Genomic DNA, 60,948 nt, shown 5'->3' on the forward strand with positions numbered 1-60,948 from the left:
GGTCCCAGGATTTGTGGAGTGCAGGGAGGGAGCAACCAGGACCCTGTAGCCCTGGAACTCACGGGGACGCCTACAGGAAGTTCAGGTTCCTCCTCAGTGTCCTGAGTTTAAAGATGGGCCAGACCCTGTAGGTCTTCAAGAGGATCACAGGGGCAGGGGGAGGGGTGGAGAGGGGGTGGATGTCAAGCGCCTGGCAACTAGCTCCTCACGCCCAGGTTAGTTCCCTGCCATCCGGAGCGCCGCGTCATCCAAACGGAGGACTCAGGGACCCCCAGCCTCGCGGCTGCAGAGGACAGAGCAGGGGAGCGGGCGGCAACCGGCCAGAGAGGACGGATCTGAGGTGAGGAGCAGGGTGGGAGATCTGGAGGGGGCCAGGGAGGACCTGGGGCGGGGCTAGATCCTGGGCCTGGGGCCCGGAGCGGAGCGCGGAGGCGCGGAGGTGGGCAAACCGGGCGGGGCGCGCGGGCGCCGGGACTGGGGCTCGGAGGGCGCGCGGCGCGGGATTGGCGGTCGCTCCCCGCGGGGTCCGCCGCCTGCTCTTCAGGCAGAGCAGAGAGAGGCACGCGCGTCAGCTCTGGAGCCCCTGGCCGCGTCAGCTCCGCCGCGCTCCCACCGCCCCGGGCGGGCACCCCTGGGCATGAGCGCTTCCCCGACGCTGCCCCCCAGGGGCGAGGAAGAGCTCGAGACGGCCTGGTCCCCAGCGGTCAACGCCAGCTGCGCCCCGGCCGAGGAAGAGGAGGCGGCGGGGACCCGGGACACAGGGGCAGCGGGCATGGTCGCCATCCAGTGCATCTACGCACTCGTGTGCCTGGTGGGCCTGGTGGGCAACGCCCTGGTCATCTTCGTGATCCTCCGCTACGCCAAGATGAAGACGGCCACTAACATCTACCTGCTCAACCTGGCCATCGCGGATGAGCTCTTCATGCTGAGCGTGCCCTTCGTGGCTTCATCGGCCGCCCTGCGCCACTGGCCCTTCGGGTCCGTGCTGTGCCGCGCGGTGCTCAGTGTGGACGGCCTCAACATGTTCACCAGCGTCTTCTGTCTGACAGTGCTCAGCGTGGACCGCTACGTTGCCGTGGTGCACCCTCTGCGCGCCGCCACCTACCGGAGGCCCAGCGTGGCCAAGCTGATCAACTTGGGCGTGTGGCTGGCGTCCTTGCTGGTCACCCTGCCCATTGCCATCTTCGCAGACACCAGGCAGGCTCGGGGTGGCCAGGCCGTGGCCTGCAACCTGCATTGGCCTCACCCGGCCTGGTCGGCGGTCTTTGTGGTCTATACTTTCCTGCTGGGCTTCCTGCTGCCCGTTCTGGCCATCGGCCTGTGCTACCTACTTATCGTGGGCAAGATGCGGGCGGTAGCACTCCGGGCCGGCTGGCAGCAGCGGAGGCGCTCGGAAAAGAAGATCACGCGGCTGGTGCTGATGGTGGTAGCCGTCTTCGTGCTCTGCTGGATGCCTTTCTACGTGGTGCAGCTACTGAACCTGTTTGTGACCAGCCTTGATGCCACGGTCAACCATGTGTCCCTCATCCTCAGCTATGCCAACAGCTGCGCCAACCCTATCCTCTATGGCTTCCTCTCCGACAACTTCCGCCGTTCCTTCCAGCGGGTTCTCTGCCTGCGCTGCTGCCTCCTGGATGCCGCTGGTGGTGCTGAGGAAGAACCCTTGGACTATTATGCCGCTGTGCTCAAGAACAGAGGTGGGGCAGGATGGATATGCCCTCCACTGCCCTGCCAGCAAGAGCCCTTGCAACCAGAACCCAGCCGCAAGCAGGTCCCCCTCACCAGGACCACCACCTTCTGAAAAGCCCTTTCACCTCCTCCCCAGCCTGACCAACTCAAAGGAGTCTGTGCCACCCTTACAAGCTAGCAGACTGCCTGTCCCGGATGCTCACCTAAGAGCCACCACCTGTTCCCACCACAGGCACCTTTTTCCAGCAGTCTGTGTGCTAGCCCCAAGATCGCCAAAGCTCCTTTGCTTTCTCCCATCCCCAGGACTCCGGGTTTCAGGAGGACACCTCCACAGGGGTAGGACTCCTCTGAGCACTGGTCTGTGATGTTAATCATCCCTGGACCTCTGACTATTTTCCGAGGGGTGGGAGGCAGGGGAATGTCAGGGAGGAATGGCCATCTGCCTGTGACATCTTACAGAGTCTCTGCCCCAGAGAGGGCTGTCCAGAGGGTGGAGGCAGCCAGTCGCTTGCTCTCTGCAGACTCTTTGGCTGTTTTGGGGACATCACATGTTTGATACGAGAAGGGAGGAAGGAAGATGCCTCCAAGCACACTCCCTTTGCTTCCGTTCCTGGGCTTTCTCTAACTGAAATTTATGCACGACAGTCTGGGGCACCAGCTTGGTCACTCCCCAGGCCCAGTGCCTGCTTACAGTCAGGAGTGTCACTCCGATTGTCTTGGGCTGACAGCAGGCTTCCTGTGAGTAGAAAAAGGTTGGCAAGTTGTAATGTGGGATTTGTTATGAGGCACAAAACCAGGTCGGTAATAAAAAAGCAGAAAGAATAAATCTTGTCTAGCTCCTATGATGTGATTTTTTGCCTCGACCCTTTGGCATGGGAGCATGAGACCTCATTACATCGGCAGTTTATACCACATGGTGAGTGGGAGGGGAGCCAGGGGGATGAGAAAGGAGACTAGAGAACGCAGATGGAAATCAGCCCAGATTTTGGATAGAGGAGGCAGCTCTATCACCAACTATTAAAAAAATAAAAAACACAATTCAGTAAAACATCAGCCAGATGTAGATAATAAACATATGTAGGCTGAACACGGTAAATGACTCTAACTTTTTGCCTGATGTTAACCCAAGGATAAATTAGCTTTTCCCAAAGGAAAAAGTCAGCTTACAAGGAGCTTTAATCCTGTTTTCTATGAAGAAGTGCTTGCAATGCTTATGTTGGGCTCTGGGTGAAAACATGCTATTAAACATGTGTGAACAGCTATGTGGGGGAGACTCCACCTGGCTTAGCACAGCAGAAGACCCTTCTGGGTTTGGCTGATCCCATCCAGATGGAGAGAGGAACATAGGCAGGGAGGGAGGGGAGGAGAGATGAAGGGAGAGCCCCTTTGCTCTTCGGAGGGTCAGCCCCCCAGAGCTGGCAACTACCTAGCAGGAGGGCTTCGAGAGAAAATGCACTGGACTTGCCAGGCTAGCAGACCTTGCCTGACTTGAGCCTTTTCAGGCAGCCAGCAGGCATCCCAAGATGGGCACAGGAGAGCTTCTAGGAGGCTAAAGAAGATTGAGGCAGGGCCAGGAGGGCAGGGAAAGGTCCAGGGGGATGCTGTGCTTCCACCATGGGCAGGGACTCCTCTCTGAGATCAAGGAAGAAGCAGAACAAGGCTATTCCCTGAAGTGTTAGGGCCAAGATCAGAGTTTTACTTGATATAAGCAGATACTTGGTGTATGGGAAACAAGCAGGAGAGCTGACTTCTGGTCCTAGATATAAATATTGTATGATGCAGGCAAGCAGCTGAACCCCAGGGTCCTCAGAGTTTTGCTGATAAAATTAAGAGTTCTTCTGGTACCAGCACACTGTGACAGAGGTCTAACCTTATGTTCTTTTCCATGTGGCTATAGATTCCAGCTTCTTCCCTACTGAATGAAAACAAAACCAAACAAAAACAAAAACAGCCTTGCCTGAACTGTCTTTGGGCATATAACCATCGGATCCTTGCTCTTCTAGATGGCCAGCCAGCAGCACGATGTGTAGGCGAAAATCAGTGTCGATCCAAATATGTCTCATAGGGCTGGGTGGGCGAGGTAGAGATGTCGGTCTTTAGGGTCTGTGCATTGGGGTGGTCTCCATCTGTCTGGCAGAGGAAATGTGTAGCCAGTCTGTCCTACATCCTGGAGACATGGCAGTGCATTGGAAGCTCCAAAGTAAGGCACAAAACCCCTGGAACTCACATAAATGCATGCACACCCGTGCACTTGCACATGCACGTAAACACATGGACATGGACCATCCCAAACCCGTTGTACCCACTAGAGTTGCTTTGGGCATTTGGAGTAAGTCAGTGCTGGTGTCCACTGGCCTCGTGTAACTGTAATTTCTTGGCACTCCTTAAAACGGAAGTATTTCTTTGTTCCCCAGAGCTGGGCAGTGTGCAGCAGGGTGCTCACTCGGTAAAGGTGTTGACCCCCAGGCTGAGAACAATGTGGCAAGGGGTTTTTGGCCCTGGCAATGATCTGAAATAGAGCTGGGGTCCTTCTCTTCAATCTCCAATGGTGATTCACACTGGGCAAACTCTCTGATGAGGAAGATAGGGCACTACCCAGGAGTCTTGGCAACACTCTTGTTGGGCTGAGTATTTAAAAATGCAATGTTGTAAACTTGGTGATGGTTGAAGCAGAGGCAGCCTTAGGCGATGAAAGGAGAAGTCCCTGAGAGGCAGGGGCCCTCCGGCAGCCGGACCAGAGAGCAGTGCTGTCATTTCTCTGAGCCTCAGTTTCTCGCATGAAATATGCACAAAAGCAGGGTGTGGGTTTGGAGTTCCTGTCAGCTGTAAACCGCCTTCTCAAAAGCACTGGAGAGGCACGCTAACTGAAGCAGTGGGAGGGTGAAAGACAGCATTCTTTTATGCTGAGAGTACTCTCTCTATCCCTTGTTAAAAATGAGCGTGAACACTGCCCCTGACCTGGGAGTCATAAATCATGCCGTGGACAGGGCGGGGCTGGGGGTGGAGAGTGTGCTGCTGACGAGTGTCTTCCTCAGCTGCAGAGCCTTCTTGCTTTTCGGGGGCTGTTAACTCTGCACTGGCAACAGCATCAACAGTGCTGCCGGCCTTAGTTAGCATCAACCCTGTGGCCTCCCTAACAGCGGGTTGCCCAAAACCTTCCCAGTTCCTGAGCAACAAGGCTGCAAGGAAATGAAGTTGGAGAAGGAGGCAGCTGCGGTCCTGAGAGCACTCACATGTTTCACCTGCCTGGTGGGTGGGCCATACAGACGTGCTTTGACCTGAGTCCTGCTCTGCTGACCAGAACAGCTTTTGGCTTCAAAATGAATGAAAACATTTTTTACCTAGGTAGAAACAGCCTTTAGGCACCCTCTCAGTCAGTGTATTTGCCTTGCCTTTTAAAGTTGTCTTTAACCTGCTGCTCAGTGACAAGCCAGGTGTTTTTTTTTTTTTTCCAGATGGTCAGAAGATGGTATTTGAACGTGACAGGTGATCACTCCTCAGAATTCTTGCCCAATCTGTCAGCACTATGTCACTGAACAAAGATGCATACTATTTTCATTTTCATCTTCAAATTCTTGGCTTTACTTTCATTACAAACATCATACCTAGCACTCCTTACATGCCAAAGGCTGATATCAAAGGAGAAAAAAACCCAAATGTTCAGCCATGCGACTCGGAAACTGGACATGCAAGCCTGAGCAGTAAGTGGGCAAACCCCTGTAAATTTAGCTTTTCTCTGGCAGGCTGTCAGTCGTGAAAGATTCCCGTCTCTCACCACCCTTTACCCTAAGTAGGTGACGGAAAAGCCTCAGATTCCTTAAGCACAAATGTCGGAACTTAAGGCTCTGTCCTCTGTTGCACACCATCAGTCAGCACCACACCCCGAAGCTCTGTTCTGTGGAGGTATGTTCAGGTCGGGGTGCATGCAGAGTGCTGCTTCTGGAAGATTCGAGGCACCATGGGGAGTCTCCACAGACAGCACCTCTGTCATCAAGAAGCTTGGAGGTTAGGTGGTAAAAGATCAGCATTAATCAAAGAACCACAGAAATGAGAGTACAATTTTAAGCCGAAATTGGAAGAACCCAAGAATGGACTCTGGTTTCTATGAGATGATGTACTAGAAGAACCTAACATGGTCGTTAGGGCAGGTTTCCCCAGGAAGGTTGCTGGAGATGACCTCCTTCGAAGGATGAGTAAGAATCAGCCAGGAGAAGGGGGTAGGGTAGAAGGTACAAAGGGCTCAAAGCAGGGGGACAGCATGTGCAAAGGACCCATGGTGGTAGGCACTGAAGATGCCCAAGGGGACTGGAACAGAGGGCAAATGATGCCCAGTCAGCAAGAGGCGTTAGGAGACAGACCAACAGTGCCTCATAAGTCCCCTTAAGGATTTGGGACACTGCCATGGCACAGCAGTGGCAAGCTCTAATGAGAGGGTAATTTGTCTGCCTGGCAAAGGGCTCTTGAGTCCTTGTAAACTCAGGGCACTTGTGCCTCCATTTTTCAGCAGGAGGTTGGCAGGAGGAACATGTTCTTTCCGTTTCAACGTTCATCAACTTTTTTCAACAGAAAGAGTTCCAAATAATATGAATGGATTAGCTTAGTGTCTGCCCAGGAGGGGCACTTTTGAAAATGGGGGAAAACTAAAAAAAATTAAAAAATAAAAAATAATCCAAGATTATTAACTGTGTCACCCAGAATGGAAGTACCAAGTTGGTTAAAATAAAAACTATGGCCTTCGATTATGGAAAGACACCGTGGACACTCACTGATGCCACATGAGGGTGTGGCACCAGGGTCTAGACAGGCTGCCCCAGGTCAGCACTGGCACAGTGCGGATGTGTGGCGGCCTGGGGAGAACAGACTTGTGGACATAGACCAGGGACAGAGCATCAGCCCAGTGTGACTGCAGGAAAGCTCCATGGCCCCTGGAGAAAGGCTGGAATAAGACTACCTACACCTGAGTGTGTGGCGGACTGGCCCAGAGGGTGGCTCAGTATTCAGACGGTGACCAACTGGCAAAGAAGAAGACAACAAGGTTGGTACAGGAAATTGGCATGTTTTTGGGTTTTTTTTTTTTGTTGTTTTTTTTTTAAAGATTTTATTTACTTATTTGACAGAGATAGAGACAGCCAGCGAGAGAGGGAACACAAGCAGGGGGAGTGGGAGAGGAAGAAGCAGGCTCATAGCAGAAGAGCCTGATGTGGGGCTCGATCCCATCACGCCGGGATCACGCCCTGAGCCGAAGGCAGACGCTTAACCGCTGTGCCACCCAGGCGCCCCTGTTGTTGCTGTTTTTAAAAACAGGATTTCTTTAGCCACTCTGAGGAGGCTGTGATTTCTTTTTAATCTATTTTTATTGAAGTATAATTTACATATGGCAAAATTCACTCCTTCTAGGTGCTCAGTGCTATGAATTTTGACAAACACACTCAGATACAGTTTAACTGAACCCCAGTCAAGATGGGGATGGTTTTTGTCACCGTGCACTTCCCTCGTGGTGACCATGATCTGTGCCCTGAGGGGGAGGGCTACCAATAGCATGAGAGGACATGAAGGGACCAGAACTGGGGGTAATGTGCTCCCTAAATTGAGGGAAGCCACCCACTCGTACCATTTCCTGAGCTCCTTTACCCAGACAGGGATCCCTCAGCCTATTTATTCAGGAAATGCTGCCCTTTCGACCTCCCGGATCTGAAAAGAACCACCTTGGTCTCTAGAAATCTCTCACCCACAAACCAGGGCCTTGAGTATGTCCCTGCACAAAGTGCCAACTTCTCAATGACCTCATAGGCTTTTACTCTGAGCTCTGGAGAGAGAGCACGGCTTCCCCTCCAAGCCAGGGGTTCGGACTCCCTCCAAAGCTTTGCAGAGTGGATATACCTCAAGAACCAGCAGACACATCATTCGCATTTATCTCAGGCCTGCGGACAGCTTGCTGCTGGGTAGCCCCGTGTTCCCTGTTCCGTGCTCTGCACGTTCAGAAAACTGAAACAGAAGCCGGGACTTCCTCTGTGTCCTTCTCAGACTTTCCCATCTCCTCGGGTGGATTTCTGAAATCCCACTTTTGGGAGAAGGGCAAAAATGTTTGAAGAAAGACAGGAATCACATTCTGGCGAGGAAAAGTGGCACTTCTTGTCTCAATCACCGTTTCAAGACAAATTTAACAATGTGTGCCCCCAGGACAGGGGTGACGGTGTACAAGGCTCAAGGTCTCCAGAGTCTGTGGGAGACTTTAATTCTCAAGGAATTAAAAGGAGTTGAGGCGAGAGGCAGAAGGAAGAGGGGAAGATTCAGAATATTGTGGCTAAGCCCCTCTTCCTGGCTGGGTGGCTGAAGGAAGGTCTGCCTGGGAGTCCAACAACCCATGAATAAGCAGTTGGGGCCAGCCTCAGTGTGAAGCCAGAAGGAAGATTCCAGAAAGACAACAGAGAGAAGTTGCCATATGTTCAATATGTAGAAAAGAAGAAGGCTCATCTCAGGATAATATCAGTCATGATATGTCCCATTAAAAAAAAAAAAGATTTATTTCAGGCAGAAAGTCAGAAAAAGGCTTGCCCTGTGGCCCCCGGGGGCATGATATCATCATGGACCCCAGCTTGGAATCTTGGTGTTTTTCACTGGATCCTGAAACCCTTGTGCGACTCGCTCCCCTGTCTCCAGTGGGTGTGACTTTGAACTAACGCATCCCTGGGGTTCTTTTGTCTTTTGTAACCACATTTTCAAAACAAGCTGAGAAAGATTTTGATTCTGTTAGAATCTGATGTTAAAAAAAATATTTCATTTCTCTTGTGAGAGGAAATCAGTTGTTTGCCTACATCTGAACCTGCTGACCAAAAGAAAAAAAGGGAGAAGGACTCACTCAAAACAAAAAGAGATAGTGCTGAGCCCCCTGCACATGTTCTGAAAACCAAAGGAAGAGCCGGGCGTTGCCCATATTATTTTATGAAGAAACGCCTGAAAAGGTCAGGGAATGTGTTTTCACATGAACTCGGGTACCCCCCATGGAGTCTTGACCATGATGAAAATGTGTTTTTATATGTCCTTTGTAACGTCAGTTTTCCCTATAGACACGAAATAATAATTAACCCCCATTTAACACGAGACCAACAGAAGCCCCTTAGGTTAGAACTTGGGGATGCTCTGTCACCTGGCCCTGTTCACAACGGGAATGGCAGCCCAAGGCGCCTTAGGAAGGAGTGTGACAGAGCAGGAGTTTGGCCCAAGGAGTGTGAGGAAGCAGCACCACCATTTCCCTTTGCAGTCACCTTCCTTCCTTCCTTAATGCACCCTCAAGCTCCGCCCCCGAAATTGTGGCATGGGATTCGTCATCTTGCTTTTTGTTTCTTTGCACACTCCTGGTGGGCTGCCAGGAATTTTGGCAGCGTGAGTCCAAAACACGGGGCCACTGAGCAAGGTCCTGGGAGATCCAGGAGCCAGGTTTCACTGAAACCTGTTTGCCGAAGGTTAAGAGAGTTGGGCAGTCTGGTCAAAGCTTAGAAAAGTTCATCTTTGTGATTCAAACATGAAAACATAGGGTCCTTGGTGTGGAGAGACCCTGAAGGGGTGGGGGGAGGGTTAGCAGGCATCCTAGAGGAAAGAAGCCTCATCTGGTGTCTGCCCACAACTCCAGTGGCAGTGAAGGGGAGTGGCCTGAGCGACCTTCCTGGTGTGACAAAATGTCCTGTATATTGATGATGGCGCTGGTTCCAGGAATGTGTGTATTCTTCAGGACTTACAGATTTGGTCATCAAAAAGGGAGAATTTTAATGTATGTTAATTATATTGTGATTTTTTTCCTTAAAAAAGAGCTCAAGTAAAATGTACTACCCACCATCTGGGCCTACCTGCTCTTCCTGGTGCTCGTGGTCCTAACGGCCAGAACTTTCCAGACTGACAGATTTTAATTATTTTGGCCCCTAATCAGTGGTCAAACACCACTTAGATCCTGAGGAGCTTAGGTTCTTCTTTCTCACCGCAGAGAAAGAGAAAGATGAGCAAACCTATGTGTATTTTTCTGATGGAGAGTTCCCCGAGTCCCTGCACTTCAGGGGATGATGCCACCTTTCCTCAGACGCAGGTGGCAGCTGGCCCTGCTTCTGAGTGGGGGGTCTCCCATGTGTGGCAGGGCCAGGAAACTCAGTCACAGCAGAGTCTGTGATTCCCTGGGGACCCACTAGCCCCCTCGCACTGCCCCGGTGAGACAGATGGTTGAAGAAGTTTAGAGATTTGCCTAAAGTCTCCCATCAAGAGCCTGGACAGCTGGGGCTACTAATCATTTTCAACTGATGATTCCTTTCTCTCTTGCAGGTTCCTCTTTGGTGTTGCTACACCTGAGGGCTCCATGGGGCAGTTGAGGGTAAGGGTGCGGGTAGTGCTACCTTTCCCACAGCCCCAGGGGCTGCCTGGGCTTGAGCTAATTTTCTCTTTCTCTTTTGGGTCCTGAGAAAGCAAACAGGGCACTTTGGGTTATATTCTCTCCCTCTCTGTGGCCTCCCAGGGAGCATAATGGAGGGGATCTCTGCATCCTTACACTTTGATGGGCTTTGTGAGTAGGGAGAAGAGAACTTGGAAGCAGAATCTTACAGCTCCCGAGGGGCTGCTTCTCACCCTATGCAAACATCTCTCTCCTTAAGGATTCCCTAGATCCCACCATGACACTTCCTCAAGGGTGGATAGCATCTCTTCCAAGTGACTGGACTTTGCCTGGAAAGAATACTTTCTGCTTTCTGCACACCTCGAGTTTGTTTTTGAGACAATTGAGATCTCAACATAATCATTTGTTTTTATCCATCTATGCATTCACTTATTTATTGGCACACATGCTAACATTTATTGGGCACCTACTGTGTGCCCGAACCTACGCTAACTCACCTCATCTAATGCTCATGGAAACCCTGTGGTGTGGCACTTGCTAGCACCCCACTTTACATCCTTACAGGGGCTGCATGGTACCCATGGTCATGTGACTACCTGGTGTCAGGCTGGGATTCAAATCCAGGGGTATATGACATCCATGCCCCTTGTTAGCCCTGCTGGATGTTTACAAGGGGAACTGTCCAGGTGTCTGCCTATGGGGAGATGTATATAAGCTTAGAAGTGGCTGTTATCTTCCCAAACAATTTTAGTATAGAAATTGAATACCAGTGTGCTCTTGTTAAAACTCTTTGAGTGGCATGCTTGCTTCTGGGATAGAATTCACCCTTGTTAACGTGACTTGGAGTCTCCTCTCCCTTCCACTCTTACCTCTCCATTCTACCTCTCCAGCTCCATCTTGGCCACCCTCCCCCTTGTTCATCATGCTTCATGCCCTCTGCCAAGACTCTTCCCTGCACAGGGCCTTTGCACGTGCTGTTCCTTCTCCCAGACTACTTTCTTCTCCACTCTGCATTTGACTAACACTTGTTCCTTCTTCATGTCTAGTGTTCAGGGTCAGCTCATCAAAGACACCTTTACTCCAGCAACCTAAATCCCACTGCCCTGTTGTGCTGAGCTTCTCCTCCCCAGCTCCTACTGCTGTTTCTAAGTTAAATACGGTTTGAAGGCAATTATTTGTTTTATATTTGTCTCCCACACGTAAGCTTCTCAAGGTAGGGGATTATTACCATGCCTATCACCAAACCAGGCACATAATATGCGCTCAATAAATATTTGCCAAACTAGTCCAACGAAAGGGGTTAGATCTGAGGTGGGGACAGATGCCATTTAACTCCTAAAATCAAATTCTGACTTATCCACAAGTATGACTTTGATCTTCTTCCCCAGGTCCGCAAGCTGCGGAATGTCACCAGCAAACACGTACCACTTGCCAAGATTTGGAATTCTCCCTCAGACCTGGATATCCAATAATGTGAATAGAAAGTGAGACTGTACAAATTGATCCACAGCCCCTGTTTCATAAGGTTTACTCTGATTCTAAATGCTGGGTGATGGTTGTTATAGCTGACTGATTTGTTTATGTGATCCTGACATCTTTCTCAGAGTAGGGCTGTGGTTTCCCAGTTGTTTTGAGAGTCTCAAGTTCAGAGGAGGCCTATAAGCAGGGATGCTACTCTCCTACAGGACATGGAATGAGGAGGATGGGGAGGGGCTGGGGCTTCACCCCACCAGGGCCCTGGGGTCCAAGATGACACAGTAAGGGTTTTTGACTCTGAGTCTTAAAAGCATGTTTTGGTCTTCTTATATTATTAAGAAAATCCCCCTCCTTTGGATGAAGATACCCTAAAGCAATGAGCCCTAGTCAATTTGCTAGCTACCTGGAAGCAGACCCTTTTGAAAAATGAAGTCCTCTAGACCCCTAGCACAATCATGTGTACCTGCTTTGCCTACACACAACAAAATTTTCCTTCGCATGTACCTACTACTGACTTTGGTTTTCTGCTAGTCTGCCAAACTCCTAAAGGCAACATTGCTCAACTTGTGATCCTGGGAGGGAGCTCTGCATAGTAGCCACGCCCCCACACACCCCAAAGCTGTCAGCTTCATCCAGGGTGGATGTGGAAATCTCCAACTGCATCTTCGCAACAGTAACTATGCAGATTCAAGCTGAGAAATTCAGCATTATCCAGATGTAAAAAAAGGTTTGAATATTTGATCAAACTCAATTGTCTTCCAACTTTTGCTTTATGAAAATTTTCAGAGCACTGTATATAAAATTTAGCCAGTGCCATCCTCCGACGAAAAGGGGCCCAGGAAATGTGTGTCTTACAGACAGTATTTCTGATCTCCAACAGAAATAAGCATGATTTAATACTGCATGAGACCTTGGTTTGTGGAAATGATTGTTTGAATTTGAGCCACAGACTGAGACCCCTCGTGACTGTTGTGTTTGGATATCTCGGAGGGCAGATAATGCCAAACCACTCACAGGAAGGACACACAGCTGGGATTCTAGGAATGCCCCCAAGAAGAACTCTTTCTTTAACTCATCCCAACAAATAATCCTATAATGTGTTTCAAAACACATAGACACAAGTCCTATGTATGAAGTTGTTATGGTTACAGAAGGAAACAGAAATATTTGTGCACACAGACATAACATGAGTCCTTCTACAGAGAAAACAATCTCCTCTGGAAAGATCTTTGAAAATCAGAGATGGTGTCATGAGCGGATGGAGCTAGCAATGGGATGTGGAGCAGCCTTTCAAGGTGTCTCCCGGCATTTCATTGTTTGTGAGGCCTGTTTAATGACATAAAATGAGGGGCTTAGGGAAGGGTAGGTGAACAGACACAAAACCCAAGAGCACTCTGTTATTTGTTTATTTTGTACATGTGATGTCATAAGCAAGAGTTTTGCTTGTGTTCTAGTTTATCTCCAATAAATAAATATGTACAAATGTGCTGAGTTTACAAAATAGAGGAAAACCTTTGTTTTACAAAAGATACACTTGTATGATACATTTTCCCATACAGTGAAACATGATTTATTCCTAGCTTAGTTGAACCAACAACCCTGTGTAGCAATGTCTAAAGGTGTGTACCTAGTCTTTCCTATCAGAAAGCAAAGCTATAAATTGAAAATTCCTCAGTTTCTTGAGAATATAGGCCCGGACTTGGCCTGCTGCTTATTACTGATGCATATTTAATGTATTCCAGAAACTTGGAAGCTGTCTGAAAGAGTTCTTCTCAAGCTACACTGGGCAGACCCCTGCAGATCTTATTAAAAAATAGGTTCTTGTGCAGCCGGAGTTTCTGCATTTCTAACCAGCTGCCAGGGGCAGCTCCCACTTCTTGTCCAGGGACCATGTTCTAAGTGACCCCTCTGAAGGCCCCTCTGAAGTGGGAGAAATTCCCAAGGGCCTGATCAAGGTGAGGCCCTAATTGGGCATCCTCCAGGTTTCATCCCCAAGTTCCCAAGTCCCCCCAAACCCAGCAGAACTGGTTTTATTTTGGAGCACATATTACAAGAGTAAGATTCGAAATGGTAACTGGCATGAATTGTGCAGCTCAGAACTTTCTTAAACTGTCTCCTGGGAGGAACTTCATTCCTGTCTCAATCTAGAGCAATCATGAGAACATTTTCAACATTGTCAAAAATAACCAGTAATAACAACAACAATAATTATAATAATGGGAAAAAGAAACTGGCATAAAGAAGCTTAACAACAATAAAGATCTTTCAGTTCAAATGAAAATGACAACAATAAAACCCAGGCTCATTGTTTAAAAAATAAAAATGAAAAAACTCCTTGGGTTGAATTTCTACGACCCTCCAGCAACATTAGTTCAGTGAATGCCTCTCACATCTTAACTTTTGTTAAAATGATATTATTCTGGAAGCCTGAAATTTCAGGATAAACTAGCAAGCCTGCTTCAAGAGCAAATAAATTCCCAACCAACCTTGACTGTAGTGTTTTTGATTCTGTTTCACATAGGAGTTTTACCTAGGCAGACACAGAAGAACAGAAGGAGGGGGGCCAGGTAGGGAGACTCCAGGTAGGTTGGCTGAGTTCCAGCGAGGGGAAAATTGGGAGGAATAAAGAAGGAAACTGGAGCTTGGCTTCAGCAATGTGGGAGTGCTGGGAAAACCACCAAGATGGTTTAACTGTCACCTGAAGAGTGGAAATATATAAATATATCAGATAAGGGGGAGTGAGGAAGAGAGGGAGGGAGGATACAAAGTGGGTACTAGAGACATACAGGTAGGGGGGAAAAAGGAAAAGCAAAGGGGGAAAAAAAGCCATCCTAAATACTTAAAAAATAAATATCTTGGTCATTATCCACACTTTGATTACACTCACTAGTCCACGGGATCTCTGACTCAAAGGCTGCCAGCCAAGGAGGCTCACCCCTCTTGTGCCCCTTGGTGAGGGCACGGGACACTCTGTGTCTTCGCTATAAATTGCCGTCTCTGCCTAGTTGTCTGATGATGTCATGGAAGTGGCTGGGGCGCATACTCCTTCCAACTCCAACTCCCCAGCCAAGTGTGGAATCAGCAAAAGAAGGGAGCCGGGATCTTCTCCAGTTCTGATGCCAGCTAAAGTGCTTTGGAATAGGTGGACAGGGAGTAAGGCTGGGGGAGGGGGGAGGGACAAGATGGGGTAAGGCCCAGCCAACTGCAGGGCCCAGGGAGGAGTCCTCTCAGAGTTTCTGAGGTATCTGCTCAGTTCGCATGTGCTGCAGCACCACCTCCTTGGTTGGGGCGCCACACTTGTACTCCAGCTCCGCCCTCGAGGCGCCTTGCTTCTTGCGCAGGTGGCACAGGAGCGCCAAAAGCGCCACCACCAGAGACAGGCTGGCGATGGAGATGCCGATGAGCACTCCCGAATGCAAGGGCCCTACAGGTGAGGGGCTGGAGGTGGCGCCCGGAGTCGGGCTGACTGGGGGCTCCCCAGAGCCACTGTCGCCATCACCATCAACGTCACTGTTCACCTTGATGGGGTCACAGTCAGTGGCAACCTGGCCAGCAAAAGGCGAGTCAGGCCCGCAGATGCACTCGTAGGTGCCTGGGAGGTTGCGGCAGGCCTCGGGGCAGTCTCCATTTTCGCACTCGTCGATGTCCGTGCACATGAAGCCATCGTCCAGGATGTAGCCTTCGGGGCACTGGCAGAAAGTCGGGCTGTTGGGGTCGCAGTCAGCTGGGCATGCAGTCTGGTTGCAGAACATCTGGCACCTGTGTGGGTCGTGAGGGCTGGGCGCGAAGCCCTCGGCGCAGATGCAGCGGTAGTCACTTTGGCCCACGGGCTGGCACTGGTACTCGCACTTACTCCCAAAGCACGGGTCCACCGGCTCCACGCACTCGTTGTCCACCAGCTCGAAGCCGGGGTTGCAGTGGCATTCAAAAGCGCCCCGCGTATTAACACATTTCTGCGGACACGGATTGGGCACCTGGATACAGTCGTCCACGTCCTCACACCGGTGCAGGTCGGCAGCCAGCCGGTAGCCCGTCTCGCACATGCACGAGTAGGAGCCGGGCACGTAACTGTTGGGAATGCAATAATGCTCGCAGAGTTTGTGGCACAAGTGATCCGCTAGTGCGGCGCAAGAGCGCCCGTCAGCCTGCAGGTAGGCGTCAGGTGGGCAGAGGCAGTGCGAAGTCTCGGCGCTCCCGTTGCAAGTGTGCTGGCAGCCGCCGTTCTCCACGCTGCAGTCCCAGGCGCCAGGCGCATCCCGGCCCCAGCGCGCCTCGGCCTCTCCTGGCGGCGCCGCGCACTCCAGCTCCACTCGGAAGGGCGCTACAGTGGCGGAGCTACCCACCGGCAGCGCCTGGAAGTCCGCGCCTCGGGCCCCGAACGGGGTGCTATAGGTGATCGTTACACCACCGGCCGCCAGGGCGCCAGAGTCCACAAGCAGGGGCCTGCAGGAGGCTGCGAAGTGGAACTCGCAGAGGAAACCATCGGCCTCTGCAGTGCACTGCTGCTCCTCCCAGGCCGGCTCACCGGGTGCTAGGGCCCCGGCTTCCGAGACTGCGACGCACAGGGGACCGCAGAGAGGCGCCCGGTCGACGTGGAAGCGCGCCCATCTGCTGTAGCTGGTGCGGTTGTCGCCAGTAACCCACTGGAAGCCGCGCAAGGGCCCGAGTTGCCCCGGGTCGCTGCAGCCGGGCTGGAGCTGCAGGCCGATCCAGAGGCGCGGGCTGTCGCCGCTGTCGCCGCTCAGTAGCAGAGAGATGACATCAGCCGCCACTGAGGAGCGCACGGTCATCAGGTGGCCCCCCAACCCCTCGCAGGCCTGGCTGGCTGCGAGGAAGGTCGCGGGGCCCCGGAAGAGCTCGAAGCAGTCGTGCTCGACGCACTGGCTGCCGCGTGGCTGAGGTTCTGGGGGCGCGGGGAGCCCCAGACCGGCGGGGGCCAGCACGCCGAGAAGCAGGACCCGGAGCATGCTGTCCCGGCACGCTGCGTGCAGGCACGGGGGAGAGCGCAAGCGCCGCGATGGGGCCCAAGCCCGGCGGTGGCTGAGAGGCGCAGGGCGCCGCTGGCGACAGCCGTTTGCGTTGGTCCCAGCCCAGACGTGTCCAGCCGCGGCGCGCAGCCCTGGCGAAGCAGCCTCTGACATGCCGGCGGGCCCGGGCCCGGGTTTATAAGTGCGCGGCCCTCCCTCCTGGACGTTCGGGAAAAGGAAGGAAGTGCCTGGTGGGAAGGGCTGATGCTGCATTCTCGGATTACTGGGTTCTCCGGACGCCTTGTGCCCGCCCTCGCGCCTGGGATCACCTCGCGGGTATGAGTAAACTCGGCCAGGGCGCTGGGAGGTCCCCAGGCGGGACCGCCAGGCGCAGGCGCCGCGGGAAGACAGCACCTCTGTCAGCAAGACAAAGTGTCCGCCCCCGCCACTAGGGCCCTCAGGCTCGCAGTCGTTAAAGGGGCTTAATCCGCAGACCCTCCTAATCTCTTGGTCGTCTTTCTTTTTCTTATAAATGTATTGTTACCACCGATTTCAAGGGAAGTCTGGCTTGCCGAACTCTGGGAAGTGGAGACGAGAGAGGAGGGCTTTGAATGAGGGGTGAGGAGGTAGTGCCCAGGATCTGCTGGGCTCTAGGGGGAGGTGCCCACCAAGAAGAAGATTTAGGGAGGGGCTGCCAAGGGCGTGGACTTCCTCAAAGAAGCAGTAGAGAGGAGAGAACTGGACCCCGGGCGCCTAGAGCAAGAGACCCGGGTGCGCTTGGCCCCAGAGGACAGAGGGTGTGGCTGGCGCAAGGATGGGGGAAGGGGGAAGAACTGTCCTAACACTGGCGCCCTCCGTGCACAAGGACCCACGGGTCCCTGAGCGTGAGCTGCCTGGCCAGACGTCATCTTGTCGCGTGGGAAAGTCGCGAGGACACTGTCAGGGCTCCAAGGTCTTGTCACCCTTCAGAAGCAGCGGCAGGCGAATTCCTGCCGAGCCCTGTTGGGGCGGGCGTATTGGGGAGCGCGCTAGCCTGTTTGGTCTGTTTTGTCCAGTTTCACAGAGGAACAGTCCATCTTACACGGGGCGCACGGGAGCCCTCGTGGGCTCCAAAAGAATCTGGCTCGGATTCTTGGATTCTAAGGATTTTTGCATTTGGCTGAGACATCAGAGAGATATTAAAGGTGCATATAAATGCTACTCGCGTTGCAGAAGGGCGGTCCTGCGGACGGACAGGGTGGGGAGAGCTGCGAGGAGGATATGGGAATCTGTCACTTTCGCGACCTTTTCCGCTTATTCACTTACCAAGAATGTGGGGGGGGGGTCCAAAACATAAGGGAGGGACAAACTTCGTTTTTTTAAAAATCCTGTGCCACCTCTCCGCTACGGTCACTCACAACCAAACACCAGAGGGCGGCGCTGTTGAACTCTAAACAAGGCCCCAGAAATTGGAGATCTCTAAATCTGGGCTGAAAAGTGTAACGGGTGTGAGGAACGCAGGGGCCTTGAAACTCTTGTGGCAAGAAACTTCGTTCCAGGGAAGTCCCACGCGGATTCCACCGCTTAGCTGGGTGTCTTGCCTCTTTAGCCAGCAGAACCCACACCTTGTAAGACAGCAGGGCGGTACAGCGTCTTCACAAGTGAAAGATAAGCACTTGTCCACCCACCCCTCTTCCGGATTGTACTGACCAATAGTGACCGAAGGGGTGGGGTGTGGGCACTCCGAGAGTGAAAGGGATGAGGTGCAGTGGTCCTTTCCTGCACTCCCAGATGTCCCATCCCAGCCTGGAGCGCGGGAGCTCGGGCAAGCAGCCTCCTGAAAGCTAGCTGGGGGAGCGCAGAGTGGAGATTGAGGTCTGAAGCGCCGGGAACGGGTGCCTCTGTACCTCTGGGAAGAGGAAGGAAAGACCAGCAGATTTGGAAAGGCGGTTGTCTGCTGGTGGAAGCAGGCGGATGCTGGTCTGCCATCCCGCTGGCTGCCTGCACTAAGCCCCGAAGCTTGACTCACATGCACAGCCGGCCCATGGAGGCCAGAGCTGGAGCAGTGCTGCCTCGGGTGCAGCCGGCCCTGGGGGTGGGGCCTTCACATCTAGGCGGACCCCTTTGGCCTTTCCCAACCCACAGATTGCCCCTGAAAGATCTCAGAATGTGAGAGCAATTGCCCCTATGCATGAGGCAAGACAGGGGACAGGACCTGTTACACACTTTACTCAAATTTGACTAAAATTTTCAAGCCTACCAGCTCTCAAAGAAGAGTTGAGGGATATTCGGGAATCAAGTCTTGCCACACACCAGCCTAGTTCACTTCTTGAATGGGTTCTAGATGATTCACCATGGCCATCTTTAGCAGGGCATACTATTTGGGTTTCCTTGAGCCATGACTGTGAAGCTTTTTTCATGTTTTAAACTACCTTCCTCTCTGGACCTCCTGTTTAGGGGGATTGGTCACTGCCTCTGTCTCCATGGGGACGACACTAGCAGCTCCCTCTCCATGGCTGGCCCCTGGTCCTGCTACCCTCACTGAGGGCTCACCAGCCCAGGCCCATTTGGCTGTTTCACTGGAACATCTCCCTTGAAGAACACCCATCATGTCCTAAATACTGAAGCCAAAAACTTATTTTTGGTCTTTATTCTTCTCGATGTCTCTATGTTGTTTGCACTCTTGATCTCTGGCTATTTAAAGTCTCTTCCTCCCACAACTTCTGAGACACCTGCCCTCCTCCTCTCCTCTACCTGACACAGGGGTGGCCCCTCTGCCCTTCTTGCCCCATGAGGGTGGCCAGTCCTCACAGTTCTGCCCATGGTCTTCGCCTCTTTACAACCCACCCTTTATCAAATTCACTTGTTCCTACAGATGTTGAAGGTCCCAGCAAGAGGAGCCCCTTCTGACTGTCAGAGAAATGCCTCACTGGGTCTCACCTCCATCCCATGGCTCCTGTCTTTTTGTCTACCAGGAAAGTTCTCATCTTTCCCTCTTCTCCATCTACTGAAGTCTGACCTTTCCTTTAAGGCACAGATGACACACTGCCCCCTCACCAGTGTTTCTAAGTAAACAAACCAGAACTGATCTCTTTGTGAAGTTCATAGGACTTTCTATTAGCAATTTAGCACTTACCACACCTTCTCGGCTTTATGAGTCATCGTGTACTTTTTAATCATGCTCTTTCCTAGACTTGCAATCTAGTTTCCTGGGGGTGGAGCATAACTCTTAGACATCTTTGTATCCCCATCCAGCCTACCACATGTTTTGTTTACAGGCAGTGCTCAGGAGTTGTTTGAGCACCTCTTGGAGGTGTTCCTTCGTGCCCAGGCTCCAGAATGACTTTCTCATGGTAACCTGCAAACACAAGGATGGGGGACCTCAGAGCCTTGGCATTAGGAGTGGGGGCTTTGCAGCCAACTTGGCTGGATTTGAGCCCCCAGCTCCATCATTTATAAGTTGTGTCACATTTGGCAAGTAGCTCAGCCTCTCTGTGCCTCAGTTTCCTCAGCCGTGTAATGAGGAATCTTAGTAGTCACTGCTACAAAGTGTTATTATGAGGATTGTGTGAGTTATGCATGTAAAGCATTTAGAATGGCTGAACCATGGTAAACTCTCAACAAATTTTAACTAGAAAAGGATATACTTGGGTTTCTAGAATTTGAATTCAGCCACTGATTGTGTTCAACCCCCAGCATGGTTCCTGACCATAGCAGAGACTCACTAAATGACTGTTGGGTGAAATTCAGTTCAGCTGAGCATTTTTACCATTAATAACAATACGTAATCATGAAAAAAAAAATCAAGGACAAAAATAAGTTCATGGGCCAGGAGGAATAGGGAAGGAAATGAAGATATCCCAGAAAGCAAGCCTGGCCCCCTGCACACCTGGAGGGCTCTCATAAAGCCTCAGGCTAACTCCCTGTATGCTCTGGAGGCATCCATTGTTAATTCCTCTTTTTCCAGATGTGGAAACTGAAGGTTAGGGGGGAATAAGTGACTTCCCAAGGCCACACAGCTAGTCAGCGGTGAAACTAGGATTCTCCAGCTCACTTTAGGATGAGAGAATTAGAATGTGCAGTACATCAGAGCCCTAATTTGGCCATTTACCAGTTGCTAGAGTTTGGTTAAGTTGCTTAAATCTCTGGTTTTCTCCCCCCAAATTGGAGATATGATATTTGATTTATAGGGTTGTTGTGGAAATTAGAAAATTTACACACAGGGACTGTTAACCTTTCTTGTAACATAGCAGCTATTCAACAAATACAGTTGTTACTACTGGTGAATGTTGTGAAGACAGAAATGAAGAGGAGTCCAAATGCAGAAGGGAACCCCAGCGAAATGTGCTACCCCTTCGTCAAAGATCTTTTCTCAAGTGTGGGAGGCAGCTTTTTTTCTTAAAAGACTTGAAAAGAGATTTCTAGTTCCAACACGAGCTCTTGCTGAAAAGCTGCCTATCAGAACTCACGATTCTAGGTGCCAAGGACACGGGGAATGCAGAGAAAAATGATTGACTACTAAGTTTGTTGGCATAGGAAGTTCCAGGCTCCTTGGATGGAAGCACATGGGAATGAGGGGCTGGAAGCTGCATACACTGTTCAATATGATAGGCACTAATCTGTGATTATTTAAACTCATTAAAATTAAAGTTAAAAATTCATTTCCTCAGTCTCATTAGTCACGTGTCGAGCTACTAGTCACATGCCAAGTGCACAATAGTCTAGTGTCTACCAGATTGGACAGTACGAAGAGAGAACATTTGATCGTTAGCAAAATTTCTATTAGATGGTGCTGGTCTACACAGATAGTCAGATAATGTCACCTCAAGGAAGCCATTGGTGGAGGCACGTGAGTGTCCTCTTCTTAGATTCAAAGGATATTGTTTCACAACAATTATTTTCGAGGCAGGTTGTCAAAACCACAGTCAGAATCTGTAAGGGAAACATTAAGAGGAGTGTTAAACTTACATGACCATTATTGTACTTGACTAATAAATACATCAATATTATTTTAACCTTGATTTTAATTATAATCATTTAGATATTAGGAAGAAAGAAATTATAATGGTAAAAACATTATAAGCCATAACAATACTAAAATGCAGACATAAACCTAAGTGTCTGTGGCTATGCAGCGATATACGAATCTAAGTGTGGAAAATAAATGCCTGATAAACAAATGTTATTTTTTATGTCAGTATGGCAGAGCAAATATTCTACTAAATGTTGGCTCTCACCCAGACTTTCTTCCAGGAGCAAGGTAAAAATCGACAATCCTTTATTGCTTCATCATTTTGTAAAAGGTAATGTGTTGCATCTACAAAAAACCCATAGCTAATATCATACTTACTGATGAAAGACTGAAAGCCTTCACTCAAGATCAGAAGTAAGACAAGGATATCTCCTCTTGCCACTGCTACCCAAGTGTTCTGATAATTCTCTCCAGAACAGTTAAGTATGGAAATGAAATGGAAGGCATCCAGATTAGAAAGAAAAGGAATAAAATTATCTCTATCCATTAATGAAATTATCTTGTCTGAACATGGAAAATCCTAAGGAAAATATTTTAAAACTATAAGAACTGATAAATGAGTTTAGCAATTGCAGGATACAACCTCAATATACAAAAATCAATTATATTCCCAAGTAGTAACAATGGACAAACTGAAAATGAAGTCAAGAAAGCAATTCTATTTACAATAGTATCAAAAAGAATAAAATACTTAGGAGTAAATTTAACAAAAGAAGTGCAAAATGTATACAGTTGACCCCTGCACAATGAAAGGGTTGGGGTGCTACCCCCTGACCCGGGCAGTCAAAAATTTGCATATAGTTTTTAACTGCCCCAAACCTTAACTGCTAATAGCTTAGTTTCAACTATAAACCTTACCAATAATGTAAATAGTCATTAACACGTATTTTGTATGCTACTTGTATTATATACTGTATTCTTACAATAAAGTAAGCTGGAGAAAAAAGTTATTAAAATAATCATAAGGAAGGTACATTTACAATCCTGTGCTATATTTATCACACACACACACGCAATCCTCATATAGGTGGACCCATGTAGTTCAAACCTGCATTGTTTCAAGGGTCAGTTGTACTCTGGAAACTACAAAGCAATGTTGAAAAAAAAATGTTAAGACCTAAATAAGTGAAAAGCCATCCTATATTTATGGATCGGAAGAATTAACATGGTTAAGACAAATATCAACGTTCCCAAAATTGATCATAATTCAGTGCAATCCCTATCAAAACCTCTGCCAATTTCTTTGCAGAGAGTTTCATGCTGATCTTAAAATTCACACGGAAATTCAAGGGATTCTGAATAACTCAAACAATCTTGGAAAAGAGAAACGAAACAGGAGGACTCACACTTCTTGATTTCAAAATTTGCTACAAATCTACAGTAATCAGAAGAGTATGGTACTGGGAAATGGATGGACATAAAATGGTGAGTCCAAAAGGAACCCTCACGTTTATGGTCAGTTAATTCCCAAAAATGCCAATGCAATTAAATGGGGGAAAGAATATTCTCTTCAACAAATGGTGATGGGATAACCGGATGTCCACATGAGATGGGGTCAGACTCCTACTTCACCTCCTACACAAAAATTAACTCAAAGTCAAAACAAGATCTAAATGTAAGAGCTAAAACTAGAAAAGTCTGTAGAAAACATAGGTGTGAATCTTCATGGCCTTAGATTAGTCAATGATTTCTTAGTTATGACACCAAAGGCACAAGCAACAAAAGAAAACAGATAAATTGCATATTATCAATATTAAAAATGTTTGTGGGGTTGCCTGGGTGGCACAACGGTTAAGCGTCTGCCTTCGGCTCAGGGCGTGATCCTGGCGTTATAGGATCGAGCCCCACATCAGGCTCCTCCGCTATGAGCCTGCTTCTTCCTCTCCCACTCCCCCTGCTTGTGTTCCCTCTCTCGATGGCTGTCTCTATCTCTGTCGAATAAATAATAAATAAAATCTTTAAAAAAAAAAGTTTGTGCTTCAAAGTGAAAAGACACACACAGAATGGGAGAATGAGAAAAATATTTGCAAATTATGTATATGAAAAGGACTCATCTCTAGAATATATTAAGAACTACTATCGGGGTGCCTGGGTGGCACAGCGGTTGAGCGTCTGCCTTCGGCTCAGGGTGTGATCCCAGCGTTACGGGATCGAGCCCCACATCAGGCTCCTCCACTATGAGCCTGCTTCTTCCTCTCCCACTCCCCCTGCTTGTGTCCCCTCTCTCGCTGGCTGTCTCTATCTCTGTCAAATAAATAAATAAAATCTTAAAAAAAAAAGAACTACTATCAGTCAATAAAGAAAAACTAACCCAATACAATATAGGCAAAGGATCTGAATAAATATTAATGTCCGATGAGCACGTGAAAACATGCTCAATACCATTAGGCGTCAGGGAAGTCCAAATCAGAACCAGAGTGAGATGCTATTTCACTGGCACTAGAACAACTCGAATCAAAAAGGCAGGATATAATGAGTGCTGACAAGGATGTGGAACAATTGGGACTCTCCTATGCTGCTGGTGGAGATAGATGGCAGTGCAGCCTCTTTGGAAAGCAGCTTGGTAGTTCCACAAAATGTTAAGCATACAGTTACCATATGATCCCTGATTCTACTCCGAGGTCTACACCCAGGAAAAATTAGAACATGTCCACACAAAAACCTGGACACAAATGTTCATAAGAGCATTATCCATAATAGCTAAGCAGGAGAAAGAACTCAGATGTCCATCAGCTGGTGAATGGATAAACGCCAGATAAAATGTGGTATATCCGTACCATGGAAAGTTATTCAACAATAAAAAGATATGATGTATTGATTCGTGCCACCACATGGGTAAATATTGAAAACATTATGGTAAATGAAAGGAGCTAGCTACAAAAGGCCACATATTGTGTGATTCCATTTCCAGGAAAGATGCAGAATAAACAAATCTAAAGAGACCAAAAGTAGATGACTGGTTGCCTACAGACTGAGAGTGGGTGGGCGGGTGGGGAACTGGCGTATGCTAATGGATATGGGTTTCTTTCTCTGGGTGATGAAAGTGTTCTAAATTTGATTTGGTGATGGTTGCACAACTCTGTAAATATACTAAAAGCCTTTGTTCGCTTTAAATAAGTGAATTGTGTGGCATGTGGGTTATACCTTCAATCAAGTATTAAGAAAATGAGAAATTTTGTCCACCCAATTCATCAAGCATGCGAGTCACCAAATGCACCTCTGAGCCTTTTCCCACCACCGAAGATTTTATAATTTGAGATGAAAAATGGTACCAATAACTGCCTACACCTTTAAACAGAGCTGTGAATCTGTCATCTTGATGCATCTTCCCGTAAGCCAAAGGCAGCTCATGGACTGGTGACCTGCTTAGGGTTTGGTTGTCCAGTGTGGCCCACACTGGGACTAGAGAGGATTTCATGTCTTGTGGGTCCATGGACAGTCACATCGGTCTTCTCACTCTGTGTCCTGATGTGCCCCCTCCTCTCAAGAAGCATTTCTGAGAACAGAGGAAAATAGCAAGACACGCCAGAGGCCAGCCCTGCTGGACAGTATCCCCTTCGGCAACATTGATCTGGCTGGCTGTGGTGATCTCTGCTTGGGCCACGGACGATGAGGAAGAGGTGAGAAGGCATTTGTGCCATGGACTGTCCTGCAGTTGAGCAGAGAAGCCTGTGGACCCCTTCTCAGGATAACATTTTGGATAAACGCATGTGATAAAATACACAGAATTACAAAGGACATCAATCATATTGAAGAATATAAACTTATAAGAATATAAAAAAGAAGCAAATATGTGATATCAAATATAAATGCTTCTTTATGGGTATTTAAAATCACAACACCTGGTGGTGCATCACTTAAATACCATAATCTCAAAGTAGGGATCGGTGCAAACCAGCCGTTGAGAGATCTGTAACAGCCACAGGGTGGTGTGAAGTATCTGTGATTTCAGTGCTGATATTCCTTTTTCGATAATGCTACGATATGCTAAGTTCCAGGTAGATAATAGTGAAAATAAGGATGTAATTTTTTTTCCATTAAGTTCATGGAACCCCTGAGTTACGAACTACTGAGTTAAAAGAATACAGGACTATCTCTGTTAGTCAGACAGAAGCCTCTAGAAGTATGCTTTGTCAAGGTGTATTTATGCTATTTTAGACTCTCCCTTTATTTTTTATGTAATATTTATTCATAGTATATTTTGTTCTTATTGAAAACACAATACATATTTGAAAGGAATGCTCTGTCCTTGAAGACACTCCTCACGAGAGAGCCAAGAAATCCAAAAACGTTATTTGAAAAACGTCAAATATGCTTTGACGTCTGGCAAACATTTCCTGTGGGATAAGCTCTTGGCTCAACTGCATGCAGGATGAGAGGCTTAAAAGTGAAGCATGTGTAGAGAACATACCTTACTTAGCTAGGAAAATTAGAAAAGAGGACTTACACATTTTTGTTAATACTATGTAACAAAAGTGTATTTTAATGCATGCTTTAAATGTATCAGATATAAGAAATCCAGCAACAAAAACACTTATCTGTCATAAAACTAACTGCACATAAACTTTTTTGAGAATTAGAAACCTGAATATTTCATTAGCATATGAAGGAGAGTTAACGAATTATAACTGATACATCCATTGGATGGAAAGCTGTGGAAATAATGAGAAACAAACTGAGGGCCTCAGAGGGGAGGGGGGTGGGGGAATGGGATAGACTGGTGATGGGTGGTAAGGAGGGCACGTATTGCATGGTGCACTGGGTGTTATACACAACTAATGAATCATCGAGCCTTACATCGGAAACCGGGGATGTACTGTATGGTGACTAACATAATATAATAAAAAATCATTAAAAAAAGAAAGAAAAAAAAAGAAAGCTGTGGAAATAGATGATTTATCTGATATAGAAAAAACCCTACGTATCATATAATATATAGCTTATATATGTATATGTTAATAAAATAATCCGTGTTGAAGCATAACAAGTGATTTTCACTTTCCTCCATATTTTCGACAGCAAATGTGTATTTCATAACTAACGGGTTCCAATTCTTTATAAAGAAGGAAAAATTATTTTTTGGCAATTGAGAGCTAGTGACTTTGAAAGTAATTTGGTTAACAATATACCACTTATTTTTTGAAGTTTCATGCAAAATAGAATGTATTTTGAGTCACTCTTATCTCACTGCTTTTGAAGCATTTAATGTGGGTGCCTTCATCAGCATCACAGGAGATCCACCCTTGTGGACTTAGGAAGAACTTGGGTTTCTGCACCCCAGAGCTCAGTGCACATGTTTCCCCAAACACACATTTCACAAGTGAACAGATTTTTTTTATCACAGGGATTCAATCAGACAATGTAATAGACCCCTGTCCCAACTCAATGGCAATATAATTACTAATTTACTAAATGTTGCTACATCTTGTGGCTTCTTGGTTTGAGTTGTGGAAGGCGAGGCAATCAGAGCTCCAGTTAAGTCCCAGGTATGGGAGGAATTCTGTAGATGCAGGAGGAAGGCAAACTTTCTCTGTAAAGACCAGGTAGTAAATGCTTCAGGCTTTGCTGGCCCTTTGGTCTCTGTTGTAACTACTCAACGTTGCTGTTGTAGCATGAGTGAGCATGGGGGTGTCCAACACAATCAGCTATCTACTGCTATGTAACAAATCTTCCCCAAATTTAGTGATGCGAACAATCAATATTTGAACCACACTTCCCCCATTATCTAGTCAGGCTGTTATTGAATAATATAGACCTGAGTTCTTTCAGTAACTCAGAGATGCTGGTGCAGGTAGATGGCTTGTTTCCATCAACACCTGGTCAATCAGGGTTGCAGACCAGCAGCTGCAGATCTTTGGTGGCTACAGTCCTGCAGGATGGTTTGACAACTTCCGGTGATTTGACTGGGAACATCTTGAACTTCAGAAGACAGGCCCTCTGGGGAGTGAAGGAGTCACAGAGAGCAGCTGTTAGGAGGGAAATTTACTCTAGGGTCAGGGTTGCCAACATTTGAGACTGTCACTTAGAAATTCCACTTCTACCCACAGGCCTGTGGGTTTTTGAGACTTCGTCAAGCTTTTAGGACAGAGGAACAGGAGTGGCTCCCCACTGAGGAAACTTCAGATCCCACTCACCTGCATCAAGAGCCAGCCCACCCATGGAGAGATAGGGAAGCATTCAGTCCACACCCAAATCATTGGGAATACTTTCTGGGCTGAGAATCATTCTGAAGCCAGATTCCAGAGAAGCGCTGGCAAAGACTCCTCTTTGGGGTCTCTTCTGCTTTGGAAGGGACTTTTGGGACATTTAGCAAGATCCGGCTTTCCAGAGTCCCTTACAGAGTTCTCCAGGAAAGGAGAATCATGGGATGCCTACTCTTCTCACTCCACAGGCAATAGAGAAGAACGCTTTTCCTTGGAACTGGTTGTAATTTTATGATCACTTGTGGTGACCAGCTGGCCACTGAAGAACCTTGGAGCCAACAGATGCAAGGGAGAATTCTGGAAGCATTATTCATGGTGCAAATTTAAAACTCCAGCTGGTTCTATGGCAAGCAGATAAATGCACACAGCTGAAAAATAAAGTAAATTCAGAACTTGAAATATGCCACCGAGATACTCCGTAACTATTTTCTCACAGCGTGTGCACTTTCTGTTCCTTTCCTGTGGTCTTGAGCTTGGCCATCATTTTCATATTTTATCTTGCAATCTAAAAGTTGTTATTTTGTTGAGAATTAAGCAATCTCTGAATCTGGGGAGAATAATGATTGAAAAAAACACATTTGGCTTCCTAATTCTGAGAAAGGGGTTGCTGCCATTTCCATCCCTGTCCCAGCAGCTTTCCAAGAAGTTGAGAACATCATTCAAGTAAGTTAGTCCCCAGGCTCAGTAGACTTGACAAAGATATTGACACCCTACCCCAGAATATCTGGGCACTGCTGCCTCTAGCAAAGTGGGAGGCAGCTAGGGTTGGAAACAGGGTGACCCTGCTGTGATGCAGACTGAAGAAGAGGAGGGAATCTGCCAACCAAGGCGACTGCAGCCTTGTCCCGCAACATGTGATCCCCAGACCAGCATTCTCACTTACAAGCTTGTTAGAATACAGTATCTCTGACTCCCTCCCATGCCTTCTGAATCAGAATCTGCCTTTGACAAGATCCTGGGGTTTTGGTACACACAAAGTCCCCCAGCATGGTTGTGCCCCAGAAGGAGACACCGGGTCAACTAAATGGCCTTATTGAGATGGGAGGCTCCTTCCCTTACCCTCTGTTAGAGTTTCAGTGATCCTCCCTAGATGTGTGGAAAGGCACTCCCAAGACCATCAGCATCAGTTACGCCTTTTCTCTGTAAACACCATTCATTACCTTGCAACTTGTCAGAAAAGCAGATTCTGGGCACAGCTCAGGCCTCCTGAAACAGAAACTCCAGGAGTTAAGCCATCTGGATTTGAGCTTGGATTCCTGGGAATTATGATGCACAGAACCACTGGCTCCTAGTATGTGAGACATGAATGAAGTGGCCTCTGAGGCTTTGACCATATCCTCACCACCCCCGTCTCCTTTCCTGGGCTTTCCACTCTGGGTCCTGGCTCACTTGGCAACACTTCCATGTAAACTTCAAACACAGTTCTTGGCTCCAGGGGCACATTTATCCCAAGTCTCATTCTAATGAGGTAGTAGGGATAGACTTTTAAGCCAAGCAAGTGGGAATTTGTAGAATTTTGCCGGAGAGATGGAAGGTACAGCAGGTACTATGGTTATGAGGCTGATAGTCATGCATTGGAATAAAAGCAGAAAGATTGAAAGAATCCAAGATGCTAAAAACATTAAGAATTCATAGCCTCATCCATGGACTATCAACCTCTGGACTTCTTGTTGGGGAGATAAATCAGTCCTCTTCCAGTTCCAGCACTATAATTGGATTTCTGTTACATGCAGCCAGTCATGGGCCTAGCTGGTACAAATCTGTGTAAGTTCAAGTATAGTTTCCTGGACTGTCATTTATCTGATCTAATCTCTATAAACTTCAAGACCTGACCCCTATTTTTAGTCAAATATCATCATTTAATAGTATCTTCTTTATGTTCATTAGATCATATCCCTTAAGGCAGGGGTCAACAAGAGGGACAGATAATCAGTATTTTAGGTTTTGCAGGCCTTTTGGTCTCTGCCATTGTAAGGTGAATAAAAGAACTGTGTCCCAATAAAACTTTATTTGTGAACTTCGCATTTTTTTTAATGTTCTTATATCATGAAATAACTTTCTTGTTTTGATTTTTTACTAACTACAAACACATGTAAAAACCATTTTTAGCTTATGGGCCTTACAAAAACAGGCAGTAGGCCAGATTGGGTCTGCAGGTCATAGTTTGCCTACCCTTGCCTTAAACACACTAAAAAAGAAAAATCGCAGATGATGCAGACCTTGCTTGTAAGAGTTTTCCCTAATTTAAAGAAGATATGCAGACAAAAAAGTGAAAACCCAACAACTAAAGTAACACTTTAGTAAGGGGAAATGATGGGGAGGGGTTCCCCAGCTCTAATTTTTACCCCATTATGGATGTATTTATCACTGTTCCACAAATCTGGTGGGTGAAAGAGGCTGCTGAGTAAGAAGGAAGAGGGAAAAAGGAGAAGCAGGAGTGTTTAAGAAGTTGGAGAAGGGAAGGACGAATTAAAATGACCAGAGGCTTTGAACTGCAAAGAGAGAGAAATACTATTCCATTCTTCAAGTTCAAAGCCACAAAGCTTCCCCATGGGTCCCAGATAGAACCACATATATTGAGTTGGCCTTGCCGAGGCTGATCCCCATTGGGCACTTTGAATCCTCCATCATGTGGTTTCCAGTAAGTTGTGAGTTTATGCTTTACATCCCTCAATATTCTGAACTCCCCACATCCAAGGCAGAAGCAAGCTCTTTCACCTTTGGTTACTGAACTAGCTCAGTGTAGTCTGCTGCACAGGTGCTCCGGTACCATGAATTGGTTCATACGAGGTTGGCAGATGGGAACCACAGTCACTGTCCTGCAGACACGTACTAGTTCAGACACTACTTTTCAAGCACTTTTATTAATCATTCTTCAGTGAACACTCTGTCACTATTACATTCTAGAACAAAGCTACATTAAAAAAAAACTTGGAAAGATCTATAATTTGTAGTGAGTAGCTTAGTATATGAGAGGGTATGATAGTTTCCTATTCCTGCTGTAGCCACCTACCACAGATCAGTGGTTTAAAACAACACACATTTATTATGTTAATGGTTCTGGAAGTGAGAAGTTCAAAATCAAGATGTTAGTAGGGCTGTGTTTCTTCTGGAGAATCTAGGGGAGAACTTTCCAAGTTTTGGAGGTTGCCTACATTTCCTGCCCCACAGTCGACTCCATCTTCAAAGCCAATAGAATAGCACCTGCCAATTTCTTTCACTCTCTGACCTCTGCTTTGGTTCTCGTATCTTTCTCTGACTCTTCTCCCTTTCTCTTCCATTTTTAAGGAACTTGTGATTACATTGGAACCACCAGATTGAGGCTGTAGATCCAAAGATAATAAAGGCTTGATAATAAAACCAAGGCAAAGGGGTGCCTGGGTGGCTCAGTCGTTAAGTGTCTGCAGCCCAGGACGTGATCCCAGGATCCTGTGATCGAGCCCCACATTGGGCTCCCTGCTCTGCTGGGAGCCTGCTTCTTCCTCTCCCACTCTCCCTGCTTGTGTTCCCTCTCTCATTGGCTGTCTCTCTCTCTGTCAAATAAATAAACAAAATCTTAAAAAAAAAAAAGGCAAAAAATAATTTTGCCCAAATGACACAATTGCCCTAACATTTCTGATCTAGGACACAGGTTAAATATGGCAAATATAGTATTGGTTTGTTCACTTTCAATTCCCCTTACTGAGCAATTAATTTTACTTGTAAGACAGTCACCTTCCCTAGCCAAATGGTTGAAAGATGGAAACATCATCTTCCAAGAAGGCACACGTCTTAGACCCCATAAAAACCTGAAGCAAAAAATGTAAAAGGCTATGTCAGTTTCTCCTCCACTTTCAGAGTGGGCACAGAATGGTGCTGTTGAACTTGAGCAATGTTCATGGCCAAAATAAGTGATCAGAAGCAGGAAAACACTGCAAAGAGTAACAGTCCTTCGTTTATGGAGCAATTTTATTTGCTTTAGCAATCTAATGAACGGAAAGAAAATTTCTGTTAACAGGAATGTCACACAGCAGGGTGCCTGGTAATAAAAATGTCACCATCAACCATGCTATTATAAGAGAATGTGTTTTCTATATTTTGCCACTTGCATTTTATATCCCTTTAAAAGAAGGTGCAGTATAGCCTTATGCACAGGGTGGGTTTGCCTCTGAGATGTGCCAAGGCTCTGTTGAGACAATCTTGTGAAAGGCAGCTTCAAACTTGAAACAGCTCAGGTGCTCACCAGTTAAACAGATACATGAATTGTGTTATGCCCATTCAATGGAATTCTACTCAGCAATTGGGAGGAGTAAACACACAATAGCAGGGATGACTTTCAGAAGAATTGCACTGAATGAAAACATATTTACATAAAAGAGTAGGTTCTGATTTCATTTTCATAAAGTTTTTTTTTAAAACTAATCCATAATGGAAGAAAAAATCAGAGTAGCAGTTGCCTCTAGTGAGAGCCTGAGGTTGGGGGAATGGTCATAATTGACTGAGATGGGCTGGGGCGCCTGGGTGGCACAGCGGTTGGGCGTCTGCCTTCGGCTCAGGGCGTGATCATGGCGTTGTGGGATCGAGCCCCTACGTCAGGCTCTTCTGCTATGAGCCTGCTTCTTCCTCTCCCACTCCCCCTGCTTGTGTTCCCTCTCTTGCTGGCTGTCTCTATCTCTGTCGAATAAATAAATAAAATCTTTAAAAAAAATAATTGACTGAGATGGGGGGAGAGGAAACTTTCTGGGGTGATGGTCATGTTCCTTCCTTTGATAAGAGTGTGCGTTACAAAAGTGTCTGCATTTGTCCAAACTCGTAGAATGGTACACCTAACATGTATACATTTAATTATATGTAAATTTTACCTCAAAAGAAAAACACAATCATAAACAATTATTGGACTCTAGTTAATGGCATGTGCTGATGTGTTTAGGAAGAAGTATACTGATTGATGTCTGCAACTTACTTTGAAATACACCCAAAATAAGATGTATCGGTGGGTGGATAGATGGGTAGGCATGTGATAAAACAATTGGAGCACAATATTAGTGGTGGAATGTGGGTGGGTGAACACTTTGCATGGACTTGAGGGAAACTCACCTTGCTCTTTCATAGGTGGATGCTGATCTTGAAGTGCAATCAGCATCTGCAGTAGGGACTACTGGGTGGGTGTCCATTCACATGACACCTGCAACAGCAACCACAGCAGCTTTTCTGTAACTGCATCTTTGTCCAAGTCAGAGAATAGTTAAAGGACAGCCAAGGGAAGAGCCTTGCGAGGGCCAAGGTCCACCGCCCAGCAGGCTGACACCCAACACCATTGTGTCTGAGAAGTTGCACCAGCTCTGAGGTTCCTTCTAATCAGCTCCCATGTGCTCTTCCAAGGCTGTTTCTCTCTTCTTCTTCCTGAGTCCTCCTTCCAGCTAAACTGTGCACTCCCTTTCTTTAGCATTCCTGAGTGCTGCCCAGGAGCTTTCCCCTCCCATCTTCTGCCTCTACATCCCAGCCCTTCCCACCCTGGGTGGCTGTGCCAGCTGCTCCTCATTGCAACTCTCTTCCATCTCGCATTTTATATGTCTGTGCCTTTCTCACCCCTTCTCAGCACCGTGCCTACACCACCCACCACTTCCCCCTCTTCATTTCTACCAGCCCGTCCCTTCCCTTCATCTCATCCATCACATGTATTTATTTTATTCCTCACTTAATGTTTGTAGGCATATAAATATACATGCATGCATATACATGTATACACGTATGTGCATGCACACACATCAGTGGTAATCATATACATGTATACACGCATGTGCATGCACACACATCAGTGGTAATCATATACATGTATACACATATGTGCATGCACACACATCAGTGGTAATCATATACATGTATACACACATGTGCATGCACATGCACATCAGTGGTAATCATATACATGTATACACGTATGTGCATGCACACACATCAGTGGTAATCATATACATCTATACACGTATGTGCATGCACACACATCAGTGGTAATCATATACATCTATACACGCATGTGCATGCACACACATCAGTAGTAATCATATACATCTATACACGCATGTGCATGCACACACATCAGTGGTAATCATATACATGTATACACGCATGTGCATGCACACACACATCAGTGGTAATCACATATTTGTTTTGTTTACTTCTCTTCCCTCTGTCTGCTCCACAGAGTGGACATCAAGTCCATGTCATTTACTTATGCTTAAATGTAGGGCACAATGACCAGCACGTTTTAGGCTCAGGATAAATAGCACTTGTCTTAATGAATAATGACTTCTAGTCCTCTCAGCCTCTCTTGGCTCTGACCTATTCAAATACTTGAGCTTAAAAGCCTAGCTCAAGCTCCAAATTTAAAAAAAATAATGATAATTCTATTATTTTTGTTGTTCTTCTTGGCACGTCTGCTTCTCAAAGGATTTGTAAGTTCTCTGAATGCTACAACCAAGTTTTATATCCCTATTACAATGTTTTATGCACAGGAGGAAATCGTAAACATCTATGGGGTGATTATTTTCGGTCTAGGAGAAGATATGTTTTCGTTTTTCTTTTTCTTTTGTTATTGAAGTTTAGCTGACACACAGGATTACATTAGTTTTAGGTGTATAACATAATGATTTGACAATTCTGTATGTTATGCTATGTTAACCACCAGGGCAGCTACCACCTGTTACCATACGGCATTACAATACCGTTAACTATATTCCCTATGTTGTACCTTTCATCCTCATGACTTATTCAGTCCATTCCTGGAAGTTTGTTATCTCCCTCCCTCCTTCACCCATTTTGCCCCTCCCCTCTGGCACCCACATAGCTCTCTGTATTTATGAGTCTGTTTCTGCTTTTTGCTTGTTTACTTCTTTGTTTTGTTTTTTAGATTTCCCATAAGAGTGAAATCATATGGTATTTGTCTTTCTCTGTCTGACTTATTTCATTTAGCATAATACCCTCTAAGTCTATCCGTGATTTTGGAAATGGCAAGATCTTATTGTTTTTTATGGCTGAATAAAATTCCATTGTATGTATATATCACATCTTCTTTATCTATTCATCTATCAGTGGACACTTGAATTGCTTCCATATCTTGACTATTACAGATAATGCTGCAATAGACAGAGAATACATATATCTTTTCGAATTAGTGTTTTCATTCTCTTTGGGTAAATACCAAGTAGTGGAATTACTGGATCATATGGTAATTCTATTTTTAATTTTTAGAAGAGTCTCCATACTGTTTCCCACAGTGACTGCACCAGTTTGCATTCCGACCAACAGTGCATGAGGGTTTAGCTTGGGGCTGTTTTTAGTAGTCAATGCCTCATACCACTGCAAACTCTTCTTTGATTTTTTCAGAAATGAAATACTCCATAGTCTTAGTAGACTTCAGAATATAGTGCCTCCAGGAGCCACAAACATATAAGAAGTGTTTTAAAAGGTACTGAATCTAGAGCTCTGAGGACTTCCACTTTATTGAATTCTTAGAATATTCCTGGGTCCTCTCACTGCCCTCCCCCAGCAGTCCTTCATTTCATTGCAGGCAGACGAACACATTGAACAAGCAAACTCTGCAGGTAAGAGGCCTGGTGTCTTCATTGTGGACAGGTGCACGGATAGAGCCAGGCCTGGGCCTCAGCGAGGTCTGGCACAAACCCTCTTCAGCCCTGTCTTAACGCTGACTCTTGGCCCTCTCTGTGCCCTTTCTGTGCCATAGGTTCCTGCTCTCTGCCATGAGGATGAAAACCACCTCCAGTGATGTGTCTCAGAACCTGTCCAGAAGAAGATGTTTAATGGTTTTCTCAGCGACATCATACAATGTTTATAAACTGCTTACCCTTCCATCCTTTGGTATCCACTTACCAAGTCCTAGGACCCTTCTGGTGATGAGAAGGGTTGCTGAGGCCTTGGATGCTAACAGATACTGATAGAGTCTCATGGGGGTGCAGGAGGCAGAGAAAGATGGTGCTGGCAATGCCCTAACTGAAAAATGGGATGTGAAGGAAGAGGTAGCATGGGAAGTCCCATCCAACCAGAGACAGATGGTCACATTGGCAGAGGGAGGCTAGTTAGCTTACTGAGCTCTCAACAACCACCTTGGATACAAGATTCCATTTCACTTAGCAACTGGCATGAATTTAAAGATCCATTGATTGGTATGTATCAATCTGTAAGACTTGTTTTGCAGCCAATGTCCTGAGATGCACATGCGTACACACCACACACACACACACACACACACACACACCATGTACCCTCCCACCCTTACCTCCCTTCAGCCCCTTTCCACACAGCCTTGCATCTACTCCTCTGTCCTAAACTATCTCTTAACAGATTTTACTCAGAGTAAAATAAAACTTTTAAAAGGTCAAACTTTCTCTGCTTTCCTTTTTTTTTCTTTTGATCTGGGGTGAATAAAGATCAACTCTTTGAATGATACAATGTACACTGTAGCTGGTAAAATAAATAGAACCTTGTCTCCTTGTGCTATTCTTTCATCAACATTTAGGGAGTGATATGGTTTTAATAAGAGCAAGGTTCTAAGAAGTCAGACAGGCTTCAGTTTAGATCTTCTGATGCTCATGGCATTGGATGAATTGCTTAAATGTCATTAAGCTTTAATTTCTCCACCTGTAAATAAAGGGTAATTCGTAGTGCCTAGTGCATAATGAAATAAGGCATTTAGCACAACGCTAGGCACAAAGGATGAGCCCAGGCAAAGCCATCATTACTACTCTTCACCCTGTTTGCATGATCACTATGACCTCTAAGTCTCCATTTCCCTTCCCTCTCCAAGTGAGAATAAAAGCCACATCCTACGGTTAGATGACGCAATCTGGATGACGCAGTCAGGGTTACTCCGAATCCCTGGATCTGGTCCATGGACACCCAGGACAGGCAGTGGAACCAGGAAGACATGTGGGAAGTGTCAAGAACTTGTTACGGAGAAAATGGATGTTGCCGTTTATCCTGTTGTCAGCAATTATACTGGTATTAACATTGCTGCCCAGACCTTGTTGGCCAGGGAATTGTTATGAAGATCTATAGCTCTAAAAACTTAGAGCTTACAAGGACATATGATCATCTTCAAGAATCTATGCATCGAGGTCATTAAAAACTCGTGGGCTAATCTTCAGTTTTAATTTAAAATTATTGTGTCAAACCTAATTTATTTAAATGAGATGTAGGAGCATGTGTTTGTCTTGTTGGGAGAGAAAAGAAGGTAAGTCTGAAGATGTGAAAGTTTTGATCTAGAGAATGTTTTAAATGTTGCAGACACTCTGTGACCATCCCTCCTTCCCAGTCCACAAGCCCTACTTTTAAATCCTCCTTCCAGTGCTTGGGCTAGAGATGGTCATGTTGTCAAATTCTAGCCAACTGAATATAAAAACACTGCATGGTGAGCGACCTGGAGGGTCCCTTCAAAAAGGACATGCTTAGGATATGATTCTGGTAAAAATAAATAAATAAATAAACAAACAAACAAATAAATAAATAATAGTAATAATTCTGGACGAAATATGAAAATCCACCATTTGAAGTCACTGGGGAGTGACCAAAATCAGGCAGAAACTACAGGGACTTAACCCTTTAAAGGAGGAAATTATTTTGGATGAGATCTATGTTTATTCATATTTTCCCTGAACACACACCCAATTCACAGAGTGTGGGGTTACTAAGACACTTGCAGACAGTCCTGATATTACTGGCTAAAAGTGTCAAAGGATGGAGGTCAGGGTCTGCACAGCTGAAAATTAAGATGGAATTAACAGGAAGCCACAGAGAAGAGCTCCCAAATCATCTAAATGTAAGCAACACTTAAAGCCTTGACTAACCCCCTGAAATACGTGCACTAGGGAGAATCCAAGAAACCCTTTGGAAATTCACAGATGATGGACGAGAGGGCTAAGCACATGTGTCTGCCACTGACCACCACAGGGGAGACAGGGTTTAGAGTTTAAGTCCCTCCAAGTTAGGAAGGCTTGGTAAACACATGGCCTTTTCACTGAAATCCCTCCCCAAAGCCACACCTTGGAAGTAAAGATGATGTCCCAGGACAAAGGAATTTACTCTAAGGGGAAAACAACAAAAGATACCTGCCCTAATAAAGCATAAAACCAAGTCTTCACGAATTCTATAAATCAACCAGGAATTTAGCAGCCTGGTAGAACAAAAGTCAAACTCACAGAGCAGAGGAAATTATACAAACTAGAGTCTCCAAGGTGTGTTAAAGTCACATACAATTTAAAATACTAGACATTGAAAGAAACAGGAAAAAAAATGACCCATAATTTTAAAAAATAAAGCAGTCGATAGAAACACATAATGAAATGAATCAAGTGGTGTAATTAACAGATAAAGGCTTGAAAGAAAATGTTGTAAGCACATTCAAAGAGCTAAAGAAAAAGATAGTCCTATTGAATAAACAATCTCAGCAAAGAAATGGAGATTTAAAAAAAAAGGAAATTCTAATACCGAAAAGTACAATATCTAAAATGAAAACTTTACATTATGAAGTTAAAAGCATATGGGAAATGGTAGGAAGATAGGTCAGTGAACTTATGAATTTGAATATAGCGCAGTAGAAATTAATCAGCCTAAAGAACAGGAAGACACATAGTTTCAGAAAGAATAAACAAAGCTTCAGTAGTCTTGGCTACAGAGAAGAAAGAGAATGTACCAACAGGGTATTTGATGAAATATTTTCCAAATTTCCAAAATTTTGTTAAGTTTTTACAGGTCCAATTACTATGTTTCTTATAGTCAAATCGATGAAAAGCAACAATAGGGAGTATATCTTAAAAGTAGCTAGAGGAAAAAACAAACTGATCTCTTACCAAAAACGAGGCAAACCAGAAGACAATGGACAATATCTTTAAAGTACTAAAACACACAAAAAAGCCACTGTCAACACAAAATATTATGTCTAGATAAAATATTCTTCAAGGATGAAGGAGAAATAAACACATTCTCAGATAAAAGAAAACTAAGACCATTCAGCACCAGCAGACATGTGCTGTACTGGTGCTAAAGGAAACTCTCAGGTGACAGGAAATGACACCAGATGGAAATCTGGACCTCCAAAAAGAAAAAAAAAAACCACATAAAATGGTAAATATGTGAATAAGTATAAAAGATGACATTTACTCAATTCCCTCAAAGACAATTGTCATATGGTTTCACTCATTTATGGAACATAAGAAGTAGGAAGATTGGTAGAAGAAGAAAGGGAAGAAGAAAGAGGGGGTAAACAGAAGGGGGAATGAACCATGAGAGACTATGGACTCTGGGAAACAAACTGAGGGCTTCGGAGGGGAGGTGGTGGGGGAATGGGATGGGCTGGTGATGGGTAGTAAGGAGGGCACGTATTGCATGGTGCACTGGGTGTTATATGCAAATAATGAATCATCGAACTTTACATCAAAAACTAGGGATGTACTGTATGGTGACTAACATAATATAATACAAAATTATTATAAAAATAAAGCAAAGACTATGACACTGTATTATAGGATTTATGAATTCTGTAAATGTAAAATATGTGACAAAAATAATACAAAAGACAGGCTTAATGGAATTGTGCTGTTTCAAGTTCCTTGTTATTTTATACAAAGTGGTCCAGTCTTAACTCTCAACAAGCTGATTAGATATAATTTCTAAAACAATAACTGAATAATATAAAGGGATATCAGTAAACACTCAATGAGAAGTTCACTCTTTTTGTCGTGCATTCTATGGGCTTTGAAAAATGTATAATGATGTGTATCCATCACTACAGTATCATACAGAGTAGTTTCACTGCCCTAAAATTCACCGTGCTCCACCTGTCCCCCTCTCCCTCCCCCTGCCCCTGACCCTTCACAACCACTAATCTTTCACTGCCTCTGTACTTTTGTTTTTTCTAGAACGTCATATAGATGAAATCACACAGTATGTAGATTTTTAAGATTGCCTCAGCAATATGCATTTAAAGTTCCTCCATGTCTTTTCATGGCTTGATAGGATTCAACCCAATAAATTCTGATTCCATCAATGCAAGTTTCTAGAACAGGCAAAATGAATCCATTGTGGTAGAAAGCAGAAGGGTGTTTGTCTCTGGAGTAAGAACGGACTGGAAGGGAGCTTGGGAAATGTGCCAGGTGGCAACATGCTCGGTGTCTTGATTGGAGAGTCAGTTATGCAGTGTATACATGTATCAAGACTCATCAGATTGTACCATTGGGTTTGGTACCTTTCTCTGCATATAAATTCTTCATTTTAAAAAAGAAAATAAAAAGGACTGGCCTGGTGGGCCATGCCATAAGCATGAGGATGAAAGCCACAGGCTGGTGATGAAAGACCAAAAAAGGCCCCGAGAGCAGCTGCAGGAACCCCAGAGCCCCCATTTCTGAACTCTGGCAATGGAAATAAGCATCATGTTAACCTGGCTTTATTATGTGCAGGCAAATTCACAGCTAAATATTACTAGTTCACCTCATCTGCAAGTCGAACCAGAATCAAATGCCCAGAACAGATATTGATTCATTTTCATTTATGTAAGAGTTATTTATAATTCATATCTATTTTATACAAATACATATAAACATTGAGATAAGTGCCCCTGAAGATGAATTTTTAGCAGGCCACAGCTGAAAATCTCTCATAAACCTCATTTCCCCAGTAAACCTTTATTTATTTATTTATTTATTTTCGGTTTGTTTTCTTGTTTGTTCAGCTAACCCATGAGTTGATTCCAGACCTTGTGACTCCAAATTTTGAAATAACAAGGCCCTAATGAATCATCTTTTCCTATGCTCAAAAAGGATAAATGTCTCATGTTAAAGACCTTCAACATGCAGCTGAGGTTAACAAATAACATTTAATTCAGCCACAAACCATTAAACATCAAATCCAGTCTCTGCGAGCATTAAAGAAGTCATTCTGGGCATCTGGTCTCCCCTCTGCAATGGAAAAAAAAGCCTCTTAATGATAGGCCATGACTTTACTGCTGACACTGGTTTCACTTCCAACTTGGCATCTGCAGTAACCAAGAGCTTTTCTAAGGTTGTTTTTATTTATGAATTTTAATAGCACAAAAGGTTGTTTCCATAGTAAAAAGCTGCTTCCCTAAAAGTGCATGGCTTCAAGCCAAAGGGCAGGTTTGACTTGACCGTCTTGAAGAAAGAAACGTAGTTAGATGATTTGCAGGAGGGCAGGGGGTGGTAAAAGAAATAACCCAATAATGTGCATTTTAAGAGTCCATACTCTGTGTGGGGGAGAGGCAGGGAACAGACAGGGAGCCCCTTTCTTCATGGTGTTATTGGATGTTTTGATGGAGGTTGGCAGAATGAAGGGGATTAGTAATTCTTACGCTGCCTTGGAGGGAGGTGGAGAGAGGATTGGTCACCCAAGGGGTACCTCCCCACGCTGAGCAAGAAGATACAGGCAATGGAGAAATTTTGTACACTACAAGGCTACTTCAGAATCATTCACTTTTTATTACCTCTGAAATAATGAAGTCCAGTTCCGTCATGGTTCCCTGTTCCATAAAAAATAAAGATCACAACTTACAAACCTTTATTTCATCTATAACATCACTAAGCAGGAGTTTAAAATCCACTTAATGGTGGTTTCCAGAGGGAAGGTGGGAGGAGGGGTGGGTGAAATAGGTGACGGGGATTAAGAGTACACTTGTCATGATGAGCACTGAGTGATGTCTAGAATTGATGAATCACTATACTGTACACCGGAAATGAATATAACTATATATGAATATAACTATATATTATACAGCGTGTTAAATATTGGAAATAAAATTAAAAATATAAAATGCAAAATAAAATCAATTTAATGAGCTATTATTTACATACAATAAAATGTACCCATTTTAAATGTATGGTTTGATGAGTTTGACAAATACCAACACTCATATAACCACCACCAAATGGAGACAGAATATTTTTCTCCACGAGGGTCCTTCAAGGTCCTTTGCGGTCAATCCTCACCCCGACTCTCATATAACCACTGATCTACTTTCTCAGACAATAGAATAGTGTTACTGGGTTTAGAATTTCACAGAAATGGAATCATGCAAGGTGAGTACCCTTATGTGTCTGGTTTACTTTGCAAAACATAATATTTTTGAAATTCACCCATGTCATTGTGTATATCAAAATATGTCATCTTCTTTTTTGATGAGGATATTCCACTGTATGGGTAAACCTCAATCTTTACCCATTCACCTGCTGATAAATATCTGGATAGTTTTCAGGTCATCTTGCTCAAGACAGAATAGGGAGGACTACTCTGGGGATCAATGAGGGTGCGGCTGTGGGATCTGTAGGTGGGGTGCTGGTGCACAGTCTCTCTGGGGATGACAGGCAGCTTTTGAGCAGTTCCAGCCCCAGGACCTCTGTGTGTGTGGGGGGGAGGGACATCCATAAGCTTAGGTATGTTCATTTGGACATAAGATATTATTAAAACCACCCACCATTGTTTAATGCCCCACCTTTCCTATCTTGAACAGGTTGAGAGGACAACCAGTCTAATTTATGGCTGGTTGGCACAGTTTGAATGACACCTCCCATTCACTTTAGTGGAGTCAGGGAAACCCAGTAGTTAAGACTGATGCCACAGATTCCACCCCTGCTTCACCAGCTGGCAGCTGTGTGACCACGCACAAGTTTGTCAACTGCCTTATCTCTAAAGTGAGAAGAGTAATGGTGCCTGTTTCTCAATAAATACTACTTTCACATTCAGTAAGTAGTAAAAGTTAAATGATTGGCTTCCCGTACATGGCTTTAACAACATGTCACATGAAATAACATATTCAGTTGGTCTTTAATTTTAAAAATACTTGCAACTTGGGGCACCTGGTGGCTCAGTCAGTTAAATGTCTGACTTTTGTTTGGCTCAAGTCATGATCTCAGGGTCGTGGTATTGAGCCCCGTGTTGGTCTCCTTGCTCAGTGGGGAGTCTGTTCAAGATTCTCTCTCTCCCTTTCCCTCTGTCCCTCCTCCCACATACACTCTCTTTCTCTCTCTAAAAATAAATAAAATCTTAAGACAAATATATTTGTTATTCAACTACGTGTAAAGCACTGTGTGAGGCATGATACAGATGGAGTCCCTACCCTCAAGCACCTTATCATCTCTTAGCAATACATAAGCATGTAGCCTCTGAGCCAGCACTCGAGAAACTAAGTGATTTCTGGATTATAGCAATCCAGAAAGAGAACCCCTTCCTCGGGGCCCAGCTTCCTCCTGAGGAGATCAGGCCATGAGCTGTGGAAGAAGGAAAGGGTGCCTCAGCTGAGCGTAAGGACAGATGAGGATGTTATCAGTGCTCAACCAATAGCCCTTAGGCTCTTCACCATGCGCGGGGTCAAGCCCTATCTGCCTGTGTCTGTGTCCCTGCACCTGACGGTTTCCCCAGTCCCTTGACCCACATGTAGGGTCTTCTGGAAGTGCCAGGAATTACTCATCACCAACTCTGGGAGCAGCCCTTTACCTGTTATGGGTGGGAGTTATATTAATATCCTGGTTCCCTTGTCCTGCAGGCGGAATGACTCTGCAGTGTTTTGCAACATTTCCTAGAGTTTGAGACTCTATCAAAATTTCTCATCCTTCCCAATAAAATACTTGCTTTGGAATCCTTGTCTCCAGCTCTGCTTCTGGGAGCTAGAGTGGAAGGAGCTTAGAAGCCGGGCAGACATGACGGCCACACTCCAGGGGAGCCTTAGTGAAAGCCTGAGTATGGACAGCACCCTGAGCCGGACAGGGTCGGGTGAACAAACTGTGGAGGGGCAATTGATGGTCTCTTGCTGCTGGTGGGGGACAGAAAGGTTACAGGCATCAAGGGTGCAAATGGGACCACCCAGGGGTGGCATTGGCTCACCTTGCCTATTATATTGCTCCAATCCCTCTAGTCGGCCATGCGTTCAACATTTATTGAGCACCACTGTATGCCAGGCCCGGTCTAGATGCCTGGGTCGTAGCAAAGACCGCTGCCCTGTGGAGCTTGCATTTATATAAATATAGACTACAAGTAATACATCATAATTGTGAGAGGAAATTATACACTATGTTAAAGGTATCCAATGCTTTGGGGAGAAAAAGCAAGGCAGAGCAAGCATCCCTCGGAGGGAGGCTGGAGAAAAGGAACTGTTCTATAACCCACTGTGAGAGGACAGAAAGGTGGAAAGCATGGAAGGAAAGTCAGGAGACACAGAAAACAATACCATCGCAAAATTGTTTCCAGAATAAGAGAATCAGCAGAATGGACAAGAGGGCATAGTAAGAGAAGAAAATTACCCAAGACCGAATAAAGCAGAGGTTCTGCAAGTGAGGAGGGGGGAGATCCCTAGGCTGGTAGCAGCAGCAGCTTCACCTGAAAACCCATTGGAAATGTAAATTCTTGGGTTGCATCACAAACCTGCTGACTCAGAAACTCTGCGCTGAGGCCCAGCTCTCGGGATTTCGGCATGCCCAGAGGGGATGCCAGGAATCCCAACACACACGCTCAGTTCATGAAGTGCCAGAACAAAGCACCTTCCTGGGATGGGTTGTGCTCGCCTAGCGCAGGCAAGATGTGAAGAAGGACGACATCCGCACACCTGAAGTGAAACCTCAGAATACAAAAGAAAATGAGAAAATAATAAAAGCATTCAGGGGAAGAACAAAAGAGAAAACAAATTGGTGTGAAAGGAAATAATCGTTCCACCACAGCCTTCACATTGGGAACAGTCTGCAGGAAAGCAAGGGCTCCACATCTCGAGCGTTCTGAGGGACAATAGTTTACAGGCAGTCCCCAACTTAATGATCATTCAGCTTCGGTTTTGGATTTTTTTGACAATGTGAAAGCAATATGCATTCAGTAGAAACCACACTCTGAATTTTGATCTCTTCCCAGGCTAGTGATGTGCGGGACAGTCCTCTCTCCTGACGCTGAGCAAGGGCAGCTCTCGGTCAGCCGTGGGATCACCAGGCTCAGTAAATGCTTTTCACGTTTAGTACAGTATTCCATAAATCACGCGGGATAGGTAACACTGCATTATAGAATAAAGTTTGAGTTAGAGGATTTTGCCCAACTGTGGGCTAATGTAAATATTCCAAGCATGTTTATGGGAGGCTAGGCTAAGCTATGATATTTGAGGGGTTAGGTGTATTAAATGCATTTTTAACCACAATATTTTCCACTTACAAGGGCTTTAGTGGGACGCAACACCACTGTAAGTCAAGGAAGATCTGTATATTCCAGGAATCATTATCCAGGTATGCCACCATTCAATAGGGAAAAGAAGTATTTCCGGTCATGCAAGGATGCTTTGTTGGCCCCCTCAGAAAAAGACAAAAACCAAACAACCAAAGCGCTTGGTATTTAGCTCCACTCCCATGAAATCCAAGAGCACTGGGGATTAGGGGAGGGGGACCAGAGAAAAGGATCATGTAAAATTCATAGTATCTAAATAGGCATTGATCAAAAGAATGTGTAGAAATTGAACGCTAAAATTCAGATGCAATCAAGGTGAGTGGCAGTGTTGGGGGTTGGTGTAGTTTGAGAAGAAGAGAGAAGAAATCACGGATTGCTATAGTTCTTATCATTTTTTTTTTCAGGGAGAAGGACATAATTATGAATTAACATTAGATATTGATGGGGAAGTGCAGGTTTAAGTATGTGAGGCAAAAATTAAGATGAAGCGTTTGAAGAATACAAGCAGTTCTTACAGTGTTCCATACTACTAAGGGGAAAAGTAGACAAAGAAATGTCAAGCAAGCCAATAATTGATAAGAAGAGAGAGAGAGAAGAGAAGCACCAAGAAAACATTATGAATAGAATATACAAAATGAGGCAATGCAAATTTACTAGTGATCTCAGTAACTGTGAATAGGTCAGATTTCCCATTAAAAGACAGACTTTTGATTGGATAAAAGGGAAGGGGGGGAAGAGAGTGAAATCCACCTTTGTTTTTTGCAAGAGAAGAACAAGGAGACACAAGGAAGCTGAAAATGTTTTAAATGCTTAAAAATGAAAAATTGTTCATCAAATGCAACTGGTTAATCAGGTATATAAGTTGCAATAGTTTAGATAAAATATAATATGAACATGGTCAGACAGTTCTATTTCATGTTGGTAAAGGATCTGCCTTAAGTACAAAGCAAAACTGATGGAAATATGAGGAGGTCAGCAAAGCCACATCACCGTGAGAGATGATGACACGGACAAAGGCCATGGATGAGCCAGAACCCACATGCAACACACATGCTGTGACCAGAGAAGGTGGGCTAGGATACCCAGGGGTCAGCTGCTTGGGTGCAGATGATTATTTTGACAAGAAAGTGAAACACTTGATTTGTGATATAACCTTTTGGGGAGAAGAAGACTCTGGGGAAAGAAGGTAAAAGGCACAATTATTTGCTTCTGCCTCACAAATTTCATTACTTTCATGTGCTATTTGAACGTAGAAGGATCTCTACAGCACAGAAGGCATTGACCCAGGTTAAGACATTATGCTATGAATTATGAGACAGGCATAAACCATGAAGTGGAAGAGATAAGCAGTGCTTTGCAGGAAGAGGTGGCAAGAGCACGATACAGAGGGTGTTGGTCCTCAGCCAAGCTCAGCAGAAATAGAGCTCTGTCTTCTGCAAGTGTGGTCCAGTAAGTTACAGATGGCAGTGAGGACAAATGGCCTCTGAGCATCTCAGACTAAAGTTGAGATGTGTGAATGGTGACCCGATGACCTTGGCCACATCCGAGTCATCCTTCACCCCCCTCTTCTCTCTCTCTCCCTCCCTTCTGTCTCTTTCCCGCCTTTTTCCTCTCTGTGTTCCTTCCATTTCTTCTTTCCTTTCTTCCATTTCTTCCTCTCTCTCTCCCTCCTTCTTTCCTGCTTTCCTTCCCTCCTTCCTTCTTCCTTTCTACCCTACAGTTGAATTCTATGGACCAGTTTTCAACCACAAGAGAAGATCAACATCCAAGTCAAAGATGACAGACTTCACATAAAAACCCAACAAAAGATTTCAGGGTGGGGCAGTGACTCACTGGCCGAGGTCTGGGCACCAGGAGGCTGAGGTGAGGACCTGCATGTGCAGCCACGTGAGGCTCCCCGGGGGTGGTTGCCGGCCTCCTGGGTTATCCTGCTTTCATTTCTTTGCTGCACTTTCCTCACCTTTTCACCACTTACCTGTCCATCATTTCCTCCACAAAGGATGACCTGGAGGGGGAGGTCTAGGGAAGCTGTGAAGGGCTAATTGAGCCTTCGAGTTTGCGGATTTATTATCTGTGCCCTGTCTCCTCTTACTGAATACATTTAGGGGTCAGCTGAGAACTCGATATGTTCATTTGATTCGTGTTAAATTCCATGGCATGTGAGTCTTGTATTTATTTATTTATTTATTGGCTTATTTATTTTTTTTTACACTTTATTTTTTTAATTTTATAATATTTTTTATTATATTATGTTAGTCACCAACAGTACATCCCTAGTTTTTTATGTAAAGTTCCATGATTCAGAGTCCATAGGCTTCAGAGGGGAGGGGGGTGGGGGAATGGGATAGGCTGGTGATGGGTAGTAAGGAGGGCACGTATTGCATGGTGCACTGGGTGTTATATGCAACTAATGAATCATAGAACTTTACATTAAAAAAATAAATAAAATTAAATTAAACAAAAAATAAAGTTCCATGATTCATTACTTGCATACAACATCTACATGTCATCTGTTACAAATGGACTTTGCATTGTGCAATAAATAGAACTCTGTATGAATTGAATTTCTTCTTAAATGATTCATATTTGAAAGATGTATCTAATATTTGTTATTTTAATGAGCAGATAGCAAAAGTCACCAAGAGGAGTTTAAATTTGGCATTTTTGTTCATGGGCTTTTCCTAAATTAGGAAACAGTGGCCTCAGGTTTTTCAGTGTGAAAGAGAAGGACGTTAACATTGCATGGTGTGTGTGTGTGTGTGTGTGTGTGTGTGTGTGTGTGTGTGTGTGTGTGTTGGGGCCAGCCATGCTTGTTCATATTAAGACAGAATTTCCAAATGTATTTTGTTAGTGACTGGACTGCTAAAAGAATCAGCTTTATTTAACCCTAAGCAATGAATGGTTATCACAGGTGTCTTGTCCCTTAACATGACAGCAGAGCACTTTCTCCTACCCAGGCACTGTTCTCACCAGGCACACAGTCTGAGAGGCAGGCAGACTCAGATCCAACCACCTGCTACCCCAGCTTCCAGGCACAGTGAGATTCGTGCAGCCAAGCAGTGAGGGATCTGGTCTGCTGTGCAATTAGCTAAACAAACAGAAAAGGCTTTGCTGACAAATTGGTGACAAATGCTCCTATGAAATTACAGAACGGAGTTTCCACATCACACAAACTGGACATGTTTAATCCCGCACCAGGTGTCCCCCATGCAATTAAAACGATGCAAGGAATTAAACGGGCAGAGAGGCATGAGGGAGTAGACTTGGATCAGAAGACAAAATCTGGAAGCATCGAGTCCAGCCTGCCTGGGTTCAGCAGCTGGGACACAGGACATAGTGTGGCCCAGTCCTTCTAAATGTGCCTGACCCCTTGGACAGGGCCTTGCCCCAACCTACGTGCCCTGGAGTTAGTGTCATGACCAGTAGGTAAAGATGCAGAAATGAGCCAGGCAAGGTACTTTTTTTAAGCAACCCTTTGAGAAGGGAAACAGATATGTTTAACGACCATGAATTCAAGTTCTGCCATGTATTTTGAGTTGTTATGAAGTGTATTAAAACCAGTTGACAACAAATGCATTCCAGAGTTTATTAGGTTAGACATGTGACATAAAACACAAAGGACAACAAGCAGGCTACTCATTGAGGCGGACCTGAGATGCCCCTTGGTTTCTCAGAGTTCTAAGGCCGACGCAGCGGCCAAGCCTGTCCTCCCCGCCCTGGGAACGGTCGTGCCCAGGACAGAAAGAAGCCTGATAGAGAAATCCCACAATGGCAGAATTAGTGGACCACATTTCAAATACAAGATTTAAAAATACTTACATTCTCATCTAGCGTTCATGCAGTGATGACTGACATTTACAATCACATCAAGTATTACAGAACAAGGCCTCGTGAAAGACCTAATTCAAGCTTCAGCCAAATACGCGTAAAGAACCCAGCCCAGAACAGTGGGCAAAATCTGCGGGAAGGAAATGCTTGCCCCCTTGCAGATAAGAGGAACAATATAAGAAAGAATTTCCAGAGTTTCTTCCTAAAATAGATGGGCATGATCTCCAAGAACAGATCAAAACATAATTCATTTTTTTTTAAAAAACCACTTCAGCAAGTATTAGTTTCGGGAATCTGGAATGGCATATGGTATTTGATTACAGAATACATCGAGAATTTTGATTATCAGCTTGTGTGTGTGTGTGGACAAATGCCACAATCCACACAGACACGAGCAATAGGTTTTGCAGCCAGACAGGGACAGATGTTTTCAGGGATCATATCTCAGATTCCCATGCTAAATCTATTGTTTAAGGTGATGGAAATATGGAGGGGACATTACGCCATTTTGCAGCTGCTAGAAAGCCATGCTTTCCTGTTTTCCTGATTCAGACAATGGAGAAGCTAAGGAGAAAAATAATAGGAAAAGGCTGTCCTATATTTGCTTTTAAAATCTGCATTATTTTGAATTAGTACTTTTTTTGGGTCAAATCTCCCCTCTGTTCTTTTAGTTTTCACAGGAATATTTGTGAGAGAGAGGGTTGGATAAAATTAGTTAATGATCACATCCGTATTCTCCATAGGTCGTTCTGTGGTAAAACTCCAGGTTCCATCAGGATGTGTTCAAACTGGGGCTGCTGATCGGAAGGTAAAAACAGCAACACGCACATGTGTGTTTCAGGGAGAGAGACTGATTTCCAACTTAGTTCTTCCTGTACCATGTACATAAACACACTCACATACATGTTTAACTCTTATTCCACCTTTTTGCCTAATCACAAGGAGGATGTCAGCCTGCATCCCTCAAGAACCCACTTGAGTCACCCACTTTATGCTGCTGGGAAAACACCACGCAGCTGTGTAGCACCAGATGTCATGATTATGATAATCAGGTATGTGGGTGAACCATAGGGACCCCAGCCTCGAGGTCACAATGCTGAGCAGGGGTGGGTTCACCCTACAAAAGGCCCCACCGGGTCCACCACTTCCAAGGCCTTTTCAGATAACTGCCCCACCTTTGCTTGATACACTCCTCAGATGCCAAGATGGGGCTTGTCCTGCATCACGCGTGCAAATGAATAAAAAAGAGCAGGGAGCATCCTTGAATTCAGGAAGGAGCATAGTGGGCTGCATGTTTTAGGAGACATCCTCCCCTTAAATGATCTGCCATGGAAGACAGAGAGAGGGGACAGGGTGGGTTTGTTCTGAATATAGTTTTTCCAGGAGCATCCTAGAATTATTGAATATGGGAAATTCTATTTGGACACAAGTCTCCATTGTCTTTGAGATTGTTGACAAGTGAAACTGTCTCCCTTTCACATTGCCCTGGCCATTCTGCTACTTGGCAGCTCACAGACAGAACAGTGCCCAGTCTTCCCCTGCCCAGCTCAGGGACACAGCTGGAGGAGTCTGTACATGGCAGAGCCTACCTCTCCCATGCTCCACCCCTTCCATTTCTCAGGCGTGTCATGGCCGAGGCACCTGGGGAGATTCTGGATAAAAGTACTGTTGGCCAATGGGCATTTAGTTAATGGCCACACGGACAGTGAGCATTTGTTTAACCACAGCTGTGGGCCCCCATCTCCCCAAACAGAGATTCCCATCCCCCAGACAAAATGACAGAGATATCAAATAGGAGAACAGCATCTGTTTGAGGTCAGTGGTTTTCATCAGATTCACTGCCTAATGTCATCCAGTTCTGAGACCTTGGCCGCTGGTCGGAGCGGCTGGGAAACAAGGTAGGGCTCGTCTACCCAAGAAGGGGCAGATTCTGCTGGAGGGGATATTGAGAAATTATTTACCAGACCATTTCTCCCCTTGCGTGTTTCATGGTGGGGATCTGCGGTCTTCATGCTGTCGGGGATAGGGCTTCTTACCCACAGAGAGATTCGAACACAGAAGCCAGAATCGGGGATGCACTGCAGAAGAAATCAGACTCTAAAAATGAGAAGGCACATTTGTGACCTCAGCCGGTACAAGGTCCCACAGATCCCCAGAGGGGCTTAGGGGAAGCCTAGAATAGGGATGCCTCCTTCCTTCTAGTTACAAGATGGAATTGTAAAAGCCTGGAGGAAAAGCTGATGAATTTGCATTTATTTCATGTAAGTGCAGATATTGTCAGCAATGCATCCAGCCAACTCTTTAAAATCGTCCGAATAGTGGCATGGTTGGTTCCCACACAACAGACAACCAAGGGTCCTGTGGCCAGTGGATACAACCTTTGTCTCCTTGGGTGTTAAGCATCAGTATTTAAACTGAAATCTAAATAATATTAGATGTCTTTAAAAAGCAAAAGTTCCAAATACCTTGCTAAGTCCTCCAAAACCTTCATCTTTCCTTACACCCACCCATTCCATCAGTTACCCATTTTCTTAAAACAAAACAAAAAGACCCTAAAATATAGCATCTACGTTTCAAAATTAGCTGAAGGATTTACTCAACTCTGAGGGCCATGCACCTGGCAGCTCTTCCTGCCCCAGGTGTCTGCCTCTGGGGCAGATGTGTTTCTAACACAAAACCAGAAACAATAGGGCACTCTGGTTCTCAGAGGCAGATTTTGGAATCCCTAGAAGGAGACACACTCCCATTCTGTTCTGCAAGGTGACACAACAAGCTTGCAGATGACCTGAGGTCTCCCGGTGCTAGTCAGGCAGTTTTTAACAGCTCTGACCATTGATGAATCTCTGAGCTGCTTTCCAGTGACACAGGCAGAACTGTGTGGGGAGAGAGTACTCTCCACCACTACATAGGGAAGGGAAACCTTTGCAAGGGAGCATTTAAAAATAAATTAAAACTGCTTTGAGTGGTTTTTGTGGTTGCAAAAGATTTGAGCCATTCTCTTTTTCTCTCTCCCTCCCATCTCCCCCGCTTTTTTAAGAAATAGAGAAAAATGTGACAAACGTTCTTCAAACAGAATGGGGACAGTGTACTGACTGCCGGTCCCTGTGGTCCCTGACTTGCAAGCTACAGGCACAAGTCAGGATCATGTTCTTAAGAAGCAATACAGCTGTGAGCTATGTTAAAATTCCTTATGATGCCAACTTTTAAAACTCAGCATCTTATCCCGCTCACACAGCCTTAATAATCAGAATGAGAGACTTCTCAGGACTTCGTTCATTTGTGATCAGAACGTTTAAATTCAGAGCAGCATGCAGAGAAGGCAGGTGGCATGGGAGGTGTCTCGGGGCTGCACTAGCCCAGAGACAAGACCTCCAGCTTTTTTCCTTGTGTGCGTTCACCTCATCAATAGTATGTGTTAACGCAAGTGCATTTAGATGGATTCATTCAAGTATTTGTGAAACAAACCCCGGGGTTCTCTCTCAAGCTCTTCGGAGTACTTGCTTTCAAAAACACTTTCGACTCACTTCATACTTCTCCCACACTTTCCAGACTTCATTTACAAATAAATCCAAGACCATTAGAGACACTAAGAACTAGGAAATGTAATTTCTAAACTTCCAGCGTCCTTGCTACCTAAGCAGATCAGTGTACTCTGGTCATTCTGCAGGATTCCAACTATAAAGCTCAGCAGGGCTTATGATGAGAAAATGCATGAATGCAAATGTTAAGAAAGGTTTCCAGTCCTGAATATGTTCCTTTTGACAAAAAGGAAAAAAAAAGTTTCTTATGTAATTAAACAATTGATTTAGTCTCTGTTCTACCAAGAGGAACAAATCATTCCAATCCTAATTAGCATTAGCAGACCACCTTTTCTTCTTAGATGATTCCAGTGAGCAGAGAAGCAGTTCAAAAGGAGCCCTGTTAGCACCTGATTTGTAAGCCCCTAACCCAGAATCAGTGGGAGACTTGAAATCAGTCACATTTGCATTTGACAAGATAAGGGAGTGAGAATTGTTAATATTCACAAAATTCCCGAAATGACATCCCAACCCATTGCTTCCACTTCAGGAATACCACGCACATGTAGAAAATACCTGTATATTCCAAATGGCCAGGCTTTTAAGAAGGTTTACAACTGTTTGCTAAGATTCCAGTCCAGTCTTTTGGAAGGATGTGAGTCCCCCCTTCTGATGGGGTGTGTAAACTCTGAGGGAGGTGGTGGCCGATTGTCAGTGTCTCTGGGGCCGTCTCACCTTCAGCAGTCCGTCCCTGGCGTCGGACTACAGAAAACAACCACAACAGCATTGGAAGCTGCTGTGACCCGCCGAGCACATTGAGACCCTGGGAGAGACCCACGTTTTCCGCGCCCCAGGCAGGGCCACTGGCTAGTGAACGCCTGTGGGCTGACAGCCTGCTCAATGCCTGCCCCTTGTACTCCACCTGCTTTGTGTGCTGGTCCCTGCCCTCCCGCCTCCCCGTCATGCCCACCCTCCCACCCCCTCTGGGTGACCTGTGGCCTCCTTTACCTGTACTGATTCTCCAAAGCCCTGCTCTCTGCTCGCTCTGGAGCCCAGGAGTAGCTGTCAGCCGCGTTCTGGGGCTTTTTCTCCTTCTCCTCTTCCCTCTTTGCTCTCCGCTTCCGATAGACCAGCAGCCCCAGAGCCAGAGCCAGTAAGAGTAAGATGGCCACCACTGTGCCCAGGATATAGAACAACAGCAGCTTTTGCCCATCGGTGCCCTCATCGCTTTGTTTGGCCACGGAATCCTCGTCAGTATTCTCCGCTCTGCCAGTGGTGGCCATGGCTTGATGGGTGCTGGGCTCCATCCAAACACCAGGGGGCCCACTGGGAGCCAGCATGTCAGGTGCGGCCAGGGTGATGGGGGCATTGCGTGGGAGGGAGGGTCCCTTTGTGGTGGGCGCCTCCTTGGAGGTGCCCTCAGGGCCCCTGGTGGGCCTGGACACTGTGGCAGAATACACAAGCTTCCCCTCTCTATCTCCCGCATCCTCCCCCTGGGGAGACCCAGACGGTGGTGCCAGAGACATGGGGCCAGGGGTGCACGAGACCCCGTCCGGGCCCAGCTCCCAGCCCGGCAGGCAGCCGCAGCGGAAGGACCCCTGTGTGTTGAGGCACAAGCTGTCACAAAGGCCGTTCTCCATGTCCGCACACTCGTCCACGTCCTGGCACTGGGTGCTGTCCTCACCAGCCAGAACATAGCCCTTCTCACAGGAGCAGTAGAAGGAGCCGTCGGTGTTGGTGCACTCCTGGGCGCAGGGCGAGCGGCCAGGCGCACACTCGTCCACATCTTGACAGGACCCCTCTCCAGGGCCGCCGGGCTCATAGCCCACCCAGCACTCACAGCGGAAGCTCCCAGGGGTGTTGACACACTCCTGTGGGCAGGGGGAGTCCTGGCACTCGTCCACGTCCAGACAGTCCCGCTGACTTGAGTCCAGCTGGTAGCCTCGGGGGCAGTGGCACGTGTAGCTCTTCCCATGGGGTCCCTGCTCACAGGTGGCTGCCCCTCTGCATGGGTTGGAGCTGCAAGGGTTCCGGGAGGCACAGGTCACCAGGTCGTCGAGCAGCCGGAAGCCCGGCCGGCAGCCGCAGCGGAAGGAGCCGTCGCCCCCCTCAAAGCAGTCCTGCTGGCAGCCCCCGTTGTTGAAGCTGCAGCCATACTGGGCGCTGATGCAGAGGGGGCCCGAGTTGCCCCAGTCGAACACATCAGGGGCCTTCTCCCTGCACATGAAGTAATGCTCCTGACCATCTTCCCTGTCCCCACAGGCCACGGTAGCCGCAGAGGCAAAGGGTACGGCCTCCAGGGAAGAGCTGGTGGCATTGAACGGGGTCGTGTAGTTCACCCAGCCTGGACCCCCCAGAGCCAGAGGCTGGCACATGCCTTTGAAACTGAACTTGCACACGAAGCCCTCGATTTTGCTTCCCGGAGAGGTCGGGCTCCCGCAGGGGCTCTCAGACCACTTGGGCAGATGGCTGGCATGGGATGGCTGGGACAGATACAGCAGCAGGGACACGCAGCGCCTGGAGATACAAGAGCTCCTGACCTCCTTGTTCCAGTTGGTGTAAAGCGTGTCCTCCCCGCCGCCCACCCAGCTGAAGCCTTTCAGCGGCAAGCTGGGGTCTAAGCACTTGCCCTTCTCACGCTGGAGCCCGATCCAGAACTTGCCCACCCAAGTTGCCAGGGTCACCTCTGACTCCAGGAGTTGGGTGAGGGCTCGCTGGATGTGCCAGGCCTCCTCCTCACTCCTCACCGTGGCCAGGTTGCCCCCGTTCTTGCTGCAGTGAAGCTGGGCCTCGGCAGCGCTCAGCCTGCCCCAGTGGGCCGTGTAGCAGGCGTTCCCCGCGCACACCACGGCTTCCCTGTGAGCGCCGGCCCCCGCCCGGGGCTGGCCCAGCAGTAGCAGCAGCAGCGGCAGCAGCAGCGGCAGCCCGGCAGAGGTGGCCATCATGGCCCCGTGTTCCTCTTGGCAGGAGGCTGGTGGCCCTGCAGTGACAGCAGCAGGCGCAGCTGAGCTCCAAGGAGAACTGAGGGCTGGGACGCAGACGCTCTGGCACAGGGAAGAGGACAAAGACTGAGGGCTTTTCACATCCCCCTAACCCAAGGCGCATCCTGTACTGTTGTTCTTCTTATTTCTTACCGGATACTGGGGCTTCCTGCAGTGAATAGTTTTCTGACTCCTGTTGCCTTCATCACGGTTTTGTTGTTCATAGAAGAGGTCAGACGGCTGTGTTGGGTCTCTGGCTAATCGCTGGGGAAATGCAGCAGCGTAGGGGGGCAGGCGGTTCCAGCTCAGAGACGCCCGCTGCTTTATTTGGGCTCCCTTGTCTTTCCCATCTGCAAGAGGAACTTAAATGGCATGCTACGGAATGAGTGGAGACTTTTGGGGACTAGGAACTTGAAAAAGCTCACTTAGTAACCCATAATAAAATTCCACTTTGGTTTGCAAACAACCAGAAGAGGAAAAAAAAAAATCTCAGACTTGAGACATGAGGACACGGATGGTTATAATTTTCAGCCTTTTTTAGAAGCAAACTGGATTTTTCTTCTGCCTATCTCATGTTCCCTTTGGCTTTGGAAGTCTTTTTTCTTTTATCCCCCCATCGTGAACTTTAAATAGATGGGCAGTTTTTAAATAGGAACTGGGCCGTGGGAATGACTGATTGTCTAACACAATGCCAAGCTCCTAAAGAACATTAAACCAAATGAGATGAAATTTGGCAGTTTTCTGGGTTTCACAGTGCAAATATTGTGTTGTGAGGTAGCAGTGTCACAAAAAGCATCAGAAAGAAAAGAGAAAAATGTTTCTGGCCTCATGGCCCCGGACTTGCATTCTTGCCTCCCCCAGCTCAGGGTTAGCAGGAAGGGCTGGAGTTCTGAGAATCCTGACCACAGCAGGCCCCTTTCTTCCCAGCAGCTCATCAAAGGCCCCTGAAGCAAAGGGTGCTTTTCCTGAAGTTATAGATGTGTTACTCACTGGGGCTATCCTCCCCCAGAAGTAGACCCTGAGACAAAGATTGGGACAAGTCATTTATTTGAGAGGGGAAGTCAGATGGGAACGGGGGGAAACCAACAGAGGGTGCCTGAGCATGCAGGTGACACTGGGTCTACTAGAGCATGGTCTCCAGAACCCTTAGGGTGATATCATCAGCTTTCCAAGCAAGGAGATGGGGCTGTGGCAGCTCTCTTCCAGCTACCCTCCTCATTGGAAACAACAAATTCTTGGCACTCTGGGCTGACAGAGAGAACCTAGTTCACCAGAAGGAACACTCAGGAGGAGAATGGCTGGGGGCTGCCAAGGGGTTATGGGCATGGCACCCATGTCTGCTACATTGACCCTCCACAGAGATTTGAGTTAGGGTGTCATGGGGGTTATGAACTCACTGGCTTTCAACCTCCCCAAGGCATAAGGTGCCTCTCTCAAACTCTGGTTGGATACCCTGCAGAAGTCTCCCTTATGTTCTTCTTATTTTAATAAGATATTTGAGATAGTCCAGAAATCCTTTCTCAGAACCCCTAAGATCTCCCTGTGGTTTTTGGTGCCATCAGTCCACCTACTCACCTATCCAGCCAGCCAGCCACCCACTCATCCATCCATCCATCCATCCATCCATCCATCCATCCATCCATCCATCCATCCACCCATCGATCTAACCACTCACTTATCCTTTCATCCATCCATCCATCCATCCATCCATCCATCCATCCATCCATCCAACCACCCACTTATTTATCTATCTACACATTTAGCCAGCCAGCCAGCCAGCCAGCCAGTCAGCCAGACAGTCATTGTTATTTAAGCCTCTACCTTGCTGGGTTAGTAGGCACTGGGCTTAAAGGAGGGAACCCCTGCCTTCATGACCCTTGAAGTCTGTTAGAGTGGACAGATTTGAACATGTTGAACAGTTGTAGCTATGATTGGTACCACATGGAGAAGTTGAGGGTGTCAGCATTTGTACTACCCTGGTTGGGATGTGGGCAGTAGGACTGGCTCCTCTTATCGAGAATGCCAATGAAGCTGGAATCTAAAGGAGGAATAGTTAAGAGGGGGAATGATATCCATATGAGGGAACAGCACAGACAGAGGCCCTGTGGTGTGAGGGTTGTGACCTTCACAAGGATGTGAAGGATGGGCCATGAGACTGGAGCCTGAAAAATGGGAAGAAGGACCCAGGGGAAGAGGAGTTCTGTGAGCCCAAACAATGAAGATTTGGGGTTTTGTTCTGAAATCCATGGGGAAACTACCCAGGGGCCAACTTGCTGAGATCACATGTAAAGGATTGGAGACTAGGCTAATGGACCCCAGTGGTATAGGGGAGAGAGTCAGCAGGCAACTGCAGGTTTGAAGGCATGGATGGCAGTGACTTGAGCTGGGCTGGTCCCCTAGATTAGGGACAGCAGATTCAGGAAATGATACAGGTCTAGAACAGGCTGTTCTTGGCATGAGTGGAGTAGGAGCGGATGACAGGGGAGGTATCCAGAAGGACTTCATCGCTTTCTGCTTATACCACCAAGGGTTGGAGATCCTGGAAGCCTGTGTCCACTGGATGTGGAGAAATGGGGCCTGGACCAGAAAACAATTGGAGGGAGTCTGCCTTTTGGGGCTGAGGATCTCCCTGCCTCGTTAGGACTCTGAATTCTCTCCCTTGGGCAACTTGGGAAGTAGCCAGGTTCAAGGGGGCCTGGGAAACCTGGAGTCCCTGGCTGCAGGCCACTGTAGCTAGGTGAATATTTAGCCTTAGTGAGAGGGTCAGTGTTGACTTCTGCCTGGGAGAAGAAGCTGCATTTCTAAAGCTTTATTTATAGGCAGGCAACTTCTTAACATTTTAGAAAATCAACCTGATGATGTTGGCCTTGGGTTGCAATAAAGCCTGGCATACAGTCGTAGCAAAGAATCTTTCTCCTGATTTAGACTTCTGACTGTGTAGCCCAGAACTAGATTCCTCAATTAACTGTTGCGATCATGCACATTTCACCTAGCATACTGCTTGGTTGGTGCTTAAGGACATGGGTTGAAGGAGTGACTTACAGCTTATGAACCAGTCTGACCCCCCAGATCTTTGTCAGTGTACTCTTTTGCTGGCAGTTCTTCATCTTTCACATGGGAACTTACAAATCAACCGCTCTTCACTTAGCCAAGTGTTGACATCATAAAGAAGAAAATGGAGCAAGGACATGTGCTCAGTTTATTCATTCATCAACCCAGGGAATATTGTAAAGCACCGACTGTGAGAAAGACCATGTACAGTGCAAGAAGCTCCCTGCTCTTAAATTTGTGGATTCCACTTCATTATCTCCAGTAACCTGGTTATCTAAGCCTTGCTCTTGCTCCCCCTCGTCTGTAAGTAAGGACATGGGAACCAGGGCCTCTGGATGCCTTTCTTAATCTAGTGTCAACAACAGTGAACTCATGTAATTATATATCCTTCTCTTTTCTGGAACTGGGGAGAAAACAGACCAGTGAGAAAGCAGGGATGGAGACCACTGCTGCCCTCACTGTGTGGCACAAGGAACCAAATCATCTATCTAACCACGTGGGTGCAGTTGGCCTCATGCTGACCCAATGACTGTTAAATACAGTGCAGTTGCTCTATTGATTATCTCCCCTCCCCTCGTGCTTCACAACTTCTGACTTGAACCTTCAGTCACCGCCTGCTGAGCTTGGCTGAGTTAACTCTCCTGGGACCCGATGGCCTGAGGTCTCTAGCTCCAGGTGTCCTGCTGTGCTCTTTCACCTATAAGGATCTGGTGGGAATATTTGGGGGGGTTGGGTTGAGGGCACGATGCCTTGTGAGCTCAGCGGAAGAAGGAGAGCTTACTTTTACTGGGTGGGATTTAGGTAAGCTCACGAAGTATTGAGGATTGTTTGGATGCTGACTTGGAGGAAATTCTGAACCTCATGTACTGAATTCCTCCATGGATGACAAGTTATCACCTTTTACTTAGAATGTAGATTTTATCAAACCTCTCTGAAGATTGATAGTTAAAAAACAGGAATCAGCAGCAGGCAGACCAGAGAGCTTTCCTTGGCAGATTTTTGAGTGCAAGCCACATTAAATATTCTAGAACAATCATGATCCTATTAGCATGGTGTAAGCCTTGAGCCATAACCCCAAACTGTCTACTTTTATTCTGCAGTCTCAATGAGTACTGAGCTTTCTTTTTAAGTTGTCTAAAAATTTACTTCATACAAAAGAACAAATACTGTTAAAATATCTACACTACACAAAGCAATCTACACATTCAATTCAATCCCTATCAAAATAACACCAACATTTTTCACAGAGCTGGAACAAACAATTCTAAAATTCGTATGGAATCAGAAAAGACTCCAAATAACCAAAGTAATGTTGAAACAGAAAAGCAAAGTGGGAAACATCACAATTTCGGACTTCAAGCTGTATTGCAAAGCTGTAATCATCAAGACAGTATGGTTCTGGCACAAAAACAGACACATAGATCAATGGAACAGAATAGAGAACCTAGTAATGGACCCTCGATCAATTAATGGTCCACAGAGCAGGAAAGACTATCCAATGGAAAAAAAGACAATCTCTTCAATAAATGGTGCTGGGAAAACTGGACAGCTACATGCAGAAGAATGAAACTGGACCACTTTCTTACACCACACACAAAAATAAATTCAAAATGGGTGAAAAACCTAAATGTAAGACAGGAATCCATCAAAATCCTAGAGGAAAACACGGGCAACAATCTCTTGACCTCAGCCGTAGCAACTTCTTACTAGACGCATCACCAGAGGCGAGGGAAACAAAGGCAAAAATGAACTATTGGGACTTCATCAGGATAAAAAACTTCTGCACAGTAAAGGAAACAACAAAACTAAAAAGCAGTCTACAGAATGGAAGAAAATATTTGCAAATGACATATCAGATAAAGAGTTAGTATCCTTGGGGTGCCTGGGTGGCTTAGTCGTTAAGCGTCTTCCTTTGGCTCAGGGCATGATCCTGGCATTCTAGGATCGATCCCCACATCAGACTCCTCTGCTGGAAGCTTGCTTCTTTCTCTCCACTCTCCCTGCTTATGTTCCCTCTCTCTATCTCTCTATCTCTGTCAAGTGAATAAATAAAATCTTTAAAAAAAGAAGGTTAGTATCCAAAATCTATAAAGAACTTATCAATCTCAAAACCCAAAACCCAAAAAATCCAATCAAAAAGTGGGCAGAAGACATGAATAGACATTTTTCCAAAGAAGACATCCAAATGGCCAACAGACAAATAAAAAGATGCTCCAGATTCCTTGGCATCAGGAAAATACAAATCAAAACCACAATGAGATACCACCTCACACAGTCAGAATGGCTAAAATTAACAAGTCAGAAAACAACAGATGTTGGTGAGGATGCGGAGAAAGGGGAACCCTTTTGCACTGTTGATAGGAATGCAAACTGGTGCAGCCACTCTGGAAAACAGTATGTAGTTTCCTCAAGAAGCGAAAAATAGAGCTACCCTACAATACAGCAATCGCACTACTAGCTATTAATTGAAAGGACACAAAAATGCTGATTCCAAGGGGCACATGCACCCCAATGTTTATAGCAGGACTATCAACAATAGCCGCCTTATGGAAAGAGCCCAAATGTCCATCGACTGATGAATGGATGAAAAAGATGTGGTATATATATGCAATGAAGTATTTCTCAACGATCAGGAAGAATGAAATCTTGCCATT

The 60,948-nt window shown here is 46.0% G+C and overlaps 3 protein-coding genes across 4 annotated transcripts; 1 reads left to right on the forward strand and 2 right to left on the reverse strand.

The window, feature by feature from the left end:
* Positions 1–560: 560 nt before the first annotated feature.
* SSTR4 (somatostatin receptor 4) lies at positions 561–2,479 on the forward strand. The gene has a single exon (XM_045776801.2). The coding sequence runs from the start codon at positions 638–640 to the stop codon at positions 1,799–1,801; it is 1,164 nt and encodes a 387-aa protein (XP_045632757.1). The 5' UTR covers positions 561–637; the 3' UTR covers positions 1,802–2,479.
* A 10,450-nt stretch (positions 2,480–12,929) lies between these two features.
* Positions 12,930–17,732, reverse strand: THBD (thrombomodulin). Its single transcript, XM_045776800.2, has one exon. It carries the CDS (start codon positions 16,777–16,779, stop codon positions 14,767–14,769), a length of 2,013 nt encoding a protein of 670 aa, XP_045632756.2. The 5' UTR covers positions 16,780–17,732; the 3' UTR covers positions 12,930–14,766.
* A 30,756-nt stretch (positions 17,733–48,488) lies between these two features.
* On the reverse strand, positions 48,489–55,616 carry CD93 (CD93 molecule). Of its 2 annotated transcripts, XM_087853779.1 has the most exons (3): positions 55,397–55,616; positions 53,271–55,306; positions 48,489–53,024 (listed from the first exon to the last, which is right to left on the reverse strand). In XM_087853779.1, the coding sequence occupies exons 2-3, from the start codon at positions 55,205–55,207 to the stop codon at positions 53,000–53,002; spliced, it is 1,962 nt and encodes a 653-aa protein (XP_087709905.1). In that variant the 5' UTR covers positions 55,208–55,306; positions 55,397–55,616; the 3' UTR covers positions 48,489–52,999. The 2 variants fall into 2 exon arrangements, with proteins under 2 accessions (XP_087709905.1, XP_045632742.1); XM_045776786.2 differs by having other exon boundaries at positions 53,271–55,616.
* Between the last annotated feature and the right edge of the window lie 5,332 nt (positions 55,617–60,948).

This window comes from Ursus americanus, chromosome 22 (genome assembly GCF_024610735.1).
Source record: "Ursus americanus isolate L20-20 chromosome 22, mUrsAme1.1.p, whole genome shotgun sequence".
Lineage (NCBI taxonomy): Eukaryota > Metazoa > Chordata > Mammalia > Carnivora > Ursidae > Ursus > Ursus americanus.

Coding starts and splice junctions, on each gene's coding strand:
- SSTR4 (XM_045776801.2), top strand. CDS start 638: ATGAGCGCTTCCCCGACGCTGCCCCCCAGGGGCGAGGAAGAGCTCGAG.
- THBD (XM_045776800.2), bottom strand. CDS start 16,779: ATGCAGCATCAGCCCTTCCCACCAGGCACTTCCTTCCTTTTCCCGAAC.
- CD93 (XM_087853779.1), bottom strand. CDS start 55,207: ATGATGGCCACCTCTGCCGGGCTGCCGCTGCTGCTGCCGCTGCTGCTG. Junction 53,025..53,270: donor GCTTTGGAGAATCAGTACAG/GTAAAGGAGGCC, acceptor TGTTTTCTGTAG/TCCGACGCCAGGGACGGACT.